Below are 56818 nucleotides of genomic sequence, written 5' to 3'. Positions count from 1 at the left end.
TTACTAACCCTTGGAAACAGGCCATCCTTTGTGCCCAACTCCCTCTGCCGGGCGCCCGGGCTCGGCCACCAACAATCCCGAACGAATAAGGATTTCTTCCAGATGCAAGCTGCAACAAGCTGGGTACCTGGCTTCCCTTGGAGGGCCAAAAGCCTCCTACATACTGACATCAGGCACCTGGGCAGCTGACTTTACTTACTTAGGGAATCAGACCATCCTTTGTGCCCAACTCCCTCTGCCGGGCACTCTGCCTCGGCCACCTACAATCCCGAACGGATCAGGATTTCTTCCAGATGCAAGCTGCCACAAGCTGGAAGCCTGGCTTCCCTTGGAGGGCCAAAGGCCTCCTACAAACTGACATCAGGCACCTGGGCAGCTGACTTTACTCACCCCTAGAAACAGGCCATCCTTTGTGCCCAACTCCCTCTGCTGGGCCACCGGCCTCGGCCACCTACAACCCCGAAAGGAACAGGATTTCTTCCAGATACAAGCTGCCACAAGCTGGAAGCTTGGCTTCCCTGGGAGGGCAAAAGGCCTTCCACAAACTGACATCACGCACCTGGGCAGGTGACTTTACTTACCCCCGGAAACAGGCTATCGTTTTTGCCGAACTCCCTCTCCCGGGCACCTGGCCTCGGCCACCTACAATCTCGAACGAATCAAGATTACATCCAGATGCAAGCAGCCACAAACTGGAATCCTGGCTTCCCTTGGACGGCCAAAGGCCTCCTACAAACTGACATCAGGCACCTGGGCAGCTGACATTACTTTCATCTGGAAACAGGCCATCCTTTGTGCCCAACTTCCTCTGCCGGGCACCCGGCTTCGGCCACGTATAATCCCTAACAGAACAGCATTTCTTCCAGACGCAAGCAGTCTGGATCAGGAAGACTAGCTTCCTCTTAAAGCGCCAAAGGCGTCTTACCAACTGACATCACGCACCTGCGCAGCTGACTTTACTAACCCTTGGAAACAGGCCATCCTTTGTGCCCAACTCCCTCTGCCGGGCGCCCGGGCTCGGCCACCAACAATCCCGAACGAATCAGGATTTCATCCAGATTCAAGCTCCCACGAACTGGAAGCCTGGCTTCCCTTGGAGGGCCAAAGCCCTCCTACAGTCTGACACCAGGCACCTGGGCAGCTGACTTTACTTTCATCTGGAACAGGCCGTCATTTGTGCCCAACTCCCTCTGCTGGGCACCCGGCTTCGGCCACCTACAATCCCAAACGGAACAGGATTTCTTCCAGATGCAAGCTGCCACAAGCTGGAAGCCTGGCTTCCCTTGGAGGGCCAAAGGCCTCCTACAAACTGACATCAGGCACCTGGGCAGCTGAATTTACTTAAACCCCTGGAAACAGGCCATCCTTTGTGCCCAACTCCTTCTGCCGGGCACCCGGCCTCGGCCACCTACAATCCCGAACGGAACAGGATTTCTTCCAGATGCAAGCTGCCACAAGCAGGAAGACTGGCTTCCCTGGGAGGGCCAAAGGCCTCCTATAAACTGACATCAGGCATCTGGGTAGGTGACTTTACTTACCCCTGGAAACAGGCCATCCTTTGTGCCCAACTCCTTGTGCCGGCATCGTGGTTCTGCCACCTACAATCCTGAACGAATCAGGATTTTTTCCAGATGCAAGCTGCCACAAGGTGGAAGCCTGGCTTCCCATGGAGGGTCAAAGGCCGGCTACAAACTGACATCAGGCACCTGCGCAGCTGACTATACTTACCTCTGGAAACAGGTCATCCTTTGTGCCCAACTCCCTGTGCCGGGCACTCGGCCTCAGCCCCCTACAATCCCGAACGAATCAGGATTTCTTGCAGATGCAAGCAGCCAAAAGCTGGAAGACTGGCTTCCCTGGGAGGGCCAAAGGCCTCCTACAAACTGACATCACGCACCTGGGTAGTTGACTTTACTTACCCCTGGAAACAGGCCATCCTTTGTGCCCAACTCCCTCTGCCGGGCACTTGGCTTCGGCCATCTATATTCCTGAACGAATCAGGATTTCTTCCAGAGGCAAGCCGCCACAAACTGTCTCTCCTGGCTTCCCTTGGAGGGACAAAGGCCTCTTGCAAACTGACATCAGGCACCTGGGCAGCTGACTTCATTTTCTTTTTCTAAGGGCCATCCTTTGTGCCCAACTCCCTGTGCCTGGCACCTGGCCTCTGCCACCTACAATCCTGAACAGAACAGGATTTCTTCCAGATGCAAGCTGCCTCGAACAGGAAGACTAGCTTCCCTTGGAGGGCCAAAGGCCTCCTACAAACTGACATCACGCACCTGGACAGCTGACTTTACTTACCCCTGGAAACAGGCCATCCTTTTTGCCCAACTCTTTGTGCCGGCATCGTGGTTCTGCCACCTACAATCCTGAACGGAACAGGATTTCTTCCAGATGCAAGCTTCCTAGAACAGGAAGACTACGTTCCCTTGGAGGGCCAAAGGCCTGCTACAAACTGACATCAGGCACCTGGGCAGCTGACTTTACTTACCCTTGGAAACAGGCCATCCTTTGTGCCCAACTCCCTTTGCCGGGCACTCGGCCTCGGCCACCTACAACCCCGAATGAATCAGGATTCCTTTCAGATGCAAGCTGCCACAAGCTGGAAGCCTGGCTTCCCTTTGAGGGCCAAAGACCTCCTACAAACTGACATAAGGCACCTAGGCAGGTGAGTTCAGTTTCCCTTTTCTAAGGGCCATTCCTTTGTGCCCAACTCCCTCTGCCTGGCATCGTGCTTCTTTTTTTAATTCAGGGTTAGATAAACCAGAAAAAGAAATGAGAAAAGCAAAACACAAGTTGTCAGAGTAGCTGTCCATCAAATTAGAATCAATTGAGTGATTATAAATTATGAAACAATATGTCTGTAATTGCTCATAGGGGTCTTTTACTCTTGACTGTGGCTCAATCAAGATCAGCCGAACACTTACTAATGCTCTGCTTCTTCAGCTCTAACTCTGCACCCACCTGTACTCATTTATCCTTAAACTAGATACACTGCCAAGGAAAAGTGTGACTGATCACAAGTTTAAGTCATTAGTACCAGCTGTATAAATAGCTTGTGTATATGCTTTTAATGATCAGAAGAAAATATCACTCAGTTTCAAAGATATAGCACATAATGATCGGCATTTCTGGATTCTGTCTACAAACAAATTATTTGTTTGGTGCTCTAAGCAATTACTTCTTGTTCCTGGAAATGCTATTCTACATGGGGGAATTCTTCGTCCTAATATTTTCACCCCTTTGATGGGAGGCTTCTATTCATAGGTTTTTGGCGGTTTTTTTGTAAACGTACATGGAGTTTGCTTGTTTGGATAGGTTTTGTTATTTTTGTGTACTTAAGAGCAATTTTAAAACATTCCCATCCAAAGAAGTGTCATACAACAAAATAGGATTTGAAAGGTTACAAGATCCTCTGTTCTATTACTTTCTGAAACTATTCCAGTAGTTCTTTCACTTGAATACTTCCTTAGTACTGATAGTGTTCTTGTGGCTATTAAAACAAAGCACCCAGGATACAATGTCTTCCCATCATTCTTGATGTTCAGTCATGCTCTAAACACTCCTGCCCATTCACAAGGCTCTCACGAGCCACAGGGACATTTCCCACTGCTCCTTACTTACCCCTGATGCCTTCATGTCTTCTAAACGCTCCCAACATTTAATGGTTTTTACAGCACTTCTGTCAACATCCAAGTTCCATATTTGTATTTAAAGTCATTTTCAGCTTCCTTAATATGGAGTTTTCCAACTGACACGTCTGTAAGTGCGCACTCTCCTGTTTAACTACTGGTCACCACAAATATTTAAAGGAATTCAGGCACGCTTTCTTCAGCAATCCCTTGAAAAGAAGAAACCTGGATTATCAGACAAAGGCTACAAAATGGCACTGATGATCTGGCTCAGCACTGTGCCCTGAAGGCTGTTGCAGGCAGAGTAGTTCAGCCGCAAGATCATCGCCCCTTTCTACATTATCTGGAAATATTTCTTTAGCTCAACAGGGAGACAAGCTACACCAAAAATCCACACCTTATTGCCTATTTTCATTGTTTGTCTAACAGTTCTTTTGGTGGCTCTTCCCCAGCGTAACACCTAAATTCCACAAATACGGGAATTCTATTTCAAACTGCACCCACTTCTCATACCACATTGCTCCATATTCAGTAAAGCAAATGAAGTTCTGATGTATTTGAAACAAGACCACTGCCTGCAGGAGCTGTACTAGGGTACTACTGGTGCCTAAGAGAATCCAAAACTCCCTCAGAATAATGTCACTGCCCAAAAATACCTAGATTCCACTCAAATCTTCCCTAACACGTTACCAAGTCCTACAAGATCAGATGCTACTTAGATGTGAACGTTCCAGGGTGTTGCTCATTGCTCAAATTGTGACTGAACTTCAATCACAATTGAATGGGAGTGTTTTCAAGCCTCAATTTCCTCACTCGTATTTCCATAGAGAAATTTAATTTCTGCTGGAATCTACTACATTTTTTCCAAAGGCAGATAGAATACTGGTTCCAACCAACTTGGAGCTGCAGTAAAGAAAAACACTGGAAATACTTTAAGCAACTGCAGATGGCCATCAGGACTTGTGTACAAATACTCCTGGATCATTCAAGGAAGTATATTAATTCAAGACCACTGGAAAAAGGTACCAGTTAAAATGTCTGCCATCTCTCCTTGCAGTCACCAGGTGTATGTTTGGTGGCTGCGTGCTTCACTTCAGCACAAGGAAGACTTGGCATTTTTAATTTACAAGCTGCAGGTAAACTTTGAAGATGTTACTGGTTGTTGGCAGTATTGGCTGTTCAATTTGCTCTCTTCATACCCGCTTCTTTCTTCTCCACCTTGCCCCACACAGGAAAAAAAAAAACCTACGTAAGTGCTCTTCAGAGAGGAGAGACTAAATCACAAACACTTCAGGGCAGGAAGCTTCAACAGTTGAAGCTCTTATTTGCAAGTTCTGTAAATGCTATTTCATACAACTCGATATATTCGCCACCCCACCTTTTCCACAGGCAAACACTGTATCCATCCCTCCACCCCTGAAGCCCACCAGGGGCACTCCGGTATCTCTGCCACCATCTTGAGGAGCAACAGACTCTGAAACATTATTTTTAAGGAAATTGACAATTATACACACAGCATACGCTGTTTGCCTCTGCAAGTCACAGCCAACATTTCTATTCTTTCCTCCAACAATAAATTTAAAGTGTGTACTACATTTATATAAGAAGAATATATAACCCAAGAGCGCCGGCTGCAGCCCCACAAAGCCACCAAAAGTTTATTTTGTCTCGCAAAAGAAGGCAAGCACCTTTCAGAGGCATCACCATTTCCTTCTCTCCTGGATACAGATCCCTTCAGTCAGATTTGGCACACTCGCTTGCATTAAGAGGACAAGATGGAGCAATTCTGTCAGTGCAGCAGATTAAAAAAACCTGCCACCAAGAGGCTTTATTCCAAAGGCAATTCTCCTCTGATTCACAAAAGGTCTGCCTACCATACAGCCAAGCAGAGGCTCCCAGATGGTGCTGGCAAAGCAATCTCCACTTTCTCCCAACAGCACAGCAGCATGTTGATGTCTAGAAAAAATATTTCCAGTCCTGATCCCTTTGCTGTCAGTTCTGTAACATGCACTGCCCTGATTAAATAAATAAAAGCCTATCAACCACCAGCAGTTTCAAGACTTACATGAAGCTCTCCTACTCTTAGGGAAAAACCCCATGAAGTCAGCATTTAAAACCAAGAGAAAGTGCTTGGAATTATATCTCTTTCTTAATGACAGTCTCACTATTCCCTAAAGTTTGGGGAAGTTCTTTAAAGCCGCAACATTTTTGGCCAGGTGATCAATAGTTTGCTTCAGTACGAGACAGGACTAACACTGGACAGGTACCTCTAAAGTCACCAGAAACCAGCAGATTGCAGTTGGCTTCTCTCACAGACACACCTCTAAGCGATCTTGGCTCCCAGTTCCAGTCTCCTCCACCCTGGCATCCACACATGAACAAATGGACTAAGCAGCATTGCTCAAATCCTGCTGCACTTGCTTAACCTCCATAAGATTTCCCAGGAGAACTTTACTTTGTGGCACTTCTGCTCTCCTTCAATCCTGCAGCTCTTCTGCAAGTTTCTGCTCAAGACTTAGCACAGACTACTCAAGAAATCAGAACACAGGAACTCAGAAATATTTCAACAATTAAGCTTTCTTCTGGAGTAGAACCAACCATGTAAATCATACAACTAGAATATTTCCCTGATTTTTATTTTAAGCTTTAAAAAAAATCCACACTAATTAAAGGACCTTAATACATTGATAAAGTATTTACCAGGCCAATGAATAAAAAGGTTGAAGTTTCTCTCAAAGAAAAAAAACAAAACCAAACAACCAAAAAAACACAACCAAACAAGTCTAGGTGGGAGATAACAGGCACAGCACCCTGTGTCACATTTTTCTGTCTTGAAGAAAAAATAATGGGGATGTTTGGACAAGTATTTATCAGAACAAAGCCTACAGTGGCCCCTGAGGATAAAGTCAAATTTTTTCAATGCCAGCTAGTCAGTAGCTCATCGTGACTGTTAAAAAACTGAACTCAAGGACACTGGCAAAAGCAAGATTTGAGAACTGTAGATATACTATCAAATTTCTACCATGTGAAACCTATTTTGATGGCCACAACAAGCAAGACACATTCCCTAATGCACACATTTGTCATACTCAGGTTTGTTACACCGAGTGATTTAAAGTGACCCTGCAGAAAAACTGGTTTGCAAAGACAGCAGACAAGAAAAACTTAGAGGCCACAAAGAGTAGAAGAGGAAAAACTGAACCACCACTTGCTAATGATAGTTCAGTTCATGCACTTGTGTATGCAGACCCAGCCAAGCCAACAGAAGGTGAATGAAAAATCTGAAAGCACAATTGAGCAAACCTTCAAAAAATATCTATCACTTAAGAGGCCAATTTCATATGCACATGATGCTGAAAATTTAGAAGAATCAAAATAATTGAATACTGAAGCAGGAGAATAAGAGTCCATACCATTGACACACGATCATTTTTTCCTCTTAAAACAATGGGAGAAATGTCTTGTATTAAAACAATTGCTTTCTTTAGGACTTCTAAATTGCACTAAATATTAACCTTCCTAAAACTGCACAATGGCAAACCCAAATTAAAAAAAAAAAAACTTGGGACAAGAAGAAACAGTGATATATATGAACACAGTTCAACAGATCTCCATAGACACTCTTACATTTCAGAATTGAGTTCATATTGACTATCATACACATTAATTTGAAATCCCAGCTTTAGTCTTTCATACAAGTTCTACTTCTCAGTATTTTTTAATGAGGAACTAAGATCTTAATAAAGCCATTCATTTCATTGTATCCGAAAGTCCTTTGCCTGCTGTACATTTTCTCTGCAGCTGTAGGCATGCATGAGTATGCCTAGCATGTGCATCTGCGTATTTCTATTTACACTAGGAGTGCTTAAATATTCATCTGCAGTTATGTATTTATGTACACAGCTAAAACCACACAGCTATGTTAGATCTGATGTATTTTAATGGGGGTCAAATCTTCAATCCATGCTGGGATTTTCTGCTATTTAAGAGAAACAGGCTGTGGAGCATTTGATCTTTTTCTCCAAGAGCAAGATAAAATGTCCCAGATGTGCCCAATTCTCAAATGCATTGTTTGTATCTCTTGTAAGAACAAGTCTCCAGGCACCTGAGCAAAGATAACCCACGTTACATGGATACCTCACAGACTGGCAGCAAAGTGCTGTCATCTTACCAACCAATATTAAAAGCAGGCTACTGCATGAGGCTGCCAGAGAGGCTTAGGCAGTGCTGTTACAGCTCACATTTCGCACTTGGTTTGCTACAAGAAGCAACAAAAAATAGTATTTTTAGCTCACCAATAACAATAGGAAAAGAGCAAGTGCTTTCCATAAAGAAGGATTCTCACCTGACACCAGGAGCCCCCTGAAATCTTGGATACAATCAAGCTCTATGAAATACACTGCTGATATACCTTGCAGATAAGACAGAATTTTACACCAATCTCAGTTTCCCATCTTAATATATTCTCTTTGCTGTGACAGGTAATTATGCAGAGCAGGACAGCCCTCTGAATCGCTGTCTTGTAAAACAAACATCGCTTTAATTAACATAACCAGTACAACAAAACATTTTCTAAATTTGCACTCAAGAGAAAAGATTCCCTTCACTAAGACAGCAGCTTGAGGGCATTGAGAGGATTTTTTGGACTTGGGGGACAGGGACAGAGCAACATTACTTGTTTGTTTTCAGTTTTGTGCAGCTCCTCATCTGATTCACCGGCTATTGAGAACTGACAGAAATGCCACCTATCTTATCTAAACAGTTCTTATCTGACCTTTTTTGGCTTCTCTTGAGACAGACAGCAGGACTCTGGTACTGCTAAAGGAAAAAGTACTGCCTGGTATCTCTAAAAACACAGATTTTCAGAAAGAAAAGAACAGTCGAATGCATCAAACAAGAACACTTTATTCCTTCAATAATGCTTACGTATTTTCACTATTTCAAAGTCTCCAAATAAAGCTTAGAAATTAAACACGTTAATGCTACATTCAAATATTTCTCTCTTCTAACCTAAGCCAGGAAAAAAAAGAAAACCAAATCAGGAAAAGAAATCCTTATTTTTACTACAAAAAGTCTCAGTTTTCCACATGAGAAGCCACATTCTCAACAAATCGATGCCAGAAGAGTCAACATTATTGAAGAGGGTTAAAGTGAGCTGTCAAATTACCTTCCATCCTCTGAGGATGTGCACTACACTACCAGCATGTTTCCAGCTCTCACATTCAGAGTAGGAGAGCCAGGACTAAAACATCTGCTGGGCCTAACAAGGTCCATGTCACATCTCTGTGATAACACATTGCTCATGTCTATCACGTAACACAGGCAGAACATATTCTCCTGGTTTTAGCCCCTTAGATTCCTCGGTCTAAGCAAGAAATTGGCAGCCTGCCAGGCTTCCTATGGACCATTCTGGGGTGGGACCACCAGGTAAATCTCCCCGAGTCAGGTCATGATATCCTAAAGAGAGACACTGCCCTACTTCCCCATGGATAAATGGGATGATGAGCAGTGCAGCAGGAGCAGGAAGCTCTGCTAAGTTTCCACCACTGCCATGCATTTTCTCTTCACTAAACATCGATTTACTTGCAGGAAGAAAGGCTCCCCTAATAGAACCTGTTCTTTTTATTGCAACCAAGAGGGAAATGGCGAAAAAATAGCTTGAAACTATACCAGTTTCAAGCTATTATTAACTAGCAGGCATACACTGACAGTAGGAGAGATGCGGTGGCAAGAGGACTTTCAATAGCCAAAGAGCCCTTTCATCATCTGACCAGCTTCATCTATTGTATTCAAATAAATGTTAAAATACAGAGAAATCACACATATCTAGAGCCTTTACAAGGAGTATCCAGTTGCAGATTTCTTTCTGCACATGACTAAATTTAATGCATCCTTGCCGTATACAAAAAAAAAAAAAAAAAGCCTTGTGAAATGAGAGGTGCTAACATTTTCTAACAAATGCGATGACATTACAGAACAGGATCCTTTTTGTTACTCATGAAAACAACATGCACTTGGTGCAATTGATTTCACACATAAACGGCAACAGTTTCAAAGCCCAATATTGCTTTTTTTGGCCAGTTAGTAGAAACCCATTTCTAAAGCTGATAGCAACTCTGACAATTAATTACAAGCTCAAGATCAAGCATGTCAAATCCTTGTGAAATCCCTAGACATCAATCAGAATGACTCCTGAGGGCCTCCATAGAGTTCAGAGCAAGTATTCCCTCTTTTTGCAGATCATCTTTCAGTGCCTCTGAGCTGCACAGATTATCAGCAGGAATATTTTATGGAATAAGATCAAGGTAAATAGGACCAGGAGGTGTACAGTTTCCTGAGTTTAGGTACAACAGACTTGCCACAGGTAAATAACTGCTCACTTAGGCACTTATACATATTACAGCCTGGTGAGGGGTGGGGAAACACTCACAAAGGAGACTAAAACACACTGCAGGGCAAACTGCAATTCCACCAATCCACACCTGCAAAACTCATTTACCACAACCGTGCTCAGCACTCCATAAAGACTCCTAATGAATTTATGCAGCACCAGTACAAGTTGACAAATACATGAAAAACATTTTAAAAAAAATAACTATAATGTCATGATGTTCCTCATGCTGATCTGAGTCAGGGTAAGAGCTGAAGGGCATTTCCTTGTGAGCTGAGAGGCCCACAGAAATAACCCAGCCATGATTGTCCCCAAGGACAACAAATGGGGCAGACCCCACACTTCCAACAGGCTGAGCTAATCAACAGATCTGCACATCTACTGCAGAATCTGCATAAGAAATCGATTGAAACCATGTGTTGTTATGGATTCATTTTGCCAAAAAATTAACTGTGACGGGTTGGCACGGTAATGACTTGAACTTTTCCACAATACCATGAAGTACTGATGCTTCTGGAACAACAAAGTAGATTCTGATGTACCATTTAGCCTTCCTAGAAAGAAACCACGCCAACAAGATAAGGTAATCTTGAAATTGCCATCTCCAAGCTTCCTAAAACTGGAGAGAAGGTTTGAAATCTATTCGGACTCTGATTAAACTCAGCAATCAACACGGTAAAAAATATATTAAATAGAGCTTTTAAATAGACAAACTGCAACAGTATTAACTTATTTTCTTCTATTTCTCCTCCCTGGAATCAAGTACTCAGGAAAACTTCTTACTTCTACAACAGCATATTGACTTTTTGACACTATGATCATTAAAGTCAACGTGGAAAATACATGCCCAAATAGAAAATCTAGATGCTGAAAGGAATATCAACCAAGTCAAATCCAACTTTTAAAAACAGAATCCTCAAGAAATGAGTCACCCACCCCCAAAACAAATGCAGCAGGAGAGGCAACTTATTCATCTCACAGAGATCATTCTCCTATCTCTCCATGCTCTGCTCCAAAGTGTGTTCAAATCAAAGGTTCTCATTTTTTTTCCTCTTCCCCTCAAATGTATTTAATTAGGTTTTTTTTTTCTTTGAAGTCAAGGAAAAGAGGCCTATTTATTTCAAGGAATATTTAGCCTGGCTTTTTCCTTCCAGTGTTCTACCTCACTGCATCTTCAAACCCATTGTTCCATAGGGACAGGGAGGCATCCAAATAAAGATTAATAAAAAGGCAATTACTGTGGTATTATTAATTGAAGGAACAGGATCACTTTTTCCAGTGTCAATGAACTTCAATACACTAATAAAATTAACAAATATCAAAGTGGTTTGGGTCTGAAATAGAAACATTTCCATTAAATCTGAGTAGCTTTTCCAAATACTGGGCAAATAGTTTGATACACTTTGAAATACTAAAATATCTCCAGTGCTCCAAGATGAAGCTGAGCAAATTTCACTGTATGAAATGAGAGTAGACATTGTTTGCACCTTCTAAGCATGCATTATATTTTCATCTTGGTGCTTAAAACAAGGCCACTGCAAGGAGAATTTCCACTATCCCAGCTGTCAGTAACTGGTTTTGTGACTTACCTGCTGGGGAATTACTCACTTCCCATTGCAAATCTGAAATCACTGTTCATTTGGACAGACTGCTCCTGACTGCACCCTGATGATGTGTCCTCAGTCCAGCTCATGGCACTGGCAAGATAAATGTGTAGAATGAGATTAGGGGCAAAACACTAACAAATTTTGCTTAGATCAATGAGATGCACTCACACCCTGTCAGTACTACCTGACATCTTCCTGACAATATTATGAGGCAATTAATGTCTGTATGTCTTGGCTGATGGAGGTGAATTATGGTAAGTTCTAGGAGGCAACTGTCTAAAGCAGGGGAAGCTGATTAATTACCCAGCAATAATTCATTATTGAGACATTTAGGTTGACTTGTGCACCACAAAGTCAGAGAGAGCAGGAAACAATCAAACCTATGAATACTATTCAGACTAAACTCTTTGCAGCTATAGCCATAGAGGCACATATACATAGAAAATAACACCATCTCAGAGAAATAAGGTGCTTGGAAGCAAATCCTCAAACCAAGTGGGCAGTCTCCATCCCATACAACGGATGTATCAGCACATGCAGCAGGAGCGCCTGTGCTGGAATTCTCACTATTTCTCAGGTCTGCCTGTTTCCTGTATCAAACAATGATCACACACCCAGGGGCACAAATGAGGAGCCAGTCTGCAAAGCCTTGGGCTTTGATCTCACACTGCTACACTGAAGCAAATGGACAGGAAAATAGAAGAAGCCTGTAAACACCTCTGCTGATAAAGATCTGTATGTTAATACCTTTAACATTGACTACATCTAATTTAAAGCTGATATCTGCCTGCATATCACATACAAGTCTCTTTTCAGGTGTACAAAAAATGTGTCTATTTCACAGCATTTCTTCCTTTACTTCTCCACCTGGATCATACAGAAAATACATTTCTTGGCCACCAGCAAATCATTACCCCTCATGGGGGCTGTTCCCTAAAGAGTTTAAGTACCAGAACAATGGACTACTGCACAGCACCAAATTTCAATTGTGACTTAACTATTCCACAAAGGGGATTTACTGTAGTGACACCTCTCAGGAATACACCATTATTTTAAATTTCACTGATATTTTCCACTAACAAAACAGCACTTCTACTTTAGCAGTGATTCGAAGATGGAAACTTTCCATAAAGCCTTTTCTTTCTTCTGGGTGTCAGAGTTGTCCTCAAAGTCCTTCTGTGTTAAAAATTAATTGTCTGGTTTGGTCTAACACACCCAATGTATTAGTTAAGGAGTACATGCACAGTAATATTTCAGAAAGATTACAACCCTCCTCCCCAGAATCTTGGATGGCAATTTTGGGTTACTCTGAACCTCTCTCCAGCTTTGGCTTCTGAACTTTTCATTAGTTTTCCTCTTTTTGTAACCTGCTGTCCAAATACCAGAACAACCACTTGACCATTTCCATAAACAAAACATCCTCTGCAAAAGTCTTCAGTCAGAATCTTATTATTAAAGCAAGTTTTTCCAAACAGTTTCTGCTGCAGAGTCAAAGGGCCCTCTGCTCAGAATCCTTTTCCTTAAAAGGATGGGGATATGGATGATTTCTGTGCCTTGTAAAGGTCCAGTGCCATTCACCTCTGGATACCAAACTGTTCTTACATCTGACTGGGGATGTAGTCACGGAAGATGAGAGGATTTCTCTCTAGCAATGATATCCTGCCCCTTGGCAGATATCAGGTAGTTCAAATCAAATTTCAGGTTTAGCTCACAACACTCAGGATGCTGACAGATGATGGAAGCACTGTCATAGCAGCTCTAGCTTGACTTTCCGCCTACACTACTGCACATTTTAAATCACTTCCAAACAGGATCACTAGAAATGGGCAGCGATCCTTAAATCATCCATGAAAACACAATGGCATCCAACAGGTGTTTGCTTGAGTTATCCCCCTAAGGGAAGGCAGTACTTAAACAGGCATATAGAGGAAAAAAGGAATAATTCTGTTCCTAAGAGCTGCCTCCTTCCCCTGTCTCCTCATTTCACATCAACATCTAAGAGGTCAACATTCAAGAGCTTTTCTTACAGTCTCTTCTTGAACTCCTCGGACTTGTTCTCATCTCAGTATATCCAGGTAACTCCATTTAGAGTTAGTATATCCAGGTAACTCCATTTAGAGTTACTGGAGATTTGTTCATCACGTTTATTATCTTCCAAGCTACTAGGCAAACCAAGTGGGTTATCCTGTCTTAAAAATTCCAGGTCTGCCTGACCAATATATGATAGACATTCAATTTAGGAAATACTGCCAAAAAGAAGACATTTCCCTGATCTTCTGAGTATAGTGGACACCACATAAAAGTACTAGAGCAGAGCCATGAAAACCAGAGCAAGGGGAACAATGCCTGGCCCAGAATTGTCTCTCTCACACAGAAAAAAAAGTCAGAACAATTAGGAGGAAGTCCAAGATTATTTAGATGATAACCATGTGTCCACCAAAACACTGCACTGGGGAAATGGATGGAGTCTAGAGAATTAGAGCAGCTGCCAACATGAGACTTAAGTTTGTAAACACACTTTTCATTGTAACTCTCCACAAAAAACCTTGGGACCTTTCACTACTCTCCCCAGAGGTTTTGGCCTTGTTATTAGTTTGCTTGGTGCCAGTTTGAGTGCCACTGAACCCACCTTATAATTTATCTTCAGAATATTTAATTAGATGAATTTTGTGCTCTATTAACATGCTTGGGTTTAACTTTTTGCCTTATTTAACATTATAAAGTAGATAAAGGATAGGGCCTATAATTGTTTACATCGCATTAGGCACAATTTCTGCATTCTGTGAATGCTTCCTCATTAGTTTTTCTCTGCTTGCTTAATTTATCCACTCCAAAAGACTGAATTCATTAACTACAATTACCATGGTTATTGTCTTTGGAATATTTTTATGTACTTATAATTAACGTATTTTAAACATACAGTCAAAGGTCATACATTTGAAATCATGTGTAGCCTTCCGTACTGATATCAAGATTTAGTTCAAGAATATGATTGATAATTTAAATATTTTCCTTTCTCAAGTCATGGAGCATAATAGAATAATTATCAAAAAAAAATACTGCCATATCATCCTATCATCATGCCTATTCTATTATTCCTGTGGATTATTTGAGTAATCCATAATAATAAAAGTTCTAACGAACAATAATTAAGAGAAAAGATACAGGATAGTTCCTCCCAGTTTTGATACCATGAGCCCTGTAAGGTTAACTCCGAAGGCCTCCAACGGGCGTTCAGAATAATTCATTTTGTGTATGATATTCCTTATTTATAGCCAAAGCAGGGAATATACTTCAGCTTCTAAACATTTACAATCTCTAATCCATTTTTTTTTCAACATGAGTAATTTACATATCCAAGTCCAAACTGAATGAAAACTACGTTTTGATTTACTAAAATCTCATTATTCTTCTAATTGCAATAGGCACGAGATTGTACAGTAGCAAATCCCTCCAATTTCCACTAACTTCACTGAATACCACACCTTAACTTTATACAGGATAAAGATATTTAAGGAATTCTATATTGTTTGACAGTTCTAAGATACAGTTTTGCTTTTGCAAACTGTATTCCAACTGCTGTTTTCAACATCACCTCATGCTACACAAAAATCACAATGCAACCTTTTCATTTCCACTGGATACATGCAATATTATTATTAGTTACTAAAATTAATTGTGGGACACTGTCATGATCTTTAGAAAGGTTAAAAAATCCTTCGTTGCCCTTTAACTGAAGTCGTTTCAAGTGCAAAAACGCCAGAATCAAAGCACAGCAATAGAGAAAAGGAGAGGAAACAGAACTAATCTTATTAAGGAATGAAAAATAGATCCTTTACCATAATGAGAATGGTTCCTACAAATGGTGTTTATTGTGTGCTTAACAAAATAAATATTAATAGAACTTAGCAAAGTAATGCCTTAGATCCAAGCTTATAGCATCATATCCTTTCAATAGTTATGCTTGTTGGTTTTGTCCTTTTCTTCATTCCTGTCATTGATTATCCTTTGACCTAGTCCTCCCTCCACCTCTGACCATCATTCATCACACATGGTCTTATACTGCAAATCATCTACCCAAAAGAGAAACCAGTGCATTCTTCAGCCAGTGATCAAATTCCAAGTACTCAATGAAACAAGTCTAAAATACAAAAGATTTTTCAGTTCATTTTATAACTTGCCTGCTGTCATTACCCCAGCATCCCAGAATTAACATTTTTCATTCCCACTTCTAGATTATTTATTTCCTAATGCCTTCCATTGCTCTCTTAAGACATGTTTTAGATCTGGTTATCCCACAGTTATTCCAAGTATTTTAGCTAGGCACGACATTGAGACTGAGGTTTACCTAAGTCATTAACTGAAAGCCAGGAGAAAAAAACAAAACCAAACAAAATAAAGACCAAAACCAAAAACCAAAAAACCCAACCAAACAAACAAAAAAACCCCCAAAATCAAGACAGCTTTTTTCTGTAACCAACAGCAAAGAAAGAAAAGCGTGTTTGCTTTCCTCACTCCCATCTTTACAGTCTCTCTGGTCTTAGCATCAAAATCAAGTTGTTCCTTTTGCTCTTCCCTTGCTATTTCTTCCCCCACCAAAAATCAAAACCTGATGTCATCTAGATCAACTTCGCAATGAGAACCACAGTGCTGGGAGAATGGCTACCTGAGCACAGAAACACAGAGCTCAAAGCCTTAAACCTGGGCTAATCCTTCAGGAGAACGGGTCCATTCTCTCAGAGGAAAAATGGCAACCTGAACTGCATTAAAAAATGCAGGTTTTTGATCCCTCTTCAAGTGCACAGCACACAATATTTTGCTCTGCACATAGCTGTTTAAGCAGTCCATCATCAAGGCTTTCTAGCCTTTACTAGAAAGTGTCATTAACACGGGGGTTGGGACATTAAGTGTCAGCTTTTACCATTAACTCATTTTAAAGGCATGTTCTCTTTCCATTTAAATCTGCACTGCACCTTCAGTTTGATTTTGGCAAGCAAGACAGAGTCACAAGACAAGAAAGATCAACTCAAAACTTCCAAAAGTGAATGTGACCTCTGAAGATTGCATCCTGTTTTACCAGCTGCTTCATCAACATCTGTGCACCTTGGAGTAGCCTGAGACATAGCAAAGGACACACTTACTGCTAATTTTGATTCTTTTATAGTAAAAATTCTTTAAGAGATTTCAGGGAAGAAAAGAGCAAGTACCAAACAGTCTATAAAGGTTTCACTGGTATTATGATACAGCACATTAATAGCTTTAATGTGAAGAAAAAAAAATTACATGTGGGCTAATAAAAAGCCTTCTTTTAATTCCCTCTGTAACACCTCCCCACGACTTGACCATCTGTACATTGATATATGAGTAAAAACACTCTAATGTGTGGTGCCAAGGGACTTGTAGATTCACAGAAGCTGACTACAACAGCACCACGTTGAGAACACCCCCTGCACAACCTTCAGCTCTGCACAAGAAGCCAAAATTAGCACTTCCCCCCTCAGCTGCTTCAGAGTCGTGCTGACTTCACCAGCCAAAGAGTAATTTCATAAAACATCTGTCTGACCTAAAATCAAACTTGCAAAGAAACAAGGATAGGTTGAAGGTAAGGCAACTTGGGAAGATCTTTCCTCTGTAAAGATGCTACTGCACATCCACTCAGCTCAAAATACACCAACTCTTTAAGCATTTTTCTTTCACTCCTCAGTATTTTACTTGAATAAGCTACATATACTCTTATGAAAATGGTGCAAAGATTATAGATGTGTACAGGATATATATACAACATTGTTTCTAGTACAAAATTCATAGCTTCAGATTTTTTCTAAATTCAAATTCATGGCTTAGAAATTTGCTTTGTAGGGAAACCGTATCACATTCTTCTAGAAATCAAATTTCCTTGGGAAATAAAAGGAGAAAGAACTTGAAAAACTATTTAAGAATATCTTAAGTTGCTCTAAATCAGGAACTATAGTAATTTTTTTGGTCTTGACTCACAGCAAAATGATTTTAACTAGGAAAACAGTCTCTGCAAACTTGAACTGAGCGTTTCACCAATGCAAGTAATGAGAGATGGTTGCTGTGAAGTGAATATTTCACCTCGGGATGTGTTTTGCAATCCAGCAAACCATAAGCTGTCAGGAGCATCTCATCTCAGTGACTTCCCTGAATAGTCCTCACAGGATTTCTGACTCAGTCAGAATATGGTAAGGAGTATGGCCAAGCAGAGAAACCTCTTGATAACGTTTGTTTTTAAAGGAGGGGCAGAGTGGCATTTTTACATCTTTGCACAATAGTCCTATTTTTGCTGGGCCCAAGTTACCCTACATTGCACAGAATTTCTGATGTTAGGGTTGAAATTAGAACGGCAAATCCTAAACACCAAGGATGCAGTGTGTCCTTAAAGAGAAACATCAAAAGCTAGTACACTTTGTGCCAAGTTAAAGGTTTTGAGTACAAAGATGTAACAACAGAAAAGTTCATGCATGCTTATATGAAAAAATATGAAGTGTATCTGCAACCTAGGGCTTGGAAATTATTCATTAAAATAAGAAGGCCCAAGCCCTTAGATACTGTTTTGACTTTCTTCTTATTTTGATCTTAATGTGAAACAATTTACAACATCAAAATGTTGTTATATTTCAGAAGTTTTGTTTTAATTGTAATGCCGAATTATATAATAATTATAATTTGCTTTTCAAATCATCTTTGAGAAGAAAGGAATAATAAAATTATCCTAGTAAAACCACTAGGGGATTATTGTTGCACTGGAATATCAAAGAACTTCGGATGCATTGAAGATTTATTGTCGCACAAAACATCGAAGTGTTAATGATCTTAATCTGAAACTGGGTGTTCTTCCTTTGATTAGGCACTATACATCAGTATGACAGTCTTAATACTTTCTGGTTAGACTGATAAATGCAACAGATTTTGTTACGTTACTCAGTATGCCTGCAAGTTAATATAGAAATAAAACTATTTCCTTATAAATTTTAGATTATGCAGAGGTAAGCACAGTACAGCTGTTGCCTTATTTTGCAGTGCACACTGTATTATGAAATGGATTAAGCAACTTCCCACCCCCCAAACAGGAAAAATTATGGGAGTTTTTCCTCTGAGCTGATGTTCCTCCTAACAAATGCTTCAGTTCAAACTGATCAAGGCATTTAACATTTGAATGAGCTTACTAATTTAAGCAACAGTACTATGCTTACAGCCAGGAGCATACACACCTCACCTAACTGACTGAGCAAGGGGGACCTGCAAGTCCACAATTATTCTGGAATTTTCACTCTGTGGCTTACGAGTACCTCCATCTCATGTTTATTAGCAAGACTCAAACACAGCAAGAACAATCACATATTTCCTAAGATAATGAGCCCTTGTTAATTCTTCATTTATCCTTACTAAGAAAACCTAAGAAACCAAGCTTTATATTGCAAATGGATAACAGAAAAGAGCAAAAATTTTTCCTAAGAGTCATATGGGAATAAAATAACTACATCCATTTCAAATTATTTCATGCATACCAAACCTTGCAAAGCAGGCATGCAAACATTCATGCCTAGGCACAAAGTATTTCTGCTGAGAAATGCAATCTTTCACTTGCACATCGCTGTAAGTTAATATAAATCTTTCAAAAGATTCCTCAGTATTTTTCATTTTTCAAACCCGAATTTAAATAACATCCATCAAGAATTCACATAAGCAGAACAAGCACAGCAACAACAAATGAAAAAACGACTCTCTGAAGCAGACAGTTTAATGCCCAGCACGCAAGACAACACAAACAAAACTAAAAGCAATGGCTCAAAATAGGCACTGTTTTTTCTCTTTTCATCAAAAGCTGATTATAACCCCTCTAAGAAACCAGCATGATCTCCACAGGCTTCACTGTCCTATATGAGGAAGATACAGTGGCATTTATTTGTTGGATTCACACAGTGGGTGTGTGACCCGCTCGAGCAGGGTGTGGAGGGCAGAGCTGGGCACACATACAGCTCCTGCCCAAGGTGCACAACAAACAAACACTGCTGCTGTTGCAGGACCACCTTCCCTACACAATTTTTCCTACAGGTGATCTCATGCTGTGCAATTTGTAACAAGAAACTGAGAGAATCCAGGAATCAGGTGGCTCCAGAGAATGCTCGCTGATTTACAAGGTTAATTTCCCACAGCGGCATCCAGACAGGTTAGTGAACTATGAAGCATTTTCCTTTCAGTAATGGAATGGAATAACATGCTGACAGAACAGACTGAAAATACTTAATTTCTCCCTCTTACATAAGAATATTTAATGTGACTTCTAAATGACCCAGCTGAGAGAGGCATTCTTTCCTTAGATAAAATACATGACAGAGAAGAAAAAAAATATCTTTTGAAACAACTCTCCCTAAATTATATGGGCTTTGCAGGATATTCCATGACCAGAATGAAATCTAAGTAAACAAAGGAGGATGCCAAATTTCAGATTCCTAAGGTTCATGAAGTTGAATTCTACAGCTCATGATGACCACAGTGGTTTCAGAGAGAGGATGACAACGTTTGATGTTGTCCAAGAGTCCACAGGAGATGATGATGCTACTGAGTGATGAACAACACACACCTCTGAGTTTCCCTGTCATTCTGAACAGAATTCCTGACTGTACAATCATGCAGCAGAAAGACAGCCAGGAACCAAAGAAAATTCCCAAACAACCCCACAGAGAAGCCCCCCACCAGCTCTGCACTGCTTTCATCAAGAGGTATCAGACCACAGCTTTTTTAATGACATGCTCTTCACAACAGTACTCCATACATGAAATTTCATGTGAATAGCTGCACTGAACATGCTGGAATTACAGAAGAAATTTCCAGCTGCAGTAGAAAATTAGACATTTGATGGAACTGAGCAACTGAAAGTGTTTGTTATAAATATCTACAAGTATTTTTATAAGAGTCCAGCATCACTCTATCCTGCATCTAAGCAAACAAATATTTAGCATAACCTGCTCAACTCTGCAGCATAACACTAATGACAAGATTTCTTTTAAAGGTAATTTGTATTATTATCACTCTGATAATAACACATTACTGTCATTAACTGCAACTCATGAAAAATAAAAATACACTGCTTAACATGAATATTGCTTTCTGTTGGTTTAAAGGAGGAGGCTGACTGTCATTCTGCTCCAAGAGAAGCATACAAGGCTTGGCATGAAAACCCCTTTGGTTTATATTTTCGAGAAATCACCATTTCCCCCTGGCCTTGGTCAGAACTTCTTTTAGATTCCCTAAATGCCACCAAAAGCAGGAGACATTGGCTCTACAGTTGGCCTGTTCAGGAAGGTATGAGGGATTTTCCAGATAACACATTCAAATAGTCTCTGGTGAGTACACTAGGATTTATGACAACAATTAATACAAACTGAATCAAAAAGGAAGATAAAATGTTTTAAGTTTAGATATTATTGCAAATTCTGGTTTTTAAGATCAGAATTTTTCCAAGAATGCTCAGTCATTCTCCTGCAGCAACAGTCTTTTGAGCTGTCAGTGTGAATTGTCCACGGTTCATCCTGAAATTAAAGAAAATCCCTGGCAGCAAAAGTGAAGAGTCAGCCAAAACCTATCCATTTCACTCACTGCCAACTTGCTCTCAATCTCTCCATTACTCTCTGGAAGCTCCTCTACCAACTTTCCTTTCTTTTCCTATGTTAAGGGACAGAGGGATGGCTCTTCATACTTTTGGAGCATCTTCAGAGAAAATTTTAATAGAAGTACCCGTGTTTTATTATTTCCTCAATCTCATATTACATAAAACTATCTAAAACAGTCTCTCCTTTGGAATAAATTTGATGCCACCACTGATATGCCCATTGCACTTTACTACTATCTGAATAGGACCGAATGTTAAGTGATCTTGTTTTATTGTTCTAATATAATACCGAGAAGAAAGAAAAGTCAGTTAAAAAGCTTATTGCTGAAAAATGAATTTCTTATGAATTCTCTCTAAGTGAATAGAGAGACAGATTGCAGCTTCCTTATGAAGGAGGTTACTGGGGAACTGGCTTCTCTAATTCACACTCTCAAATAAATCCATTCTGACAAATGCTTTAAAACACATGTGAAAACCTTCTTTTAGTGTTAAAAGAAATAAAAAATACATTAGGAGAAAGGAAATTTCCCTACATGAAGACTCCACACAGTACTTCAAGAGACACTTCAAGTGCAGCCATATGCCTATGAAAACTGGATTTACACAATCTCCTGTCACTAGAATTCGTTTATTGACAGCACAAAGTACCCAGTAACTGCAGGGTCATCTTGCACTAGCATGCAGCTTCCCTCCCGCCTACAGAAAAGGTGTTTGTTTGCTGCTATTTCAGGAGTCCTGTTCACCCTGACCTACAGCGCCCTGTTTTTTATGGTAGATACAAAGCATACTGGAAGATGGAGGAAATCGAGTCCCCTCTACCAACAAGTAGACTAAAACCAAGCTTAACTCTGCCAGCTTTTCTGTTGGTAATTACACCAGGTTACAAAATTGCTGTTACAAAAAACATGATCAAACTTCAAGGAACCACACCAAAGATCTGAGGGATTCTAAAGTAAAGTTAAACAAATGTTTTCAGCCCACTACACAGACACTCATTTCTAATACAGTAAAAATACAGGACTGATGTGAATATTTTAAGAAATCATGGACTAAGCCAGCCTGAACTCTAATACAGGTAGAATCACCATTTTTTTCAGGACAATAAAGCTTGGAACTTGCATACACAACAAAATCCTTCTCCGCACGATTTACTGGCAGAAATCATCCACAAAGTTGGCCAAAAGAAAATTTTGAACCCTTTCACCTTACATATGCAGTACAAAACATTACCTGCTGCACTACAGAGAAGCAAGTCTTTTAAGAGAGTCACCTGTACCATGCAAAGTCACAGTAAAATATGACACATTTTTTCCAACTCAGTATTTATGCAGAGGGCAGAGTGTACAGGGAAGGGGAGAAAAGAATCATTATTTAATTGCAAAGCATTGCTAGAAGAAAAGCAGGTTAAGGCAGCAAAAAAGCCAAATGCCAGTAACTTTAGCTGAACAATAGTAACTAGAGACAATTGCCACAACAATTCCACATGGCTAGAATTAAGATTTGTGACAGCTCAGAGCTAAAGGAGGCACAACTTATGACTAGTTTCTTGCTATGATCAGAACAACTGCAAAAACAGAACCAGAGACACAGATTCTTGTAATGAAGACACTGAGAAACTACACTGATAATAAATCAGAGTTCCTCCCTGCAGTTATCAAATGGGATATCACTTCAGAAGCCTGATAACCTACACAACACAGTCTGGCTGCCAGGCTCACAAGAGATGATGCGAGCTTTGGGCTAGAAAATAAATATCCATTACCATGACCTTTCTACTGCACGTTACTAAGACTTGCTCCTATCTGGAATCCAAATATCTTGCAGATAAGTAACTTGCACTTTCATTGTAAGGTCCACAACTACCTGGAAAACCATTTACTGCATCTCTAGCGTAAATGTTATCTTTCTCACAACTGAAAGTTAATTACAAATTATGGATTCAGCCCAGAATGATTCACATTTCCCCTGGGGGTTAAGGAACAGAACCAGATCATTGCACACAATCACAGCCATAATGCAAAATAAATCTGTAAGTCTCTTAAACAATTGTTGCTTAAAACTCTTTAAATGAGTCTGTTCTGTGGCTCAGAAATTAAGAGGAAAATGACAAATGCAATCACTTGCAGTGCATCCGAGCCCTGAATGACCTCATGACACAAGTCAAGCCTGTCTAGGCCCAACACCATCTTCCGAGAACATTTCATTAAAGCTGAAAGAACACTTATTTCTACCTACAAGAACCCTAAAGAAATCATTTCAGGAAAAAAGCTGTCATTAGTACCAGAACATGTCTCAAATACCTGCTATGTCATTTAGAAACTGCATTGCACTATGACAGCAACTTATTTCTAGAACACTCTTTTTGACAGATACAATGCTATTGCACTAAAAATAACGTGGGTCAAACAATGAGGAAAGGAGGATATTCTAACACAGACATGGCTTACTGCATTTGTACAATGTTTCAGCAACATCTAGAAAGAAAAAAAACCTTGTTTTAAGGCCTGACTGCAAGTTAAAATTTTGCATTCTGGTTGGGTCACAGGGTACGAGTAACTCACCCACCATCACAGGCCTGGTGACAGAAGGGCTTTCCTGGTGGCAGAAGGGCTTCCCTGGCGCAGCTGATCCTCCAGAGCCTCCTGAGGCCTCCCCCTGCCCTCAGGCACGAGGCTGCTCTGCCCAGGGCCGTGCCCAGCACTGCACACTGACCCCAAACACACCAGGAGCCCACTGGGGCCACAGCAACCGCCTGGCGCCCCCAACACTCCATGGACAGCAGCCCATTATGACCACAGCAACAGCCTGGCACCCAAACATTCCCACCACTGCTGTCTCCTGGGAAACAGATGCAGAACCCAAGAATATGATTACCCCTATTAGCAGTACCACGACACAGGCTACCATTGCTACCAGTGATAAAAATTCAACCAAAATCCCATCCATTTCATTCTGCTGCCAACCCTCTCTGATTTAGCTAAGAGAATCATCTACATTTCCTCCAAAGATCTGATCTACTTCATAAACCATTTATTTCCAATTTCAATCCAAACAACTTGCATATAAATATTTTACCATTTCCCTAAATAATATCCACATTTACCTGGAAACCATTTACTGCATCTCTACTATAAATATTACGTTATTCAACTTCATTACAAATTTATCTCAAATTTAGAGTCCAATTTAGGTCAAAGTTTTCAGCCTTCCTAAAGTACAGTTCCATTTTTAACCTGTATTTCCATCTTCTATCAATACATAGTAAAAGCAAGTACACAATGCATTCAGTTCCCCTTAATTTTTTAAGCCAAAACTAAAAATAAGAACAAACCCAAACTTCAACCTGGTCACTGTCACAGATATGCTCTCAGACATACTTTCTCCATTTTTGGACCATTACCTCACTCTTCCTGATACTCTTCATATTGTTTTCAAAATCTTTGCACAGTGATTTGACCATTTAACTGAGACTTCAGCAGCACAGGAACCAGCTTTAGGCAACCCCTGGACAAAGAAGTTAATACTCATAAGCCTATTAAACCCGCCCATTTTTCCTAGAGTTCAAAAGCTCAGACTGTGGGGGGTTCTGCAACAAACGCAACCTGCACGCCCAGAACCTGACGGGCACGTTCAGTTCGAGTCGCCTGTGAGGACACCCACGGCCCTTTCTCCTTCATGAGGGAAGCACCGCACTAGAGGAGTAGAGGAGCGCCCCTCTCCATGACGTCCTTCCCGCCAGCGAACACCGCACGCCCTCATGCGACATCACACGGCTCGCCCCACCAGTCAGCACCCAGAAACACGGAAGCAGAGGATTGCTTTCTTCCAAAGTGATTTCTCATTTCCCGGGCTAGGAGACACACTTGTGCTGCTGTGGTAGCTTCTCTGCTTCTGCAGAGCACAGACAGCACACGCGGCTGCCGCGCCAAGCCACAAGAAAGAGCCAGCAAGAGCACTAGATCTGACGAAAAAGAGATTTCTCGCTTCCCGGGCTAGGAGATGCACTTGCGCTGCTGCAGGAGCTTCTCTGGTTGCGATATAAAGGAGAAAAGAACCTACACAGAAAAATGCAGTGTTTGATTTCATAATGTATGTCCTGAAGTCTCCACTGTGATCCAATCCCAAAACATTCCTGCAGTGTCAAGTCAACAGCTGGAGAGCAATTGTTTGGGTTTTGGGTTTTTTTATTAGATTTAAGTGGAAAATTTAAGGGAGATGCTCGATAAGCTTCTAAGACTCCAAACCACCCAAAGAAGGTAATAAGAACACGGCAAAAAACTGTCTGTTTTTCACTAAACAGGATTAAACTACTATGGGAGACTTTTTTAGGCAAGTCACTATTAGGCAGAGCGGCAGTACCATAAATTAACAGCCCTGTTGTTCAATTCACTTTTGGAAGAAATTCCAGTTCTGAGCTAATTGAGTCAGTTGGAAGTCATCAAAAACTGTGGATTGCTGCAGAGGAGAAGAGTTTTTCCTACCCCTTACCTAGTACCAAGGAAAGTAAGGTCTCCCCAACAAGATATTCAGAGATTACTGCTGTGAAATGAGTCTTCTTTGCAAGGAAGGAAGCTGCTGTTAGAGCTCCTAGGGTCATTCTAAAAACCTCAGACAAAAAACTCACAGTCAATTCTAAAGAAGCCACCAGTAGAAATACCAAACTCATTTGAAGCATCATGCAGTGCCTGGGTAAGTAGGAAAGAAAAATGGAGAAAGAGTAAATTATTACCCGTTGAAAACTAGACCAAGCAAGATGCACAAGTTGACCACACCTAAAAAAGGCACTGCTTCTAAATGGGGACAGATCTTAAAACAATAATCCTGAGTTTATGCACCTGAGAATTCCAAGATTTGAAGAACCGACTAAAGAAAACCAAACAAACAGCAATAACAACAAAAAGAAACAAGGATTAAAAACTTGCCTGGCAATAGAAATACCTGTTTTATAGGAGTTTTTAGTTTTGGTTTCAAAGATTTGACTTACTCCCAAATGAAGAGTCCACAGCAGCCTTCATCCAGAAAGAATCTCCAGGACTAGCCTTGCAAACATTTAACCAGAAGCAGGCTTCTGAAAGCCCAGCTACAGTAGCTCAAAACAGCAGCTAATTCACTCTAACCATTACCTTTTCCATCTTCCTGTACACAGATACAACATAAAGGCACAGCCTAAAGCCTTTTACTGCATCTTCCCCTTGCCAAAAGTTTCGGCTGCCCCAGCTTAGGACAAATTGAGAAAGAGACAAGAGAAAGCAGCTAAATCCTAAGGAAAGTGCACAGCCCTTCCCTGCTCTTAAACTCAGGCTCTTGATTGGCTTTAGCTGTAGACAAAGTCAAAATATGCCTTAAGTGCCTTAAGCAAAGAAGAGACTCTATTGGTTGACAGAAAAGCCCTCAAGTCCAGTTCAAAGTTCAGTAGCATTGCCTTTTAGAAAGTTAACTAATTCCTAGACATAATATAAACATAACAGAGCATTGCTAACATTGCTAGACACAATAGGTAGGCTGTAGGCCTAGGCCTCCTGTAAGAAATAACCCCATTGTCACACAACTGTCTTACACCAGGATAGGTGCAAAAAGACAGGAATTCACTTTCCTATTTATCTTCCAGATTATGTCTGTCCTGATTAACTGTTAGAAACATATAGAAAGAGGTGCAAGTACAAAACCTAGAATATTAGATGTATTTATACAGACTTCCACTGTCATTTCCAGAAACACCTTCTCTCAAGAACTTCACTCTCTTTTCCAATTTCTAGAATAAAAGAGACAGTATTCCTAGGACACTAATTAATTTTCAGCTGAATCTGATTAGTGCAGCTGCTGGACTGCAGAGCCTTGTCTTGCACAAGTTACAACTGAAAGCACAAAATACTGGATGGGAGAATAAAATGCCTCCTTTGGTTTTTCCTCCATTCAAAGGTATGGATGTGTCACCCAGAACACTTTGCCACTAGCTCACCTCTACTAACGTCTTGATACAGATCTACAACAATTTCTGCAGGCCAATGATACGTGAGCTAATTTATAAATAATGAATCAAATTAAAATACATTCAGGTAATAAACGTGCACATTTACATAGAAAACATTTGCTGAAAAACACTAAACACTAGCAACAAAATTGTATTTTCTCATTTTTTGACAGTATCTGGATCAAAGAAAATACACACCATGACTAAGCTCTTGAGTTTGAAGGCTAAAATGGATTTGACAGTAAGGGCCCATGACACCTGGCACTTGTTTAGTCTTGAAATCTCTAACCAGATGCAATCTCTGTTGGCTAACTTCTTCACTATTAGAAATTAGCAGAACTCCTGCACTGCCACAGTGACTGCAACATGTTCATGGTTTGTTGGGACCTAAAATCTCTCCACTTTTTTTTTCCTTCTCATTATATTCATGGCTTTTCCTCCCCAAATCTTCAATTTTTTCCCCCTCATTAGAAGAAAATTCCTTCTGTCCTAAAATCTGGGGGATGTTTTGAATGGTTAGATTCCAAGGGGGGGTGGAAATTTCTCTCCTACCAAAATTCAGAAAATAGTTTTCTGATTCTTTTGCACTGCCCGTAACTTCACTGTTATTGATTAGTCAGAATCCTCACAGCAAAGGTTAATTTAACAAGGATGCAGAGAGCAGAACTGCATTTTCACTGCCTAGACTAGAAAAGAACTGAATTTTCCTGGGTATCACAATTGGATACCGCTGACAGAGGCTGCCTTAAACTGGCTTTATTATCAAAACAGAAAGAGGGAGAATGACAGCAGGAAAACGGGAGAAAAATCAGAACATGCTGAACTCAATGGAAACAGAGAGTGCAGTTAAGATCAGCTCCCTGGCTAGAGGTACTGAGGGACAGATGTCTGTATTTGGCTGATCAGAATGAAAGAAATCAGCATAAGGGGCAAAATGTCTAAAAGTGGAATGGATGTAAGAGCAGAATTCTTTGCATTACAGGCATCCATTGAAGGCTATGAAGGCACTCTTTCTTTCTATCATTACTTCACCTTATAATCTCAGCTGATATAAAGCAAAGTGCTATAATTAAAAATGAATTCATTTATTCTGAACACATTCCTTCCTTCATCTTTGTCTTTAACTTTGCTCTTAAAAGCTTTAACACATTTTTTTCATTTGACATTAAGCTTCCATTTCTTCCCTCCAGAGTTATGGCACTTCCCCATGTGATGCAGAGGTATGTTCAAGTCAGTGCACGTTCTGAGACTGCAAATCACAGAATGCAATGCTCTGAGCAATGCTTTCCCTGAGACTTTGCTCTTGCATGTGCACCAGAAAGCTTCCAGGGGCCATTTTTGCCATTGAATACCAAAAAAGGTTACTACTATGATAGGGGGGAAAAAAAAGTCAATTATTACCCAACAGACAACATCAAATGCACAACACAGCATCACATCATGGAATGATGATCACAACTTGTGTGGGACAACTGTCAAAGCAAAGACTTGACCGAAAAATTCAGTACAGTTCGTACTGAATTTCAAACTTCAAGGAATATTTTGTTCTTTAAAAGACACATTAAAAAGGAAAGAATTCGGTAGCTACAAAGACAAAATTATAGAATTGTCACTGAATAATGACTTTCCTTGGGTATTTTCTTCTAGCTTTTAGATTTTTATCTTTTTTAAGAAATAGATTGAAATAAAATTTAAAACCTCCTCAAATACCGCTGAAATCCAGTACCTAAATATTTAGATATACCTGTGCCGTTCCACATAAAAAGTTGTTCAAATTCACTTGCTACTATAATTGAGTTACATCATGCTTCATCAAATGTTGCAGTCGCTTCAAAAACTTTTTTATTTCATTTTAGAAGCATTGAAACAGAATCCCTGTTGTACAAAAATTTGGGGTTCACTTTCATGCAGAGGATCCAATACGAAGATGGAAAAGTAGAAAATTAGCATATTAAATCAACTACTTTGCAGAGTGATTGCACAATGGACTAGAGGATCAAGTTCCTTTCAACAATTCATTTTCAATTTTGTGACAAATCATGATATACAATTCCTTTTCTATCACGTTTTGATTTCAATCTACCTACATGCACGGAGAAATATTCTTGCTAGGAGTATGTAGGAACAAGGTTTAGATCTTCATATCAGTATAGGAATAATTTGATGCCTGCCTTCACTAGAGGAGAAAATGCCTATGTTTGCGATAGTGATGGCAAACAATGTGCTTTTGTGGAAAATTCTTGCCGTCTGGAAAGGTGTTAAATGAACACTTTGTTAGGTTATTGGTTTGTTTTGCTGATAGCCAGAGCACTTCTTTTCTATCTTTGGCATTTATTGTTCTTTGCAAATTGCTTTCCTCAGCCGCTATAGCAATACAATTTAACACTACTTCAAGCATATCCTCACTTGGGACTGGAAAACACTGACAAAGAAATGCATCAATTAATCATCACAAATTTACTCAAAGTCATTAGGATGGAACTTACTCTCCTATATCAGGGTTCAGTTGTCTGCTAGGAATACAGCAAGTAAAATTTAGCACAAACAACTTTAAATGTTTATCTTTTGCTCAATAACCATCTTCAGGCCAGATGACACACTGTTAACATGCTAAGTCGGCCATTGTATTGACTACAAAAAAGAAGAATTAGATACACTTCTACAGATTTGACCTGTATTTGCACACACTAGTCAATGTTTTCTACTGAAAAGAAGAAACTCTAGGGGAAAAAAACCTATTAAGGTAAAATTAATAACTTAGATAAAAACCAAGTTAGGATAGATGGGACACATACCAAAGTTTTTCACATGGGCAGATCTATTACTCAGCACTTCAGACCTGAATGTGAGCTTTGACCCAGCACAGCTTGGAAGAACACCACGCCAAAATTGAGATCTCAAGCCGAAGAACAACCAGATAGATTTTCGTTCTTTATTTTCTGTACAGAGGGCAGAAAGTATGCTGCTTTACCATTTTCCCTCATGGAGAAGCACGGTTATTTAGCTCTTTGCACAGTGATACAACTTCAACAGCCACACCTTACCCAGGCACTTAATTTTAAGGACACCATTTATCTAATTGGAACCAAACAAATATCAGCACATTTCAGCTTCAATGGTTACATAAATCCTTTGTTACAAGCTGAGAGTTTCTGCAATGAAGTGGACAAGCAAGAAAGGAATAATGAATGGAAGTTTACAACCATTCCTCTGCAGATTTAGTCCAACAGAAGTTGCAAGAGCTGGATTTAGTTTTCCACCCCACCCGTCACATTTTTCACTCAATTATGCAAGGAATTCTCACGTCTTGAATCTTAGTGTAATAAATCAGATTTGCAGTTTGATTCCAGTAAGTGGTTTCAAATAGAATAAATTCTATCACAATTAACAGAATTCATGGAATTCGGTGTGTATTCCATCTAAATTTATCTGTCTGTGCATAGGTATTCTCATCTCAAGGGATTCACAAGAACATCAGACTCATGCTTCACATACAATTCTTTGTTTTATTGTTGCACTAAAAACACGTGCCATTTAGAGTTGCAGCTTCTGTACATTCAGGATTTAGAATAGATGATGTTCTCCTTCAATGACAAGTAATCTTTTTCTAGTCCTGTTTCCTACTCTAAAGTGAAAAAGCTCTAAAATACAGTTGGACCAATAAAACCCAATGATACAATACCTACTGCATGTTTCCAGCTGGAGTAGTATATGCAATTATCAGGAGTAAAAATATCTAGAATTCAACTATGTAATATTCTTATATGTATATCAGTATATAAATACAAGGTGTCTTACATATCTCTTTAAAATAAGACTAAAATTGTTGCATGTTCTAAAAAAATACTTCCAGACAGCCAAAATTTAAAAAGTTTTACAATTAAAAATGGGGTTTTATGAAATTATTTTACATCCTTTTTAATTATAGTCTGAAATGGTATAGCATTTACTTTGAGAAGAAGAACAATCTGCAAAGTAGCTAAAGTAATTTTTTATCTGTCACTAAATAGAAGATGAACCATTCCAATCTCCCTGGAAAAAAAGCATACCTTCTGGCAAAGTTCTCACTCTGCTCTATTCCTCTTTGTGCTGTGAAATACATGAGGAAGTAGAACAGGACAAGAAATTAAAAAACAAACCACACCACTTTGTATTTTCAATTCCTTGCTCACTCTTGTATCTGTATAATCCATACCGTGATTTTATCAAAAACCTAAACTCAAAATACTTGTAAAAAAGATGAAGCAAAAAAAAAAAATCATCAACTACTTCCCTGAAATAAATTCTGAAATAGTTTGGGAGAGATTAATAGTTCTTAAAAAAACCATATTCACTAGCATGACTTTGAGGAGCTAAATAACAGGCCTATAAACAGTCTGCAATTTTTCAATACAAAATATCGTTATATCTTTCAAAAAAAATCTAATGTGCCAAGTCTTATTAGTATTAGAAACATATTGCTCATAAAATAAGAATTGCTCTTTTGATTATGAATTTTTTGGCACCAAGATAATAAACACTGATTAACCAATTCTACCTGAGATATTCGATTTTTTTCCCCTAAAGCAATTTCTCGCTTCCCAGGCTAGGAGACCCTCTTGCAATGCTGCAGTAGCTTCTCTGGTTGCGCAGAGCCCAGAAAGCACACGGGGCTGCTGTTCCAAGCAAAGCTACAAGAAACAGCCTCAGAGAGCACAGGATCTGCCGAAAAAGCGAATTCTTGCTTCCTGGACGAGGAGATGCAGTTGCCATGCTGCGGTAGCTTCCCTGCTTGTGGAGAGCCCAAAAACCGCGCGGGGCTCCTGGTCCAAGCAAAGCTACAGAAAGAACCTCCGAGAGCACTGAGATCCACCTAAAGCAGTTTCTTGCTTCCGGGCTAGGAGACTGTCTTGGTTTGGATAGACAGGTATTTGCCAGGGAAGATTGGAGTCTCTCTTAGAATGTGGAGATTCAATCCAACGTGGAATATGATGAAATACATTACAAAGACAAGAACCTTACACACGTTTATAGCAGCACATCAGCTACAGAGCACTACAAACATTTTGAAGGAAAGGAACTAAGGTCTCCCAGTGGCAGCAAGCACCATTTGTTTCCTTTACAACAGAAGGTGCTTCTAAACCAGGACTACAACAAAAACCCCACACATTCAAGGACCTTCCCGAGCTCTGTTCATTTGCCCAAGCAAGCATGAGTTAGAATCGTGCAACTCCCTAATGCCCTATTATCAAGGGTCAGCAAGGGAGAAGAACCCAGTTCAGGCTCCCCCAGCCCATCTCCAGGTTTCTCTATAAGCCCTCCAAGGGGCTACCTGCTCCCACTGCAGAACAGAACCAGCACCCAGCCAGCAGCTCCTCAGTCCTGGCAGGTCAGCGGCACTTCCAGGAGCACACCAGGCTGGCAGCAAACTGCCCAAAGGGCACTCAGCCCTAGACCCTTCAAACCCTCCAAAGTAGCTTGGCCAGGGGGCAGGGTCAGCACCAAAGACACAGACACCAACCTCAGGAGCTCAGGGTCTTTGGAGACAGCTCAGAGCAGCCAAGAACCTCCCAAGGAGAAGCTCAGCAATGCTCCCCAGCACTGCTACCCAAGGTGACCTACAGGGACTGAGATCCAGCACCAGGGACCCTGAGCCTTACCCCCAGCAGCTGGGAATCCCCTGTCACAACCCAGCCCTGGAGAGCCCCCCCAGAACTGGCAATTCCCGCGGGTGCGTCCGCCCGCAGGCCAAGAGGCTCCGGCTGTGCCGGGACAGGGCCCAGGTCGGGCAAATGCTGCAATAAACAGGCGCACACAACTCCCACGGTGGGAACAGCTGGGCTCAGCCTCCTCCTGCGTCGCCCCAAAGCCTGGCCAGGGCTTCAGGAGCAATGCAGGAGCTGCCTTTGGCCCCGCTCCTCCCAACAAGGCCACAGGACTCATCTCAGGGCCCTGTCCGGCCTCTGAACACAGAAAGGTCAAGCCATGTTTCACTAATGAGCACGGACCTAGCCCAGAACACTAACGATCCTGGCTACCGCACTACCGACAGGATACAAACACAACATCTGAGTTGAAGGCTCACCCAGAGGTCAGCTTTGCCTCAAGACTCTGCTTCAGGCCTCAGGCCTTCAGGAAGTCCCAAGCTGCTTGAACCTCTGCGCAAAGCCTGCTCCCATCTCCTGTGGAACCTCACAGATCAGGCAGCACTTCCTCAGCCCACTCCTGAGGCTATTTAGCCTGCCAGCAAAGAGCAGGGGCTGACCTGGGAATGACAGAAGGCAGGGAGGGGAAAGGACCCTTTTGCTTCCATCCAGAAAGCCAAAGGCCGTCAAAAAACCCTCTGGTGAACACCTGAGCAGCACCAGGAGATGAAAGGCCTGGCACTCCTGACTCCCAGAGCTCCCAGGCCTGCCTTGCCCCTCACCTTCAGCCCCCGTCTTGGACAGCAAGGCAATCCCAGGGACAGAAATCCAGGCTCCTGCTGCTCCTGGACGGAGGCACCCAACAGCTCTGTGCTGGCTCAACATGGCAGCAAAATCAGGATGCTGCTCTTCCTTGGGCAAAACTCCAGCCACTAAAAAGCTGGAACGCAGGACAACCCTGCCTCTCCACCGGGGCACTTGGATCCAGCCCTACTGACACATGGACATTTGAGACAGGAATCCATAACCCTCCGTGAAATCACAGCACAGCCTCCAGGTGTTTTCCTGTTCGTGTCCTCACTTACCTGGCATAGGCTTCTTCCAAGGCTTTGCAGACACTTTGCCTCTAGCCAAAAAGATTAACATCGCCTTCTTTCCAGCTTTCAAGAAGTCACAGCAAGTCATCCTGGTCCAATGTTCCACATCAGATTCTCCCATAAGAAGATAGATATTTTTCCATTCAGATCCTTTCTCAAGCTATCAAGAAAACCAGGACCCCACATGCACTCCCAGAAATTCTCTCAGCACCATTTGCTGCTTCTCTCTCTGCCAGGGCACCAACAAGTCCTGGGTTGCTTCTTGTTCCATGCTGGCCAGTGACCTTGAGCGATAAAAGAAGGCACCAGTATTGCTGCTAATTTTACAGCCACAGGCTTTCAGCTTCGCACAGGTTAAAAGCAGAAGCAGACACTCCTCCCCCTGCTGGAGCTGATGGGTCCATTCCCCGCTCTGCTCTCACAAACCCTTCAGTCCCGCTGCCAAACCCAGCACTGCTGCAGATCTGCAACACAACAGCACTTTATCCAGGGGGGCTGCCCCAAACACACATTTCCCATCACGGGTCCAGAGCAGCCCCAGCGCTTATTTTACATCTCCCCAAGCACGGCCAAGGTCCCCCCCAGGTGCACAGGAACATCAAATCCTCACGGTGTACCAAGAGCACCAACAGGTTCAACCCATTCAGGCAACAACTGCTCCAGTTCACTGCCGGGCACTGGCACTGCTCAGTGTGGGAGGATCCACTGAGCTCCTGGGTATACTGAAGGACAAAACATTTCCCATCATGTATCCAGATCAGTTTATTCACGGGGCTGCTCCAAACACACATTTCCCATCAAGTAACCGGAGTAATCCAAGTGCTGATTCTACCTCTCCCCAAGCGCGCCTAAAACCCCATGCACACAGGAACACCACATTCCCACAGGGTGGCAAAAGAAACTGGAATAGACTTCATCCATTATTCCTCAGACAACAATTAATCCAATTAACCACCGTGCACTTGCAGTGCTTGGTTTGAAGGGTCAATACACCTTCTGTACATGCTGAGCTACAGAGCATAAACACAAAAATGAATCTTGCTCTGTAAATAAAACCAAACAGAAAGAATAACCATAAGAAAATTCCATAGACAAGGAAACTCTTGCATGCCTTTAAGCATATCTCCTGAGAACTCAAATAGCCATTTACAACAGGAAGTATTCCCAAGCCAGACAAAAGCCCCGAACACTGGACCTAGTACACAAAGTTTCCAGTACAAAACCTTCATGCTTCATGACAAAGCTAAGACAAGGAAAAAAGCTCCTCCTGACAAAACAAGTTAAACACTCTCTACCCCCACGATAAAAGTCCCCAAAACATACCCCCAAACCAAAAGCAAACAAAGCAACCCAAACAAACCCCAGCTGCCCTGAGTGCCATTTATCATTCAGCCCCTTCCCAGACTGGGGACACCTAAGGGAGGTCTCACACACCTTTTCCAACTCTTCTGCCCCTGCTTCCCTGCCCCTCAGGCACCACTGCCCTGCCCAGGGCTGAGGCAACCTAAATATTATGGAACAAAAAACTTAAACTAGCAGAAATAACTCACACTACTCAAAAGCTGTCTCTGCTTCCAATAAGTAGCCCTTTGAAACATGATAGCACTTTCCACAGAAATTCTATAATTGAAGTCACTCCATAAACCAGCCAAGAAAGCAAACCTCACAAGGTTGTTTCTTCCTACCATGTTCTTCCTAGTGAAAGGCTAATTAAAACCTTCACTACCAGACACCAGCCAGGCCCACATGTCACGGGAGATTAAAGGGGGAAAAAAAAGACAGGAAAACTTTGGTACCTTCCCTAAACAACACACCCCAAGAGTACACGTCCTCCCCCCCCCCCCCCCCCCAACACCTGCAAACACATCAAGGCTTAGCATAGCTTTGATTTATAGGAGAACTTACCAAGAAAATTCTATAGCACAGCACAAAACTCCCCACATTCCCTCTACCTCAACCATAGGAAAGCTCAAGCAAGAGAAAACACTGAGACAGAATGCACAAAAAAATCCCTGATTTAGCACCAAAAAAGGCCAAAAACAAGCTAAATTAAAACAACGTCTGCCTCCTAACCACACATAACAGAATATCTTGGAATTCAGAGAGAAACTCTGACAAACACACAGAACAACAGCCCCTCAGCCCTACCTACCATCACCCACTACATAATAAACACAATCCCACACAGCACAGCTTATACAGAAACAAATGAACAAATTCTCACCGCACTAAAACAGCCTGGAGAAACTCCATACCCACACAGACAGACCTCAGCATTCCACACCGAACCACAGATCCCCACAGCCCCTTCCGGGGCCCTTTTGAACCCCCACCCGGCTCGCGATTCGTGGGCTCTCTGAGGCATCGGAAGCGCTGATTGGACAGCGGGCCCTGGGAACCCACCCGGCCCCGGCCCTGCCCAGCCTGCGCTGAGGGCCCGGGGGCTCCGCCCCGCCCTCAGAACCGGCACCAGCCCCCCGGCCCCGATCCCCCGATAACCCTTGGCACCGGCCTGGGCTCTACCCCCGTACCGGCCCCGGCCTCAATCGCCCCCGGTCCTACTCCCTCGTCCCTGCCCCGGCCCCGCCTTGGCCCCGCCCTGTGCTCTGCCCCAGACTCTGCCCCGGCCCCGCTCTGAGGGCCCGTGGCTCCGCCCTCTCCCTCGATCCTCCCTGGCCCCCCCACCCCGGCCCCGGCCCCGGCCCTGCTCTGAGGGCCCGGGGTTCTGCCAGATCCCCCGGCCCTGATCCCCCCCGGCCCCGTTCACCCCCGGCCCCAGCCCCGCTCCCCCGCTGCAAGCCCAGGCTCCGCCCCGGCTCTGACACCAGCCCAGCCCCGGCCCGCCCCATCCCCCCCGTGGCAGGTTTGCGTTCGGTTTGTGTCTGAGAAGTAGGATCTCTGCCAGAATGGTGCTGTTGGGAAGAAAGTAAATCTGCCCCAGGGATCTGCAATAAGGGATAAAGTTGCAAGGAAGGGGAGTATTTATAAATGGTCTCCGTAGTTCCTCGTAATTCTGGGTGTTTGGATTTAGCCTGGGATTGTCAGCTTAAGTCATAAAAAAGCCAACCAGGCTTCTGAACTCTCAATGAATGTTTGAAACACTTCCACAGAAAGACAAGTTAACAATGATTCCAAGGCAAAATTCTAAATGGAGGGTAATGACTTCTGGGGGATTTCCTAAGGAATTGTGGATCTCAGGCATATGGACTTTTGGAGGTGGAATCCCAGTTTCAGCCTTGGGCACCTGCAGAAGAGGGACCCTTACCCATAGCAAGGAAAGCCCGCTGCCCCAGCGTGTCAGGTGCAGACATTGAACTCTCTGGGGAATAAGCAGCAAGTCCGCTCTGCCCCTGCCCTCACACTCGGAGTGGCAGCAGCCGCAAGGTGAGAGCTGTCACAGAATGATTGAGGGGACAGACTAGCCCCAGGTATGAGCTGTAAACGGTGAGGGGAGAACAGAGCAGCCACAGGTGTGACCTGTCAGGATAATGAGGGAGCAGACCAGCTGCAGGTGTGAGATGTTACAATGATGATGGGGCGGTTCCTGCCAGGGGCGGTTTAACAGAGGAGCCTCGGTTCACTTTTCCATTGAGCTGTAGAGGTTGAGGAACTCATGTTGAGTTTCTATGTGGGGTTGCTGCAGTGGTGGGAAAGCCTCTTATAGTGCCTGCAGGAGTACATGGATGTGGAGTGTTTCTTTGTGGCAGACAGCAGCAGCAGGTAAGCCAGTGTGGAGTCGTAGGGGGGATTTTTCTCTTTTTCAGCTTTGTTTTGCTAATCTCTTTTAAGTGCTCCCAGAAGAAAAAGGGCTTACGAAGGCAAAAAGAGTTCAAAATGAATAATGAAACTCCTCTTCTGTTTTTGTTTGTGTTTAAAGTAAGAGGGATTTCTCTCCACCTGGGATTTTATAAATAGGGGTACATATACGTGTTTTTTTTCACTGTTGCTTTCTTTGATGATATATAGTCTTTTGTTTGATTTTTTTGGCATTATTTATTACATGTAATTTGGTTTTTGAGTGAAGATAACTTTATGGGTGGGTTTGTATTTGACATATGTCTTGGTTTAGGAAGACAGGTATCTGCTAGGTAAAATTACAATCAGAGGCTCTTTGGCAAAGATTTGGGAAATAGGAATAGCAGTTCTTTACTAGTATGTAATACAAAGCAAACAAACACAAAAAAAAACTCCCCCGCCCACCAAACAACTACAGCATTAATGACAAACGACAACAGTACCAAGAACCTTGAGGGCTTTGTTTCACAAAACCCAGGGCAGTTTGGTTTCGGTGTCCCTGCAGGATCCTCAGAGCACCAAGATGGAACTGTGGAAAAGTCCCGGCAGGTAGCTGGGATGGCAGGGTGTCCCGGCAGGCAGGGGCAGGATGTCCCGGCAGGGCAGGGGGTGCAGGGTCACGCTGCAGCAAGAGGAGCAGCGCCGAAGAAAGCCGAAGGAGAGGCAGGGCCTGGACCAGCTCCCCGCGGGTGGCTGGGAAAACTCCGGATTCAGGCCGAACCGGTGATAGTAGATTTCCCAGGACTGGATCCCTTTGGCCACAGTGAAACTCCTCCAGCCAGCAACAGCCGTTCTCCCCTCCGCGTGCTTTTCGGCAGCTGAGCTCCTCCAGGAGCGGCAGACACGCGTCTCCCCGAACGCCGGAAGCAGAAAAGCACGCCGCTGCCTCAAGCTTTGTCTTTTACCTGCGTTATCTCCCCCTTCCACCTTTTGTCCACCTCTTTGTTTCAGTTAAGTACTCTCAAGTATCCAACACTTGATCTCCTTGGTAACTTGTGGGGAAAAAATTCTTTAGAGAAAGAAGGAACAAACCTAACCCCCAACAACATACAATTAAGTAGCTTTTTTGATAAGCTTCTGATATGTGCTATTGGGGTTTTGATCATTGTGTGCAGGGATTCAGATTGGGTAGGGCCACCCTGGCTGGTTGAAGTTTAGGTATATTGTTAGAGGCAGCTTTTTTTTTTTTTTCCAAATTTTTTTCTGTTTAATGGTTTTAAAGCGGCCTTTAATAACTTATTGTGTAGCTTTATTTTGCTTGGCAATAGTGTATGATGAGGAATGTGATCTATTTACTTTACATTAGGCTTCTTAGTTTACATGTGGGTTAGGTTGTTTTTGAACTGAGTTGTGTTGTTGGAGGTTTTTATTTTGGTGGGGTATTATGTTTTCCAAGGATTTGTTTCCTGAGGTTTACAGTGGTGTAATTGGTTGTAGTGTGAGGTATGGGGGCGGTTTTATTTATTTAGGGGTGGCTTTTATCATGGTGTGTAGTGTTTTTTTGGTGGGTTTGAGGTAAGGGGCAGTAGTTCATTTCTTGGAGTATAATAATATTTAAAATCAGATTATTGTTTTTTTGTGTTATAGGGATTTGTGTATTTAGCTTGTTTGGCTATAGTATGTGTTCTATAGTTATGGATAATTTGGGAGATACTGTTTATAGTTGAATGGATCTTTTAGTTTTAGGGTGGGGGGGTCCTGGGTATTTACTTTGGAGGTTTTTTCAGGAGACTAGACATAGGAGTTATTTTTATTGTATTTGGTAGCTGGATTAGGAGAAATAATAGTTGGCTTTTGTTTGGTGGATTTTTGTTTGTTTTTTCTTTTCTAAAACTCCTGTATTTGTGTGGTCAGGGTAGTGGTGTTTCTGGTGTAAATCTAAGCATCCATTACTGTTTGTGTGAATTAGGTGGTCCACAGGTAGTATACTGAGACCCTCCCACTGACCGGCACATAGATCTGCTGAGATCATGCATTGATGTTTGGTTTTCTGTATGGTACCTGACTCGATAGACAGCAGCTGGGTGACAGCAAAGAATTCCCAGAGGCAGAGGCAGCCTTCTTTAGCACACGGTATGGATTCTCATCTCTGAACATCCCAGAGATAATTGGAAAGCTCAGAGACACAGAGGGAATGAAAGCAGGGTGCCAGGGCAGGAGTCACTGGGAGGGGTTTTGAGACAGGTTTAGAGACAGGGATGTCCCAGATGTGACCCCTTAGGCTACGTGAAGAGAAAGTCTCATTTTGGATCAAAGTGCTGAGGTGTGCAGGGCAGAGCAGTCTTGGTGTGTATTGTGTCACTTGTCTGTTGTGCACTCTGTGTCTTTTGGGTGTCTCGTATGGTGTGTCTTTTGACTTAGGCCTTTGAACAACCTCTTGGAAATGCTAGGCATTGTTCTTAACAGATCCTATTCCTTGGTGAGGTGCTGATGCCATTAAACCTTATGCTTCGACACATAGTAGAATCCGTCTCTCTTCGCAAGCATGCAGGCTGATGCCTCTTCAAGTCTTGTTCTGAGCTGTATCACCAGCTGTGCACCGCCCTTATCCGTTCCGGTGGATTAGGTCTTGTAAGAATGCCAAGATAGGTAGAGGATTCTGACCGTAGGATTCTTGGGCATCTGTCTCTGTGTCTTCTGGGATAAGTCATCCCGTTGGCATCTTCTTCCTGCAGGGTTCTCTGAGCCTGGTCAGCTCGCCTTCAGTCTTACCTCGGTCATCTCGTTCTTAGTTCGCTGCTCCTTCAGGGTTATTCTTCTTGCCAGAGGATTTGTGTCCCTGTTGTGTCCCCTTGTTTGTCCTGTCCTGTCTCACGGGTGTTGGTGTGTGTTTGGCCCGGAGCTGCTCTGCCTTGCTGCTCAGTCTGGGTGTATGGGTAATAGTACAAGTCCTGGGGACTTGAAATTTGTGATGTAGGGTGTAGTAGGGCTGTAGAGGGTATTCCTAGATTGCCACCAGGTGTCTGGAGCTGTCCAGTTATCCTGCAGCCCTTTGACTTCTGTCCCAGCTTTGTTTCAGATGCAGAGGGATGAAATCCATGGCGGAATGCCCCATCCTGGATGAGGGGGCTCCCCCGAGAAGGTCAGTCACTGTTTGTGTTTGCAGTGGAGGTGTAAATGGTGGCTATGTTACAGCGCTGTTCTTTGTCGTTTTTTTTAGGAGGTACGGCCGGATATCAGCGGGCAAGGTGAGCAGTGATGGGTAGGCAGTAGTAGTTACTATTGCTCAAGTCTTATTTGCTGGTGCAACTCTAAGCATTCACTGTTCTTTTTTTTTTTTTGATTTTCGGGTGTCCCCCTACCAGATGTGCTGGCCCCGGATGCCAGAGGCCAGATGGGTGCAGCATTAAGGTATATTTGTGGCGTGCTTCAGTCAGAGCTGGGAGGTGCTGTTTCACAGCAACTCGGCGTGATTTTTTGCTTTGCGGGTGCTGCTGCTGTCCTAGGCGTGCCAAGGAACAGAGGGAGCTGGTGAGTCGGCCTTTAGGCAGAGTGACCCACAGGTGTGCGCCGTGCTCAGCACGTACCTTTTCCTTTTGCTGGGTACGCTCCCGGCAGCCTCTGGAGCGGGATGAAGATCTGAGGGGGAGCCACGACAGCGGTGCTGAGGAGCCCCGGGGATTACTCTTCTGGAGGGGGATAGTCGCATTTTCTGTTTTGTGATCCTAGGTAGTGTGAGGAGGTGTGGAGCCAAAGTTTGGGTACAGCGGCCCTGAGGTGGACGCAGAGAACCTCTGGACGTCCACGGTGCTGAGATGTTCGTTTCTGTCGAGGATGCATTTCGCCTGCTGGTGTTCCAAAAGCTAAGTGTTGGGGCTGGCGGTCGGGAGAAGGGAGAAAACCTTTTCAGTCTTGGGTGGTGATTTAAAGTTACCTTACAGGAGAGGGCCCTAGTGGGATGATCCCCTCAGGATTAAAGGGTGAGGGTTTCTCCTCAGCAGCACCAGAGCCTTGGCAGGGCAGTTCTGACCCATCTCCATGTTCTAGGGAGTTTGACATTGTTGGTCTCCTTTTAGAGTCCAAAGGGTTAGGGTGCAGCGGGGGATTCCTGGCCCAGCACACCCTGGGATCCCTTTCCCAGGAGCATCCTGTTATAGGGCAATGCTGATTGCGAGGTGTACGGTAGTAGGGTTCAGCAGGGGGGGGTTTACAGTGACACACAGAGGCTGAAGGAGGGCTTGAGAGGTAAAGGACTCGAGGGCTAGAGAGCACACAGTGAAAATCAGGGGTACAGGCTAGGATACAAGTCAGAGTACAGGTATACTGGCCCTCACAGCGCTGCTACCAGCACGCTTTCCCTGAGAGCAGGTGCAGGCAGCAGCCCTAGTGCGGGAACGTACCAGACGCTCTGACATGTGCAGACACGGCCAGGCAGGAAGCGATAGTGGGGAGCAGGATCCAGCAGGGCTGGGGATAACGGGGGTTTTCCCGCCCCACCCACCCTGGGATTCCCCGTCTCTCCGCAGCCGGTGGAAGTGCTCCTGATTTCCCTCTCGGGGCGGCGGTTGGTAAGGCTTCGTGCCTTTGCCTGTGCAAAGAGTTTGGCTCTGTCAGCCTCTGCCCTGTCTCAGGGCCACGTTTTTTAGGGTAGGCAGGGAACAACTGTGGATGTACCTGCCCTGCTTGCAGGACAGCTTTTGGGACACTAACGGTGTAGAGCGTCCCCGCCTTGAAGGTGTAGGGCTCTAAAGAAGTAGGGTTCAGAAGGGGGGAGCTTATAGTGACACATACAGAGGCTGAGGCAGGGCTTGAGAGGTAAAGGAGTCAAGAACTAGAGAACACACAGTGAAAATCAGGGGTACAGCCTAGGATACAAGTCAGAGTACAGGTATACCAGCCCTCACAGCACTGCTGCCAACACTGTTTCCCTGAGAGAGGTGCAGGCAGCAATCCTAATGGCAAGGCAATGCCAGAAGTCCTGAGAGGTGCAGGCAGTACCCCTAAGCTAGGGCCAGACAGGAAGTTCCCATGGTGGGGCAGAGTCCACAGGGTTGAGGTTCACTGGGGATGTCCACCGTGCGTTCCTGTCCTGCCCCAACCGGGGATGCTCACACCCCTAATGGAGGCTGTGGTGGGTGGGCTCAGTGCCAGTAATGCCTCTAAGGCTTTGGCACTGTGAGTGTCAGCCTCTGGACGCAGCTGAGGCGTGCTGCCCGAGGACCCGGGCCTTCTTAGGAGATGGTGAGTAGCAGAATTGCTGGTTTTTGGCTGACGTGCTGCTAAGATTATGCTTTGATATTTGGTTTTCTTGATTGTAGCTGACTTAGGAGACAACCGCCCGGCAACAGCAGGAATTTCCCTGAGGGAGAGGCAGCCTTCTTTGGCACCTGGCGTGGATTTGCCTCCCTGGACATCTGAGAGAGAAGTGGAGGGCTTGGAGCCCCACAGAGGGGATGAAAGCGGGGTGCCAGGGCAGGGGTCAGTGGGAGGGATTTTTTGAGTCAGGTTTAGAGACAGGGATGTCCCAGATGTGACCCCTTAGGCTACATGAAGAGAAAGTCTCATTTTGGATCAAAGTGCTGAGGTGTGCAGGGCAGAGCAGTCCTGGTGTGTGTTGTGTCACTTGTCTGTTGTGCACTCTGTGTCTTTTGGGTGTCTTGTGCTTCATGTCTTGTCCCTTAGCCCTTTGAGGGGCCTATTAAAAATCCTGGCATCCGTCTTAGCATATCTGGTCTCTGCCTTCCTCGGCCAGGCGTCTTTGTTTCGTGTTCTCGGACACACGCGTTGGAATCCGTCTCTCTTCGCAAGCATGCAGGCTGATGCCTCTTCAAGTCTTGTTCTGAGCTGTATCACCAGCTGTGCACCGCCCTTATCCGTTCCGGTGGATTAGGTCTTGTAAGAATGCCAAGATAGGTAGAGGATTCTGACCGTAGGATTCTTGGGCATCTGTCTCTGTGTCTTCTGGGATAAGTCATCCCGTTGGCATCTTCTTCCTGCAGGGTTCTCTGAGCCTGGTCAGCTCGCCTTCAGTCTTACCTCGGTCATCTCGTTCTTAGTTCACTGCTCCTTCAGGGTCATTCTTCTTGCCAGAGGATTTGTGTCCCTGTTGTGTCCCCTTGTTTGTCCTGTCCTGTCTCACGGGTGTTGGTGTGTGTTTGGCCCGGAGCTGCTCTGCCTTGCTGCTCAGTCTGGGTGTATGGGTAATAGTACAAGTCCTGGGGACTTGAAATTTGTGATGTAGGGTGTAGTAGGGCTGTAGAGGGTATTCCTAGATTGCCACCAGGTGTCTGGAGCTGTCCAGTTATCCTGCAGCCCTTTGACTTTTGTCCTAGCTTTGTTTCAGATGCAGAGGGATGAAATCCATGGCGGAATGCCCCATCTAAGGTGATGTGGATTCCCTGAGAATATCAGTCACCGTTAAAGATGAGAGTCGCTTATGTCAAATTTATTGGCACTCCAGTGCAGGCCCCTTGCATTTACAGCTTCAAACAAGTGGGTCCCTTGGCAACCGTCCTGGGCAGCAGCTCGACCCTGCTCCGGGCTGGGCTGAGGGAGCAAACACTTGGGGCTGGCACTGCTCCATAGTGAGGGTACTTGTGAAAACACCTGGATTGTCCTGGATATTTTTTTGAGCTTTCTACAAGGTCTTAAGCATCAACTTTGTAAACATAAATGGCAAGGACTGAACACATGAGGCGCTGGAAAATTATACACACCAAAGACACCCTTTTTTTAAAAAATAACTCGGTGGCTTATATGTTAATTTTGAGACTCCTTTTTGGCCAGCTTTACTGTAAAAGAATCTCATTTAAATTTAGTTGCTTCAATGAATTTTTTGTACAAATATGCTCTAGTGTCAGGAGATTAAAGCAGTAACACCAACATGCCCCCTCTGGAAGAAATTTCTGTGTCTCTTCAGACCTGCTGGTTTGCAGTAGAGTTTGAGCACATTTTGCTGCAGCTTTGGTTCTTAATAAGTGTAAGTCGATGGATTGCTGGATGATTTCCGTAAGTTCTCCTATTTTGTAGGAGCTGCACGGTGAGGTCAGAATTCTGAGGGAGGCCCTGGCAAAGCTGCCAAGGGCGAAGAACATGGATGATCCAGGGGCTTCTCCCACCTGAGTTTCTCCTGGAGCGTGCTGTGTGTCATGCCAGATATTTAACCCGGGTTTGGGGTGTTCTCCTGCAGTCCCAGCTCTAACTGCTGCCCCTGAGCCCAGGCCTTGCTCTGTCTCAGCACTAAACCTGGCAGGTGGGTGTGCTTTTCCAGCCCTTTAATCCCACAGGCAATCCCAGATTCCCGGAGCTCCCCGAGGCACAGCATGGACTTGCTCCCTGGGAGCTGCACTTCAGTTTGCCTGAACCAAGGATGGCCTGCCTATGTTTGTAACTTTATTCCTGCTGTTTTTCCTTTTCCAGGTTGTTGGCAAGAAGGAGAGAGCCAGTAGGAAGTGAAGCCATTGGAAGGCCTTATCCCAGTCCAAGGTTCCCACTGGTCTCTCTGACTCCTGGATAATTGCCTGACCATAACCAGAGACTCTCAGTTTGATTTCCTGCCTTTTCCAATAAATCCTTGCTTTCAGCTGGAGTGTGTTCATGGTATCATCCTCCTCCTCTTCCATGGATTTGTAAATAAAATTTCTGGCTTTTGTTGAGTCAAATTTTTTTATTGCAGGAATTGTGGCCCTTTTGTTCCACTGAAACTTCCCAACTCTGCTCAGAGTTTCAGATATCAAATACAAGTAAGACTGGAGTTTCTTTGGGTTGTTACTCCCACAAAACACAGATAATTTTTGGATAGGAGTAACTAGACCTGTTCAATTCCCACTTCCCTTTAAACTCAGAGCAGAGGAGGCAGATTTTAAACCATTGTTCCATGAACTTCCACCAACTTGATGACTGTTCCGAAAGTTTTCAGTGTTAGAAATTCCTGAGCTTGTTTTCCAGGCAAGCTGGGATTTAGAGATTATTCCTTCCTTTTATTTGATGTTTTTTCTCTCTGCTTCTAGTAAGGGAATATTTATTTTTTCCAAATTTCCATCCTGATTAGAATTTTTGTACGTCTTAGAGCACATTTCCAAGGAAATCTACCAGATGCATGTTGGTAAATCAGAAGCTATTTCACACTATTCACCACCATGGTGCCATTTTTTTCCTTTCAACCCCCTAACACGGCTAATTCTACCCATGCACAGTATTACGAGCCGTAACTTGGTGTCAAGGTGTATTTCAGAGGTAGCAATAAAACAAAGTTGACATTATCTTTTGTAAGTCTCTGCACCTCCTTGTTTACTAATAAAGAAATCCAGAACAAAACAAAGAGAAAAAAAAATCTGAAACAAAAGCCCCTACAACCACCCCCCCCAAGAAAGAGCACAGAAAGAGAAAGTATGCCAATATTATTTAAATAAAAATCAAATCTTTACCCCTTTAGAAAACCAGGCTCATTTGTTATAAATAATGGTGGTTCTGATGTGTTAGGTAAATGAATTCATATCATTTAAAATATAAACAAATAAACACAAATTTAAAAAATAAATACAAAAATAGAAAAATATAAGGAACAAAAATAGAAATAGAAAATACAAAAAATATCCATTATATAACTAATTACAATATTGCATGTGAGATATATTATAATATATATAGTAGGTGTAGATATGAATATAAAAGTTAAATGGTAATGATAAAATATAAAAAAAATAAATACAAAAATTTTATTTTTTGTGGAACAAAGCTTAAACTAAAGGCTTTTTTGGGTTGAATTTTGTTAGAGGCAGGATGTTTGAAGTTGTGGTTGAGGGTCTTTTGGGGCATTTATTTGAGAGGATTTTTGGCCACGTGCTTTTTTGCCTCTGTTCTCTGCCTGTCCCCTATGCGTGTCCCCGGCCGAACTGTGCGGCAGGGCTGTCACCGTGTGGACAGAGAGTGGTACTGCAGCGATCCCCCCCGGCATCCCCGGGCCGAGCTGTGCGGCAGTGCTGCCGTCCTGTGGATAGGGAGGAGCACTGCAGCTGTCGCCCGTCCCCGAGGTCCGTGGCAGCCCCGGGCTGTGAGCTTGGGGACAGTGCTGCCGCCCGACCGTCCAAAGTTTGCGGGAAAATAGGCGGGAAAAATGCAGAAACCCCGGGTGCATGGCAGGCAACTGCCTGTGCGCGACCCCGACCACGGCGCCGCCTGGGCACAACTTTACACAGCATTTCCAGGTGTGCGGACGCAGGATGTGGGCTCGGCAGTGCTGTGGCTGTGTTCAGGCAGTCGAATTAGTCAGGTGCCTCTTTAAGGCGCCGGGGGGGCCTTAGGTATGCCATAAAAAAGATGGTGGGACGACCGTAAATGGCTTCACCCACAACCAAGACGGCAGCAAAGAAGGGCAGAGATCATGTGATGTCACTTCCAAGATGGCGGCTCGGCACGACGCGCTTGACCTTCCAAAGACGGCGGGAAAAAGGCAAGGACCCCGGGGGCGTCTACCTGACTTGCTTGTGCCCTGCCCCGACCACGGCGCCGCCCGGTCGCGATTTTCGGCGTCATTTCCAGGTGCGCGGCCACGGGCTGTGGGCTCACCGGCGCCACGGGTGGGCGGGAGCCGGGCCGGCGCTGACAGGCAGCGGCGGGGACGCCTCTCTCTGCCGAGGTCCTGCCACTGCCTGTGGCCTGGGCGTGGCCCTTGTGCCGGGCGCCCGTCCCGTTCCCCACGTTCCCGCCGCTCCCCGCCGTCCCCACACGCCCCTTCCTGCAGCCCTCCAGCCCCGGAGAAATGGAGGAAAACACAAAATCATTCTGGCAGAACCGTCGGCGGAGCTGCCCCGAGCCGTCCCCGTCCTGTAGCCAGCAGCAGGAGGCAGCTGCTCTCTGCTGCAAAGCTGAGCGAGGCCGAGGTAAGCAGAGGGGTTGTGGGGGGGACGCTCCGGTTGTCCGGGCAGGGCTTCCCGGGGACAGTTTCAGCTTCCCGCAGCTCTGGCTGAGGGCTGCAGGGAGTCCGGGCTGAGCCAGCTGGGAGCGGGGTCTGCTGTTCACATCCCCCCGGGAGCTGCCGCTGCCCGAAGAGGGCTCGCTAGAGCCTCGTGTCCTCTGTGTGTGCAAGTTTTTGATCGGCTTTGTAGCAAATGTGGTGTTTCAGGCTGGGTGCGCTGGGTTCCCTGGGTGGGAAATACCTTGAAGTAGCCAGGCTGAGCAGTTGCTGAGAATTCCAAGCCTGGGATTCTTGAAACAATGTTTGAATAGCTTATCATTGACCTGAGGCAGTGAGTCAAGTCCGTTTGTTGGAGTGGCAGAAATGATGCCACCTTTTTCTCTTCACAGAGGAGCACATGTACATAAAGGTAAACAGATTTCTTCTGTCACATCAGTACTCGGACCTGAGGAAAGTACCAGTTTTTTCCAGCTTTTCTACAGTTTTGATTCTGAGGTAAGTGTACCGTTTTAGGTATCCAGTAATTCTTCAGAAATTTATGGAAAAAGGCCATAAAAATACATTGAAATCTCATTTTCCCCTCGGTGGTTATTTAGAAGCATCTTTCTTTTGTTTCATATTGGAATTTAAACTGCTATTCCTGTGGTGGCTTTGTTGTTTTCTTCATACTAACACACAGTGAGTTGTGCTGTGTATGCTCTGTGAGCGCAATAAACAGCATATTCTGCCCCAGCTAGCTTCCATTCATCTCTGAGTTTAGATTAATGTTGAGTTCCACTGAAGTGTTTTAGGAATAGCAACTTCCCAATTTCCACTCCTTCCAAATTTAATCCCTAACATCCATCAGGAACAATCAGTCTGCAGCCCAAACATGCAGTGGAAATGGAATTGTAGAAGTTCAGAACAAGCTGTGGTAAGCCCTGAGCTGGCACTGGCAGGGAACCAGGTTTTATGCTCTTAGGGGCAGTTATTTTTTGGAAATGCCTAAATGTCTGATGGTGGTATTTTTCTTTGCGGCTTCCAGTACAAAGCACAGCGTGAGCAGATCCTTGGATGTCTTGGGGAAGGGCTGCGTGACAAACATTGCGGTGAGCTTCATGACTGCCAGAGGATTTTCCAGGTCATTCTCTGCTTTTTCAACAGTCCTTTGTGTGATGAGGGCTCCCAGGTAAGAATTTAAAAGGAAAGCACCGAAACACCCCAAAGCACAGAAGTTTGCATGGCTTTGAGATCTCAAGCACAAAGTAAAAAGGAGCAGCTGACTCTGCCTCCGTCTTCTTGAAAACCTGTTCCTTGTTGATTTTCTGGATGTGTGGAGGGGGAAAAAAATTGCTTATGTCTAAACTATGCAATATATCTAAGACATATTGCTTATGTCTAAACCAGTAAAACCCTTATCAACTGGAACAGGTTGCTGCCATCACAGAGCCTCACGTGGGCACCGTGCCTTTGTGCCTACAGTCAGGGCCTTTTCTTTTTTGGGGCTCTCCATTCCCCAGGCAGCACATTTGTTACCTGAACTGCGCTTCAGCAGGAGGGAAACTCATGTGCCAGTAGCTCTCAGGTTTGGGAGCATCCACCCTGAGTATTTCAGGTATCAAAATCTTGGACAAAAGGACAAAATCCTCTCGCTACCTGGAGACTTCTTGTAAGAGTAGCTTTGAACAGAGAATGTCTTTCCTTCCCTGGAGTTGCTGAGAGCAGGTGGTGTTCATTTCACCTTGAAGTTGATCCAGTTGCTAATTCCAAGTTAGATAATTAGATCTTGATGGTAAAAGAACAAGTTATATTTTCTGTTTCAGAGTTGTATGCTGGAGATATTCCAAAGTGCTGCCCATGCCAGCAGAGCTGCCTATGAGCTGATCCAGGATCACAGCCACCTCACATGGGTCCTGCACAGCTTAGAGAAAAGGTAAGCAGAGAAGTACAGGAGAAGTGGGAACAATTTGGCTGTCCACGGTAGAGTAATTGCATGACTGAGTATGAAAAGTGACAGGCAGGGAGCCAGACGCACCAAGGGCTGGACTGGCACAACTTGCTGAACTCTGAAGTGTCCCTTGTGGTTTTGAAAACAGAATCAAGATGCTTTCAGGTTGTGGTAGGAGGGATGATGGTGGAGGGGCTTCATGAATTGAAAACCACTTCCTTGAAAAACTGAGAAAGCAAAATGGCACTTTGGAATTTAAAAGGTAAAGACACTAATACGAACACCCTCAATTCACATCCTGTCACAGGACCTGCTGCACAGGAAGTGGCACAGTAATGGCTTTGAGCTGTCTAGAACATTCCTCCTCCCCTTGCCTCTCCCTCACATACATTTACATCCACCAAAAATCTCTTCTGCACAGAGCGCCCTGACAGTTTCAGGCAAGTGCACTAGGATATGGTCGCCTGTAGGTGATGGACCAGCTGCTGGTGAGGATCTGCCTTCCAAACGTGGTTTTCTCTTTTGTTTTGTTGTTGTTTGGTTAGTTTTGGGGTTTTTTTCAGGTTTCTGGAAAACAAAGTGATAAAAAAAATGATTTCCTTACTCCATACTCTGGGGCTAACAAATTTAGATGAGAGAAAACAAGAATCAATCCCAGGTGAAGAGGAAATTTCTTCCTATTCAGCTTGTAAATGAATTTCTGTATGTTTTGGCCACATTAATCAAACGTATTTGATAAGTACTTTGTTTTAGTCGGTTTGCATTTCATCCTCTGTTTAGTTTGAATTCTATTAAGGCCAGGAGGATTTCTTTATCTCTGGTAGATGAATGGCTTTTTTCACCCTCAATTTGTGTCTTGAGTAGTGAATTTGGGTGTTATTTCTTTGAAAGGAGGATTTAGCTATTTGAATCCATGGGGAATAAAGTAAGCCTTCGGGAGCTTCTCTCACCTCCAGGCTGGGGGATCCAGTTTGGAATAGAGTTCCAGCCTGGAGTGTTGGGTTAACCGGAGCCGCAGGAGAAGAGCCTCATGCTATCATGGTCAGCAAATCTCGTTTATTTCAGGTAGCATACACACATTTATATCTTCTATAATCAGCTCATACATATTGCAAAAGTTAAGCTCAGGATTGGTGCTCAGACTAAAAGTCAGCTACGCCTCTTTCTACATTTCTTTGTGGTTACATAGTTTGAGTAAGTTTTAGTTTTACCGTGCTTCTCCCTCATATCTTTCAGCTACAAGGTCTTGTTATCGTATAGCAGCTGTGCTCAAGGACATACGAAGCTTACTGCCTTGCTGGTTTTCATGAGAGTGCCTGTGTGCTCAGCAAAGCTCTCTCATGTCTGCGTGACCTTTTGCAGCTAGCCAGTTATCAATCACACTCTCCACACTTCCCCCGTTTTCTTTTACTGCTATCATTGTTATCTTAAAATTATCAAACATTGACAATACCATACGCTGCAAACATTGCAACACACAAGGCAAAACTAAAAGCAAAACAACAATTACAAGCAAAATCACAAGCACTACTTGTATCAAATGTTTTAACCAGCCTGTAATGTGCGCTGAAGTTGCATGAAAAGTTCACTCAGTCGGGGGTTGTTAACTTCTTTGAGACTTGCGTTATAATTCTGGAGACAACTCCCACTACATAAAGTGAGTCAGAAACTACATTAACAGGTTCTCGGAAGGTTTGAAAAGCCCATATAACTGCCAATAGTTCTAACGTCTGGAGATTGTCCTGTGGGCTTGCTGGAATCACATGATGATGCCACTGGCCTGCCTTGTTCCAAGTAGCTGCTGCTCGGCGGGAGCGCTTTCCTGCATCAGTAAAAGCTGTAATTGCGTGTGGAATAGGTTGGTCTTCTCTCAAAGGTTTAGTAATTAATTGCCATTCTCCTAGCCAGTGCAATAATTTCGGTTTAAGAGGGCCTGTTGTAACAAAACTCGGTGCTTGTAGTAATACCTCTGCCAATTCTGCGGAGTTGAGCAGAAACCAGTCCAGAGACACTTTTTCCATAGGTAGATGTATCACACTAGGTTCCTTGCCACTTAGCTCTATTGTGCGTAATCGGCCTTTCATAATTAACAAGGCAAGTTTTTCAATTTTTTGTGTAATTGTTTTTCTTTGCTGTAAGGGAGGGCTAATCCATTCCAGGACCCCCAAGTCCTCCATATTTCCTGGCCTCTCCCCCGTTTTCTTTTTCTGCGTAATAGCTCCTAGAAGGTGATCTTTGTTATTCCAAATAGTCAGTGAAACAGAAAGGGATGGATCGTACCTGGTGACAAAGCCATTGGCAACACACCACAAAATACTTTGAAGGGCACTGATTTGGTCTGCAGAAAGTATAACCGGAGCACAGGGGTCCGTGCCTTTTAAGAGGGGGCGCAACGCTTCTAGAAGGGTGTTAGGAATGCCAACTACAGGCTTAAGCCATTGGAGGTCTCCCAATAGTTTTTGTGCTTCATGCAAAGTGGACGGTGGAGCCTGGATGGTAAGTTTTTGCGGGCGTATTTGTCTCTGTGTAATTGTCCATCCCAAATACTTCCATGGTGCATGGGTTTGAATTTTTTCATCAGAAACCATAAGGCCATAATTTCTCAACATGGCAATGATGGATTGTACCTGTATGACTGTAAAAGGCGAGCTTTGGGCAAACAAAATATCATCCATGTAATGGTAAATAATTGTTTTAGGCATCGCTTGTCTAACAGGTTGCAGAGCTGTGTCAACATATAGCTGACACAAGGTAGGCGAGTTGCGCATTTCTTGTGGCAAAACTGTCCATTCAAAGCGCTTATCAGGTTCACCCCTATTAAGGGAAGGCAAGGTAAATGCAAACCTCTTAGTATCCTTTGGATGTAGGGGTATCGTAAAAAAGCAATCCTTCAAATCTATAACAAGAATAGGCCAATCCTGTGGTAGCATAGCTGGATTAGGGAGCCCTGGTTGTAGAGCTCCCATTGGCTCCATCTGCTGATTGACTGCTCGCAAGTCCTGTAGCAGACGATAACTTCCTGATTTTTTCTTTATAACAAAAATAGGCGTATTCCATGGGCTAGTTGATGGGCGAAGGTGTTTAAGCTGTAGTTGTTCCGCAACTAAGCGGTGTGCCTGCTCAAGATTTTCCCTTTTTAACGGCCACTGCTTAACTACCACGGGGTCATCAGAGGTCCAGGTCAATGGTAGAGGGAATGTCCAAGCAATGGCCATCACAATAAAGGGCGATCGGTAAGTACGTATCCCAATTGTGTCAGAACATCCCTTCCCAGGATGCAATCGACCTCCGATGGCAGGGGTGTCAGCGAAAACACTGCTTTAGCTTGTTTGCCGTCGATCTCTACAGCAAGAATGGGGGATCGTTGTGCAAGCTTAATGCTACCAATGCCAGAAACTGTGGTATTAGCTGGTAAAAGCGGCCACGTCTTTGGGTATTTGGCCGTATCAATAATACATGTATCCGCCCCTGTGTCCAACAATGCCTTATGCAAAATGATCGTTTGTCCTTGGTAACATAAACAGCAAATCCTTTTGGGTCTTGTAGATAAGTCTATGACAGGAAGAGTGATACCTCCTGAGGAGCCAAGGCATTTTTTTCCGCGCGGCTCATCAGATCGTGGTGGTATGCTCATAGTTAATTGCGGTAGAGGTATGAACTGGGTGATCCGTTGGCCTTTTGGAATGTTCACCGGCGGGAAAAGTGTATGAGCTATAACAAAAATCTCTCCTTCAGCATCAGCGTCGATAACTCCAGGTTCTACCATTAGGCCCAAAACAGACCCAGACGATCGACCTAAAATGAGTCCTCCTGTGGGTTGTCCATTAATGAGAATAGGTCCAAAAATTCCGGTAGAAATCACATGTGGACTGCTGTTATATAGGGTAACTTTTACTGCTGCTGCTAGGTCCAATCCGAGGCTGCCGGAGGTTGCTGGCAAGAGTTGCCCATCGATGGTGTGGCTGGAACTATTTGTGTCCCGGCGCGGCCCAGTTTCGCGCTGGTCTTGGAGTTTCCCGATCCAGATCGGCAAGCGGTGCTGTTGTGGGTATTGGATCGGCACTTGCCGCACCATACGCCCGTGGCGCCACATTCGCGGCGGATGTGTCCCGGCTTTCCGCAGCGGAAACACTTCATCCTCCCACCGGTATTGGGGCTTTGACGCGCTGTCGCCGCTTGGAGGGGTGCGAGGGCAGCTAAAACCTGAGTCTGAGCTGATACTGCTTGTTCTCTAAAAGCCTGAGCCTGCTGTTGTAACCCCTCACCTATCTTTTGCAGCGCTTCTACCACAAATACCTGAGTGCCGGAAGGCATGGCTGCCGCTTTATCTAACAAATCTTGAACATTCCAATTCCCAGGGGCTGAAGCTATGAGGGAACGAGTGTTAGCATTCCCATTCTGCAAGATACATTGTTTAACTAGGGCATCTTGCATGTGCTCAGCAATGCCTGCTTTACTTAAAGCATCAATGATCTTGTCCACAAAGGGGCCAAGAGGCTCCTCCCTCCCCTGTTTTATCCCCATATAAAGAGGAACACCTCCTGGAGCTCTAATTTTCTCCATAGCTCTTTTAGCTACCGCCATGGCCTCTCTCAATTTATCAGGACCTAGGGTAGCTTGAGCCTCTACTCTATGAAGCGGTCCTTGACCCATAAGCTCGTCAACGGTAATGCCGAGTAAGGGGTCTCCTTGGGGTCGAGGGAGTGCGGCACTTGCAGCCGCCTCTTCCCTCCATCGGGCTTCAAACAGTAACCTTTGATGTGGGGTATAAATTAAACAAGAAAGACCTCTAACATCTGCGGGCAACAGGAGATTCATATTAAAAAGGAATTCTAACATTTGTTTAGCGGGTTCGCTTGTGACCCCATAGCTCGCTACGGTAGATCGTAGTTGTGACAAAAGTTTCCAGTCTAAATTAGTAACCTCCGCCCGTTGCCCTCCCTGTGGGTTGTTGTGAAAGATAACTGGGAGGGCGAGGGGGGACGACATCTGCTCCTGAGCTGCCGTGGCCAGATCCGTATCTCCCTCCCGCCAGCCCTGATTTGCCAGTGCCGCCCATACCTCCCGTCTTTCTCGTGCCATAGCCTCCGCGAGGTCCGATAAGGCTCCGGGGAACGGCTCCGTGGCAACAGGACAGGGAGGGGCATTCCTAGCCTCTGCATTCATGGGGGTAGGGGGTGAAGGCATTAGTGGAGCAGAGGGCTGTGGCGAGGGCTGAACGGTGGGTGTACTGGCCGGCTCTACAGAGTCAGATGACGGGAGGTCAACGGTTGCAAAGACTGGAGGGTTTGGAGCGGAAGGGTCATCCCCATAAGCCCTATTCCTAGTGTGCATTTCACGAGCATTATCGACAGCTTTCTTCTCCGCCTGACACATAAGCAATTCATTATGCACAGTTCTCCACAACTTGCTCATCTTTTTTGCTGGCTTATCATCATCTAGCACTAATTCCCAAAGCTTATCCCCATACCTGCGCCATTCGGCTAATTCATGAACAGTATGGGGGTTAGCAAAAGAGCCATAAGAGGTAGCATGGCTCAAAAGAGGGGGGAGCTCCTTATCTAAGTCAAGCCCCTTAAATCCCCGCTTTCTAAGAAAAGCAGTAAAGAGATCATACGCTGCTTGCCTTTCCATACTCACCGGTACCGTTGCAAACCCCCAGGCGTCGGCAGCGCGTAGCGGCAGGGCGCACCGATGTGACCACCCCGGGCGTAAATCCGCCGTCCAAAGGGACCCGACCCCAATGCAGCTCTAGAGAGGGTAGGGGAGAAGCCTGTTCGGGCGCCAGATATTGGGTTAACCGGAGCCGCAGGAGAAGAGCCTCATGCTATCATGGTCAGCAAATCTCGTTTATTTCAGGTAGCATACACACATTTATATCTTCTATAATCAGCTCATACATATTGCAAAAGTTAAGCTCAGGATTGGTGCTCAGACTAAAAGTCAGCTACGCCTCTTTCTACATTTCTTTGTGGTTACATAGTTTGAGTAAGTTTTAGTTTTACCGTGCTTCTCCCTCATATCTTTCAGCTACAAGGTCTTGTTATCGTATAGCAGCTGTGCTCAAGGACATACGAAGTTTACTGCCTTGCTGGTTTTCATGAGAGTGCCTGTGTGCTCAGCAAAGCTCTCTCATGTCTGCGTGACCTTTTGCAGCTAGCCAGTTATCAATCACACTCTCCACACTGGAGTCCCTGGGAGCTCCCGGAGCCCATTGGAACGGCGCAGACTCCATCTGGCTGCTTAACGAGGCTGGTGCCTACCATGGTAAAAACTGAATCAACACAGGAGAGCACCTTACTTGCACAAGTTTGTATCAGGAAAATCCTTTGGAGTATCTGATGTTTGTTTTGGTGGGGTTTTCTTCTTACAGAAAATACTAAAGACAAGAACAAATCTCAAGCCTCATCTCATCAGAAAAATCATCACTCTCAGAAAAAAAACGAGGAAGAAGGTGACACTGCTGCAGACGTGGAAGTGTCTGAGCTGAAGAAATGCAGCCCATTGGGCCCCTGTTTTCCCAGCACCACCCTCCACACAGGGAGGGGAGACCCTCAGAGCTGGTGAACCTGGGGGCGAGGCAGTGGCCGTCACCTGTGCGTCCACTCACGTGGTCACCGAGGGGCTGCTGAGGTCCCTGGCCAGGCAGAGCCTCCTCAGGGAGCAGGACGTGTCCCCAGCCCTGAGGTGGCTGCGGAACCACGTCCCACCATGCCTGCCGGCTGCGCACGTGATGCTCAGGGATGAGACACTGAGGAACGACCTCTTCAGGCTTTACACCCGGCTCAGCCAGGCCAGCAGCGCCTCAGCTGGGCTCTCCAGGGAGCTCGGAGTGCTCAGTTCCATCATGTTGCAGCTACTGGAGGAGCAGGCCCTGTCCAGCACCTTCCACAAGCCTGTGAAATCCCTGTGCCTGTCACCAGCGACGGAAGAGGATGCGGACCAGACAGGTGCCTTGTCTTGTTCTTATCACTCGTTACGAGGCAGTGGTGGGAGGAACTAGGAAATTCCATGGCTTTTTAAATCCAGTTTTAAACCAGTTTACCCATATCCACCCAGGCTCATGGCTTCCCACAGCAGAAGCAGTGTCTTTCTTGGGATGGGGGCAGGGGTGGGTAGCACGGAGCATGGTTACTCTATGAGGTTTTCTGACACTACAACACTCACACTCCTTCTAAGAAACTTCCCTTTCAAGGACTAAACTGGAACAAAAGGTATAAAAGAAATGTAATTCCAAGAGGGAAAACAGTCTGCAAAAAACAGGTCCGTGTGGGCATGGATGCT

The 56818-nt window shown here is 44.1% G+C and overlaps 2 long non-coding RNA genes across 3 annotated transcripts; one reads left to right on the top strand and one right to left on the bottom strand.

The window, feature by feature from the left end:
• Positions 1–9258: 9258 nt before the first annotated feature.
• Positions 9259–36256, bottom strand: LOC136305239 (uncharacterized). 2 transcript variants are annotated; one of them, XR_010725183.1, is made up of 3 exons: positions 36181–36256; positions 11613–11720; positions 9259–10642 (listed from the first exon to the last, which is right to left on the bottom strand). It is a non-coding gene; the product is annotated as an uncharacterized lncRNA (long non-coding RNA). The 2 variants fall into 2 exon arrangements; XR_010725182.1 differs by having other exon boundaries at positions 9259–10577.
• A 1274-nt stretch (positions 36257–37530) lies between these two features.
• LOC136305237 (uncharacterized) lies at positions 37531–45354 on the top strand. The gene is made up of 3 exons (XR_010725181.1): positions 37531–37676; positions 44721–44943; positions 45111–45354. It is a non-coding gene; the product is annotated as an uncharacterized lncRNA (long non-coding RNA).
• Positions 45355–56818: the final 11464 nt, after the last annotated feature.

Source organism: Chamaea fasciata, unplaced genomic scaffold, assembly GCF_029207755.1.
Source record: "Chamaea fasciata isolate MVZ Bird 193981 ecotype frontalis unplaced genomic scaffold, bChaFas1.0.hap1 SCAF_334, whole genome shotgun sequence".
Classification (NCBI taxonomy): domain Eukaryota; kingdom Metazoa; phylum Chordata; class Aves; order Passeriformes; family Sylviidae; genus Chamaea; species Chamaea fasciata.
This window is presented reverse-complemented; position numbering and strand designations above follow the sequence as displayed.